The sequence below is a fragment of the Lygodium microphyllum genome, chromosome 7 (genome assembly GCF_053477565.2).
Source record: "Lygodium microphyllum isolate KBCC chromosome 7, Lygodium_microphyllum_v1.1.10, whole genome shotgun sequence".
In the NCBI taxonomy this organism is placed as follows: domain Eukaryota; kingdom Viridiplantae; phylum Streptophyta; class Polypodiopsida; order Schizaeales; family Lygodiaceae; genus Lygodium; species Lygodium microphyllum.
The window spans coordinates 27414171-27486259 of record NC_141141.1 but is presented as its reverse complement, the minus strand read 5'-3'; the positions used below and the strand labels follow the sequence as shown (position 1 = coordinate 27486259).

Sequence of the window (72089 nt, the reverse complement as noted above, 5' to 3'; positions counted from 1 at the left end):
CGTGACGTGGCGAGATCCCAATAATCTCAAACAAGATTATGCAAGCAAATGTTCTTGGTAAGTTAACTTATTTTGACTTGCCCTTTCCCTTGGGTTTTACCCTATGGTATCTTAACCTGACCCAAGCACTAACTGGTCAATCAAGGCAATAGACATGCCCTATTCGCAACCCAGCCAAGGGTCTTTTATTCTTCCAATTCTAACCAAATTCAGTTAACACACTTGGCAACACATGACTCTTCATCTAGGTCTTCAAGATACAATCTAGATGCATGCGTTCCTTCCATTTCTCTTAGTGCGGTACTATGCATAATTTTCCAATCAACCTTACCCATCATGCACATGGTGAGTTTAGTATATTCGTACATCCTAATCGACCTTTAACTTTCTTCATACCTGGCAACGAGTACTTATTCCTAATGCACCGGATCACATATGACTTGTGTATATGAGAGTCTAGGTTTCTATCTATCGGTGCAAATGCATCTTGCGAATGGAAGCTAACATTTCATGTGTTTCTTTTAATCATGATTGCGAAGCATGGATTCTAAATGACTATTCATGCACTGAAATGGTTCAAAAGCTATCATTTTGTGTGAAATAATGTGGAAACCTTATCATTTTATGTATGTAAAAGCTATCATTTCGTGCATATAAACTTATGCGAACTCCATACTCTACCATTTCATGCATATAAACTTATGCGAACTCCATACTCTACCATTTCATGCATGCAACCTAGCACTTAGAGTAAACAAAAAGAAATCCTATGATTCGTTCTTGTTCCATGCATGTAGCTAACCCCTTCATTTCTTCCACGAGAAATAATACAGAATTAACTATAAAGCTTAGGATATCTAAAGAACATGGGTTTGATTTGTGATCGTAGGGGCATCTCTTGCGTTGTCGCTTCGCTCGCCTCTCCTACATTAGTGGTACCAATGGTAGCTTTGGCACCTACGTTTCCCGCAATTTTCTTTTTGGGAGCTATTTCTACTCGGAGTTTGGATAGTCCAGGCCTTAACGGCCTTCAAGATGACCGGATCGAGAGGGAAAGGTCGTGGAAAGGGGTCCTTTGCCGATGAGGGGTTGGCTTGAGAGTGGCTCCTCGAACCGTCTTCACTCTCCAACTCTCTTCCTCTCTTTTTCTCCTTGTCTCTCTCTCCCTCTTCTTCTTCTTTCCTTCTCTCCTTCTCCTACTCTTCCTCTCCTTCTCTTCTTCTCTCCCTCTTCCTCCTCTCCTTCTTCTTTTCCTCCTCTTCTCCTTCCCTCTCTCTCCTTCTCTCCCTCTCCTCTTCCTCTTCTCCTTCTCTCTTCTCTCTTCTCTCTCTCCTTCTCTTCTTCTTCTTTTTCTCTTCTTCTCCTTCCCTCTCCCTCTCTTCCTTTTCTCTTCTTCTCCTTCTCTCCTTCTCTCCCTCTCCTCTTCCTCTTCTACTTCTTTTACTCTTCTTCTCCTTCTTCTCTTCTTCTTCTCCCTCTCTCTTCTCTCTTTCCTTCTCTTCTTCTCTCCCTCTCCTCTTCCTCTTCTCTCTCTCCTTCTCTTCTTGTTTCCCTTTCCTCTTCTTCTCTCTCTCCTTCTCTTCTTCTCTCCCTCCCCTTCTTCTCCTCTTCACACTATTCACGGGGGGGGGGGGGGGGGGGGGGGGGGGGGGAGTTGACTGGAAATCGAGGAGAGGAGGGAAGGTTTCAATCGGAAGCCCCCAGGGCCACTGCTGTCGCATGGAGGGGTGACGAGCACGGGGGGGGGGGGGAGGACTTGCCTGCCATCGTCCAGGGGGCACTGTCTGTACCTCCACGAGGGGGGGAAAGGTCCCCCTTCTAGGAGGGGGAGGAGGGTGGCATGGCTGCCACCCCTCCCACCTGGGGGTTGCATGCCCCCCATTTACTCCACTTCACTCCCTCTCTCTCTCTCCCCGATGTCCTGTCGGTGGGGAGAGAGAGAGGGGTAAAGAAATTTTCCTTAAAGTTAATATTTTTTTTTTCATTAAGGGGGGGGGTTCCTATGGGGGGGAACAGGGGGGAAGAAAAAAAAAGCATGGGGATATTACATAGATTTTCAGTCCTAGTCTTTCCATCAATTTTGAACTCATAATATTGATGAAGGATCACATACCCATAATGGCATGATTCACTAATATGCCATAAACATATGCTACCACCTTGGACAAATCGTTTGAGCATGTTCAAACTAGTCATCTCTCACATCATAGGCTATCACCAAGGGTTTAATGATATACCTAGTATGAAGGATCTTCTTAAATTCTTTACCCACTCTTGGAGATAACTTGATTAGCTACTGCAAGAGATTCACATTAAGTTTTATCTCGCAAAGAGAATTGGCTAAGTCAAATTTATGATAATTAGTAACGGTTCTCTTCTCCTACCAAACCACTCTTTCTCTTTGTCACCGAATAGGCTTAGGTGTCTCTTTCTTAGCTTTTATCTTCTTCTTTGGCAGCTTCTTATTGGAATCAGCTTTGCCATCAATAGCTTTTAGAGAACTGGCTTCCACATCAAGGTTAAGGACTTGTGTCCCCATATCATCCTCTTTAGGGTCTATCTCAATAGGTTTTACATTATCTCTATCACCTTCTTTAATCTTCTATCCTCTTGTAATGGATCATAAATTGGAAGCCTCAATGATATTGGCATGCACTACTTTGATACGGCTTACACCACAAGCATGTGCTATGCAAGGTTATTAATGCCTTCCTCTTGGCCGTCAATGCACTCTCACTGAACCATGAGGGGAGAGAGGTACATGTAGCCTAGGAGGGGCCCAAGCACAACCTATGCAACAATCTCCTATCAACAATAACTCAATGCATGGAGATATCAAAATCTACCTCTACTAGTTGGCCATGGTTGTGCCTATGCTTTGGTGTTGCTCCTCCCAATTGGCAACTCTTTGTTTAGAAGGTAGTTCCTAATATTTTGCCACTACCCTTATATCTTCCTTTCCTCTTCTTTGTTGCTAGTGGTTCTTCCTCTTTCCTTGCTTCTCACTTCATGTGCAACTCTTCTTTTCTGTATGCCCACTCAATAGATGGTGTCGATGATGGTGGTGGTGATGATATTTCCATCTAAGAAAGGAGAGATGGTGAAGATGATGATAAGAATAGTGATGACAAAGATGATAGTGGGGATCATGGAGAAGATGGATGGGACAAAGAGGACTTTGAGGATGACTATAGCAGGCACTATTGGGTGCACCTAACAGAACTCTTGCTTGCTGGTGAAGGTGATAGCAAAGGTTCCAAAGAATATGATAAAGATGACAGTGAAGGAGGTGATAAAGATGGTGGACAAGGTGATGAATATAGTGAAGAAAATTGTGAAAGAGGAGACAAGGATGATGCTAAAGTTGGTGATGAGAAGTGTGGCACTGTTGTGGCTATGGTGGGTGATAGTGGGGCAATGATGATGGTGAAGGTGGTGCTGCAATGTTGTAGTCAATGGGCTGCAATAGGTGGTATGGTGGTGGATGTTGGTAGCATAATATTAGATAAGATGAGAAAGTGGGGGTTGCAAGCATTACAAACCGAGGATTGTGGATTGCTATCAGATCAAATGTCACAAGAAGGCAACGATGCAAGCAATGAAAAAGAGGATGCTAATGATGGTGAAGATGATGATGGAGTTGGTGGAGATGATTAGGAGGTGGAGATGCTTTACGAGATAGTAGAGATTAATGATGAGGAGGAAGAGGGAGGGGGGTTGCATGCAACATTTATGGAGGAGAGAGACCTTCCTTTTTTAGAAGGTCCCCTCCTTCAAAAGTAGCACGATATTGTTTTTTTTTTGGGTTTGTGTGATAAATATGGAGCTCAGAGGGGGGTCCACCTATAAGAAATTATCTATATAATGTGCGTTCAAAGGATATAATAAATACCCTTTCTTTACATCCGATAAGATCTTAAAAGGACCCCTTTTACTTTATTAATATGGATTTTTTTCAAATCGTAATTTAAAAATCTATTTTGTAAATATATTCCTATAAATTTGACTAAATATAATACCCTTTCTTTTGAACTCACGTTGTCATGGGGTTCCAGGCTCATGATGTGAAAGTTATAGTTTGATTGTCTACATGTTGATCTTGCTAGCTCTTGGTAAGGATAAGTTGTAAGGTTTCTTTGATGCTTTGATGAGACTAAGTCACTTAAGTCTACTCCATAGGTCATTAAGTATGCTTTATAAATCATTCATTTATTTAGAAGAAACATTCAACTTGGTTAAATGGAAATATGTGATGACTTCTAGTTTGAATCCTTTCCTCTTTAAGAGTACATTCACTATTTGAGAAAAATAAAGTTATGTAAGTCATGCTACATATGTCATGATATAAGTGGTTTCTGTTGAGATAACATGCTCAACACATGCGGACATTAATGATGGACCGCCTAGTTAGATGGGTCCACATGTCTACACTTAGCACGTCAGTGGTTATTATGACTCTCACACGGCCATTGACTCATTACTTATTATATTCAGGTTGTTACACCTATTTACATCTGGCATAGTTATAGCGCCAATCGACTAGTGTAGTCGGTTATGCATTGTTTGACTTAGGAGGCCATTTTTCTTTATGTTGTATCTTATCTATACTTTGTGTACATTGAAAAAGTGTGTGGAAGAAGAAGAAGAAACCAGCAAGAAAACGTTTTGGCCTCCATCTCTCTTCTTGTCTCTTGAGTGAGCTTCTCCTTGTGTATTCTGTGTGTGTTCGGCGCAGCATCTTGAGCAAGTCTCCCCACCACGCAATTCGTGACATGGTATCAGAGCTGCACCACTGATTGAGACTAGTTTTGAAGGCTAAAGTGAAGGAGAGGAGCCAAGGATTCGAGCAAGCAAGCAATGGGTAAGAAGCTCTTTCATTCTCTACTTCTTCTCTTGAACAATGCCTGTGGAGGCACCGGAAGCAGGACAGAGCAAAAATCTCAGATTGCAGTGAGACTCAGGGGGGGGACGGGGGTCACTCATGAATATATGTATATATAACGTGGGTTCAAAATAAGAGATTTTTAAAACACTATCTTTATACATTTTTTACATACAGAAGGGTATCATATAAAGGGGTTACTTACAGATTGAATAGAATAGGGTTGTGTTTTATTCAAGAAAAATTCACAAATTGGGATATTTATAAATAGGCCATGAACGCATGCTATATATAGAATATATATATAGTGAACCCCCGAGCAGTGAGATTTGGTGTGCGCGAAGAGCGCTGTGTATTCTGCATATAAGCCCTTTAGGGTTACCCGCTACTATTTTGGCCATTCGAGGTCATTTCAGGCCCCGTTTTAGACTCGCAAGGTTGCGGACAGCAGTTCAAGGTATCCTGCAATTTCAGTTGTCTCTGCCGTATACAGGTGCACAAGTTACAGATTTCAGATCTGTAAGCTCAAAGGTGTTTACCAGTGAATAAACACAAGGTTTATCTGCAAACTGGTTGTTGCAGATTGCATGTATTGTTGAGCAGACAGTGAAAAAGGCTGTCTGGTGTATTGCTATGCACTACAGGTCGAGGGTTGCAGAAGATTTGCTTGCTATTTGGTATTAGTTTTGTGATAATGGCAGAGAACAGTGGAAACCCCATCATTGAGAAGCTCGACAAGAATAACTACCCTTCATGGAAGTTCCGTGTCACGAACTTCCTTATTGGAAAAGGCCTCTACGAGTTTGTTTCAGGTAAAGAAAAGGAGACGGAGGTGAGTGATCCTCCAACTGCAGAAGAGACAAAGGCATGGAAGGAATGGAATGCAAAAGACAAAAAGGTCATGTATTGGCTGTCTGCAGTAATTGACAATAATATGCTGGGACATATTAGAAATGCAGAGAATTCATATGCAGCTTGGACCATACTTGAAAGTATGTTTTCCGTAAATACAAAGGCACGAAAGGTTCAACTCAAGCAAGAGTTGAATACATTGAAGAAAGGGAAGATGTCTATCAATGAGTATGCACTAAAGGTAAGGAGCATTGCAGATGCCTTGGCAGCGATTGATGCAATGCCTGATGATGATGATTTGGTGTCATCTACCTTGGGTGGACTTAACAATGAAAAGGCTTGGAAGTCTTTTGTAACTTCCGTATATGTCAGAAAGCCATTTTCAGATTTCGATGAGTTGGTCTCCCTTATGATCACTGAAGAGATCAACATGCAGAGTGAGACATTTCAAAAAAGTGGTGAACAGGTCCAAGCTTTCTACTCCAGTTCAGGAAGGGGACGTGGCAGGTCCTCTTCAAGAGGCCATGGTACAGGACGTAGTAGTGACAACCAGCAAAACAGATTGAATCAGCAATTTGGCGATATGCAGGTTTCAGGAGGTCGTGGTAACTTTAGAGGCAGGGGGAGCTTTAGAGGAAGAGGTGGATGGCAGAATAGAGGTTCTAACAACTCTGGTATTGTGTGTCACTACTGGCAAAACAGGTCATATTGCAGCCCAATGTTATGCTAAGAAAGATGATATTCGTAGTGGTAAGTTACAGCAAGGAAACTATGCATCGTCTTCACGACAGAATGAAGACAAAAATGAGCGTCTGTTTGTTATGCAGTATATGCTGAATGCTATTACAAAAAAGGGAACACATGATGATGTTTGGTATGTTGATTCAGGTGCATCCAATCATATGACCAACCATGTAGAATGGTTTGGAGAGATGCAAGATTTGCAAAAAGTAGGTTATATGCAGACGGGTGATGATTCATGCCACCCAATTTCACACATTGGAAAAGTCCCCTTGTCCTTGCATGATGGTAAGACAAAGAGTCTTTCAGATGTATTACATGTGCCATCTATTACAAAGAACTTGGTGTCAGTCGGTCAGATGGTAGAGCAAGGGCTGCAAGTCAGTTTTAATGCAAAGGGCTGCTTTGTAAAAGACTTCAATGACAAGTGTAGGTTGGTTGCAAAGGGAAGTAGAGTTGGACGTATGTTTACTCTGGATGCTGGAATTCCTACTATGAATGCTGCTATGTATGCTAAAGGAAAAGGTGTTGTTGCAGATATTGAAATTTGGCACAAAAGCATTGGACATGCAAATGTACAAAGGCTGAAACCAGTCCAAAGGGTTGGTTTGCCTACATTTAGAGTTGCAGAATTTCATAAGGTATGCGAAGCATGTCAGTTTGGTAAGCAGGTAAGACAACCCTTTTCACATGACAGAGATGTAAGCAGAAATATCCTTGATGTTGTGCATACAGATATTTGGGGGCCTACACAAAATGTATCTCTTGGAGGCAGTTCATACTTTGTCACATTCATTGATGATTTTTCTAGAAAGCTGTGGGTATGAAGGAAAAGAGTGAAGCGTTTGAGAACTTTAGAACTTTCAAGGCTGCAATTGAAAGAGAAACAGGCTTAAAAGTAAAGTGCTTGAGGTCAGATGGAGGGAGAGAGTACCTCTCGAATGAGTTCGGTGATTTTCTGAGGTCTCATGGGATAAAGAGACAGTTCACATGCATGTATATCTCACAGCAAAATGGGGTTGTAGAAAGGAAAAACATGCATATTGCAAAAGTTGCACGCGCCTTGATGGATGAAAAGAATATGCCTAAGCATTTTTGGTTTGAGGCTGTTCATATTGCTGTTTATATTATAAACATAACTCCCATAGCTACAGTTTTCATGGGATGACTCCTGAAGAATGTTTTACTGGCAAGAAGTCTCATGTCTCGCACTTGAAGGTATTTGGCTGTGTTGCATATGTTCATGTGCCAGATGAGCTACGGAAGAAGCTTGATCCAAAGGCAAAAAAATGTGTCTTTATTGGATACTCTTTAGAGCAGAAAGGGTATCTCTGTTATAACCCTGTCACATGTAAGTTCAGAGTGAGCAAGGATGTCATCTTTGATGAAATGAGCAGTTGGTATGCATCTAGTGGTGATGCATTGGATGATGATAATGATCATGACACTCATGTGTAGGCTGAAAAGCAAGAATCACGGACTCTTAGTGGACCAAAGACATCATCTAGTAGTCCTTGGTCTGGGAGACTAAGGAGTAGCTCTACATCTTCAGGTGCATCTAGTAGCACTACAGGTAAAGAAAAAGGAAATAATAAAGTATCAGATGGCATTGATGCAGTTCTTGATGGAGACTCCAGTGGCTCAGAGAGCTTGGATGATGAGCTTGGTATTCCTTCTGTTAGGACACTAGGTGTACAGAGAGCTCATAGTAATGTAAAGGCTCCATTGAGTGATCTGGTGGTACGCAGATCTAGCAGGGTCAAATATCCTGTTAAAAGATTTGGTTTTGAAGGTTATGCAGCTCACCATTATGCTTATATGGTGAAACTAGTTGAGGATGTTGAGCCCACTTGTTTTGAGGATGCTGTTGGTCATACTCATTGGGATGCAGCAATGGATGAGGAGATGGCTACATTAGAGGCCAATAAGACTTGGGATCTAGTATCATTGCCGAAGGGCAAGAAAGCTATTGGATGTAAGTGGGTTTATAAGATTAAGCATAATGCAGATGGTTCTATTAGTAGGTACAAAGCTAGGCTAGTTGCAAAAGGCTATGCTGTGGGAGCTTTCGCTCAACCGCCAAGACCCACGGACCGCTTATTGTTTCAAGAGTTCCAAGCGAGCTCTCATGGCTATCTCTCACCTAGCCGACGCGCCGTCGATCCTACAAATACAGTGAACTTACCTTGATGCTCGATCGAGTACCCTCCTCTCTCTCACACTCCGGTAGCTCCACGATTCTCGATGCTAGCTCAAGCATTCTCAAGCCTCCTCCATCTCCAAGCTCCATCCTCCATAGCCGCGCGCAAGACAAGAGAAGAGAAGAGAAGAGAAGTTGGGGAGAGGAGATGGTGAAGAGCTTCACCCTCTTGATTCCTCGCTCTCACACACACTCACTCCCTCACACTCTCACACTCTCTCTCTCAAGAGCATACAAAAGCAAGAAGGAGAGAAGAAGAGAGGAAGAAGAAGACTCGTTTTGCCACACCAAAGAATGAGCTCTTCATTCACTTTTCAACTTTATATACAAAACCCTACTTCCCTTTTGGGCAGTCATCCCCTTTTTCCCTTTTTTACATGGCCGGTCATAGCCTAGGCCCTGTTTTCCATTGTCCTTTTATCTTCCTTGTTTCCTTTTCACTACCCTTCTATATTTACAAATCGCACGGGTGAGAGCCCGGCACTCTTTTACAAGATTTTAGGGTGTGATTTTTATGCGCCCTTCCCTTTTCGTGTTTGCCTTGGCCTTTTAAGGTTGTCCTTGTGCTTTTGGCCTTTTCTCCTTTTTTTCCTTCCGTCGGGCTCCCTTTTTTCTGCCTTTGCCCTGCGTCTTTTCCACTTTCTTTCGCTCTCTTCGTGTTGGGGTTAACATATGCCCAGACATATGGCACAGATTATAAAGAAACCTTCAGTCTAGTTGCTAGGATGGCAACTGTCAGATGTGTGATTGCTTTGGCAGCACAGCCAAAGGTTGGAGGTTGCAGCAAATGGATGTGAAGAATGCCTTCTTGCATGGTGATTTGCAAGAAGAAGTGTATATGGATCAGCCAGTAGGTTATGAAGATTTAGAGCATCCCACGTATGTGTGCAGGTTGAAGAAGACGCTCTATGGGCTCAAGCAAGCACCTAGAGCATGGTCTGACAAGATCAGAGAGTATCTTATCAATATTGGCTTTTATGTTTCTGATGTTGATCACTCACTTTATGTGAGAAAGGGAGATGCAAGTTTGGTCATCATAGTCATCTATGTGGATGACTTGATTATTACAGGTGATAGTGATAGTGGGATTGTTGAAGTCAAGGACTTTTTGAAGAAGAAGTTTGAGATGAAGGATTTAGGTGAGCTAAGGTACTTCCTTGGCATTGAGGTGATCAAATGTGATGATGGTATATGGCTTTCCCAAAGACAATATGGCTTGGATATGTTGTCCAAGTATGGTATGACAGCATGCAAACCACTTTCAGTCCCGTTGGAGCAGAATGTAAAGTTGAGTGCTGATGCTGGGATGAGATAGAAGACCCTACTATGTTCAGGAGGATAGTGGGGAGTTTGATCTACATGACCATTACAAGGCCAGACTTGAGCTACGATGTTGGTCTTGTGAGTCAGTTGATGCAAGTACCTAGAAAGCCACATTTGGATGCAGTCAGATGCATATTGAGATATGTGAAGTCCACATTACATTATGGACTTTTCTATGAGGCAGGTACAAATGTACATGTGTTTGGATACACAGATGTAGATTGGGCTGGTAGTATGTCTGATAGAAGATCAACTAGCGGATACATGTTCTCTCTTGGTAGTGCAGCAGTTACTTAGAGTAGCAAAAAGCAATCTACAGTTGCTTTGTCGAGTACAGAGGCTGAGTATAGAGGTGCTACTGTTGCAGCATATGAGGTAGTATGGCTGCAAAAGTTATTGGTTGATTTAGATGTGTAGGTGGAAGGTCCAGTTGTCATTTATTGTGACAACATGAGCAGTACACAATGGGCTAGGAACCTTGTGTTCCATGCCAGGACAAAACATATTGAGGTACACTACCACTTTGTGAGAGAGAAGGTACTAGCAGGTGAGATTGACTTGGTGTATGTCAGCATACAGAATTAGATAGCTGACATATTCATGAAGGCATTGGGTATAGAGAAGCTTCAAAAGTTTCAAAGCTTACTTGGAGTTGGAAAGATGCAGTTGAGCTTGAGGGGGAGTGTTGAGATGACAAGCTCAATGCATGCGGACATTAATGATGGACCGCCTAGTTAGATGGGTCCACACATCTACACTTAGCACGTCGGTGGTCATTATGACTCTCACATGGCCACTGACTCATTACTTATTATATTCATGTTGTTACACCTATTTACAATAGTTATAGCACTAGTCAACTAGTGTAGTTGGTTATGCATTGTTTGACTTAGTAGGCCATTTTCCTTTATGTTGTATCTTATCTATACTTTGTGTACATTGAAAAAGTGTGTGGAAGAAGAAGAAGAAGAAACCAGCAAGAAAACTTTTTGGCCTCCATCTCTCTTCTTGTCTCTTGAATGAGCTTCTCCTTGTGCATTCTGTGTGTGTTCAGCACAGCATCTTGAGCAAGTCTCCCCACCACATGATTCATGACAATTTTGGGCAATTATATGGCTTGGTTGTGAGCCTGACTACATGTATCAATGATATAGTTACTTCAAAAATAGGACTCACAAGTTTATTATAAAGAAAAACCACCAAAGTTCATGAAGTTGACTATGTCTTTGAGCATAGGACATTGTATATGTCTTGCATTATCACTTGTGTGACTTATGATATCTATGAACTAGAAAAGTGAGAGGACTGAAATAGGTAGCCAATAACAAGGCAGTCAAGGGCAACAGGATCTCCTTCTTCTCTCCTATTTCTACATGCTTCTTGCAAGCTACCTTTTGCGTGCTACATCCTCTTGAATATGGGGGCTGTTTTTGTACTTCATCAAAGTGCCTTCTTGGAAGGTTGAAGCCATGTATATGGGCTGAAATAGGCAGCCACACAGTGATTTTTGGACAACATGTCCTTTTCTCTTTCTCTATAACTTCATATGGTATACTAGACACTTGTATTTGGTTGATCTATGCACTCCATGTTAGGGAAAGTTTATGCTCTCATCAGAGGTGAATTTTGAAAGCTTTTTGGACTGATTTGGGGTTGATATCTTTAGCCATATTCAGAGAATTAGCTACAGCAGTGTTCTTTTGACTCATTTCTTGCTCTACATGAGACATCTTGGCAAAATATTCAAGTATTATGTGCCCCTATGATAGGGCAATGTTTGTAGATAATTCATAGATGCTTTGAGTTGAATTAAGAGAATTTTTTTCTCTTTCTTTCTTGGTTGTAGTAGCTTATCTTTATTAGGAACTCTATTTGAAGCTTTCTTGAAAAAAGTCACTTTTACCCTTCAAGCCTTGTAATTGACTCATATACTTTTGTCCCTAACATTTTGCATTGAATGTCATAATACAAATTTGATTCATGCTATGATGATTTGTTTTTGAAACATGAGAGCATATTGTACTTGAACACATAACTTGAGATTATAGTCAAGAAAACAAGCTTGATTGAGATAGATCTTATGAGGTAATACTCTTGTGATCTTTGCTAAGAACATGCAGTTGGAAGCTCTATTATCATCTTCAAGGACTTGGCTTGAAACCCTCATTCCTTCTCTTATCTCTACCTTCTTCGGAGTCTAAGTTCTTGAACCCCCATACATTCTTCTCTCTCAAATCCATGTGATTGACCATGAAGCACCTCTTGAACCTTTAAACATTCACTGCAATCTACTTATCTCTTGAAGACACGTCTCTATCTACCTTGTCTAATTTTCTTACCATACCCCTATGGTGACCTTTAACCTTAGGCATTGCGACATTGGTGAGCCCAATGTGAAGGTTGATTGTAAGAAAAATCCAAGATGGGGGATTCTTCAGGAGATACTCTACAATAGTTGGTGCGCATTCTGCAGCAATCTCACCAACAACAAATCCAAATGGTACAACAACAACAAAAAATGCAAGATAAAGAGAAGATTGATTCCAGAGCTATCAAGGGCCTAGAAGAAGTTGAGTGAGAATTAAAACAATTTAATGCTCAAAATGTCTCTATTTTCATTTAATTTTATGTTGAGAAAATGCTCTTCTTTGGTGTACCACAACATGCATGGAGTCGCTATTTTGCTAGACTAGCTAAGCATTGTCTTCAAGCGAGAATCCATGGTCTTTATCAACAAGATGAGAACTGGGCTGCATTAAAAAAATCCCTACATGAAGAATTCTTCTTAGAAGACTCTGGCCTTATGACGAAGAAAAGTTTCGCTGATTGGGTTGAGAAACCCAACAAAAGATTAGTTGCAATAGCTCTATACCATGAGTTTGAAAGTAAATTTGGACAACTTGATGCTAATGACTAACAAAGTATGGAAGGTCAAAAGATTGAATTATTCGTTAAGGTTGCAGATCCCATCATGCAAGAGAAGCTTGTTGATTGCCTAGAGCATGCTACCTTCGAAACAGGAGTCAAAACTGCATGGACAGATTGTACTGAAGTAGTTAATATGATTGCTCGAAGAGAGTGGATGCAACTAAGATTGGGCTCTACTTCTACTTCAACAACTCCATTGATGGAGCCCATTCCACCTCCGAAAATCCCTATCACTTTAACTAATCAACCAACTCTTTCTTCTTCTGTTCCTTCTAAAAATGATGTCATGGATGAACTCATTAAAAGCATGTGAGATCTTCAAGGACCCATGAGAGAAGGCTTTAAGCGATGTTGCATTTGGCGTGATAGCCAACAACATGACAAGAGGGAATGTACTGCCTTCCGTGAGACTAAAGCATAGAAGCTTGTCTTTTGGAAAGATGAAAAAATTCATGTAGCTAAAACTGGTCTTCCACTGGAGCCACATTTTGGCAATGTTGGAATGAAGAAAATATTAAAAGATTAAGCTGTAAAGAATGCCTACACAGCAATTGATGCAGCTACCAATGGGCTCCAAATTGAACCAACTAAATCTAATTTGAAAGCATGTAAAGCTAATGTGCAATCTAAAGTATGGATGCAGGCATTAGATCAAATGCAACGTGGCAAAGTAGTCAAGGATGATTTGACTAACGCCAGTTAGTACATTCAAGAAATAACTGGTTGGAAAGAGCCGACATATTCTTTTTTCACCTTTGCATATTTGACTGAAGTCAATCATAAAGAATTCTTGGTTGAAGAAAAGAGAAGAAGCAAGATGAACATGACCCTTTCCCTTCTAGCCCTCCGAAATGGGTAACTAGAAGAACACCTGAATTACCAAAGCCTGCCGGAACCCCAGATCAAGAGATGGAAGATGCGCCACAAACTAAGAAGGCTGATGGAAAGAAGAAAGTCAAGCAACCAAGCGCTACAAATTGTAGTCTGACGACATAGAAACTACAACTAATCTCAAACAAGTCCTAGAAGAACGAATTTTGGGAAGTAAAATTGAGTTTACCTTAGGCGAAATTCTTGGGATTTCCAAATGTGAATTTCATGATATAATTATTAATGTAATCAAAAGAAAAAGACAATATGTTGGTGATGATGTTGAAGAAACAATGCATACTTTTTTGCAAGCTCTCTGAGTTTTTATGCAAGATGACGAGAAGCTGACTGCACAAGGATTTCAGCTTGAAGCAGTTAAAGAGTTAATTGTAGCAATTGAAGCTGAAGATAAAGAAAGCATGGGTGCAAAAATTAAAGAAGTGAATGCTGAAAATGTAATGGTCGGTTAGTCCAAACCAGTTGGGTAGCCCACCTCTAAAAAAGAAGGTCATCTACAGCACATGCATGATGAGGAAGAAGCTCGATTCATTCCAAGCAGTTACTACTATTGTACGCATTGGGCAAGAGCAACAATAGAGACAATCATCAAATTTGGAGAAAAAGATACCCCATGTATTGCACTCTTAGACCATGGTTCTGAGATAAACGTCATGGCAAGGAGTCTCTATGAAAGTAATGGATGGCCCATAGATGTTAATCCAGGCTGGTGAATGAGAGCTGCAAACAACTCTTCTGGAGAGTTATATGGTGCATGTCCTAATGTGCAGGTAACTATTGGAGACATAAAAGACAATTTTCACTTCTTTGTTCAAACTCTTGTAGTTACCCTATCATTCTTGGGAAACCTTACATTTTTTAAGTCTGCTTGGAAGCAAAAGCTCTTGATGATGGTTCTTCTTATGCTCAAATTCGAAGCAAGGATAATGAAAGAGCTGTCCAATTTCTTATTGTGTGTGTTAACCATAATGAAAACATGGATCGATTGTGAGATTATCTTGTGCCTCCTAATGCCTGAGAATTCAAGGGTTTTCAGGCTGCATTGCTGTAAAAGGAGACTATGGCAGTGACTCACATAAAAAGATTATACCTCCTCATGCAATAGAAGTTGTGTCTCTAGCAAATCTACATGTATGTACAGCCAACAATATCGGTTGTTATAAGTCTCTTCCAGCCATAACTAAAGCTAAAAGAAAATATTTATGCCATGTAAAAAGAGAGTTGAAAACTTACAACATAATGGTTGAAAATGAAGATATCTCAAGCATCTTTTTTGGACTAATTACTACTGACACATTGGTTGAAATATATGCAGATATCTGTTCATGCAAAAAATGAGGCTGAAAATCAGTCCATAGAAGTATGTATATTGGATTTTTATCAAACAATTCAAGAATTTGTTGAATAGGAAGACATTGGTTTTCTCAACAAAGATGAAGTGCAAGTGGAGACAAAATATAAGATGATGGATAAGAAAGTCAAGCTAGTCCCATTGCCTCCTGAAAGTGAAGGGCTGACTAATAGTGTATCAAATTAGCCAAGTCTTTGTGATCCTACCAACATTGGTCACAAGTTTACATCTGAAAGTATAAAAGAGCTCAAAATAGGTGATAATTCTTTTCTTTTACTGGCTGAAAAACACTCTTTTATGCAAATGCTAATGAAGCATGAAAAAACTTTTGCATTTCAGCCAAGTGAAATAGACTGTGTGGATCCAAATATTGTGGCTCCAATGGTCATTTTTACGATTCCACATGTGCCTTGGAACCTAAAGCCTATTCCTGTTCCAAGGGTGCATTTGCCCAAATTACTGGAACTTCTAAATGAAAAGATCAAAATGAAGATTTTAAAACCTTCATCAGCACCTTACTCAAATTGATGGTTTACTGTATCCAAGAAAAATCGATCTTTATGGTTCATTCAAGATCTACATCTGATTAATCGAGTCACAATCCAAAATGTTGGTTCATTCCAATTGTTGACGAGTTTGTTGAATCTTTTGCAGGTAGAGAAATTTATTCCATGGGTGACCTATATTTAGGATATGACTAATTTCATATTTCATTAGAAATTCGAGACATCACCACAATGAAGACACCTCTTGGATTGGTACGTATGTGTACTCTACCACAAGGTGCAATAAATTCCGCGGCCCATATGATGAACACCATGCACAAAGTCTTAAGGGACTTCATTCCACCGCTTACTCTTCCTTTTCTTGATGATGTACCTATCAAGGGATGTGAAGTCTATGAAAAGAATGACGAGCTTGACGAACATGGCTGCAGGACATTCGTAGTTAACCATATTCATGATTGTGACAGGATTTTGACAAGGCTAAAAGAGGTTCATCTTACCCTTTCTGGAGCTAAATCAATTTTTGGAGTAGAAGAAGTCCTAGTACATCTGTGTGGCCCCTACGGACATAAACCTTCACCAATCAAGATAGATGCCATCAGCAAAATGTAGAAAAATTGCACAAATATATCAAAGGTGAGAAGATTTCTTGGTGCATGTGTATTTTATCTCATATGGATACCACATTTTTCTCATGTAGCCAAAAATCTTTATCAATTATTAAGGAAAGGCCAAAGATTCTTTTGGGGGGAAAGAGCATACTCTCACCATACGCAAATTAAAGAAGTTGTTAATTTTAGCTCCCACTCTCAAAAGTGCATTGATTATTCAAATGGACAACCCATCATCCTTACTGTGGATACAAGTCCACCCAATTGGGATAGGATGGGCTATTGGCCAAGAAGATCCTGAAGGTAACAGGTATGCAATTCATTTTGGAGCAAAAGTTCTCAATGAACGTCAAAGAAGGTATGCACAAGTAAAAAGGGAATTGTGGGGAGTTGTAACAACATTAAAGTGTGATCGTGAATACTTTATAGGTGCTCCTGTAGTGGTAGAAACTAATTGTCCTCCACTCTTGGGCATGATTGCCAATTGCTCTACACCCGACATTGCTATGCTAAGATGGATTGCATATATTAAATCTCTCAACCCCAAATTAAAGCAGATTGCAGGAAAGGAGAATCCAATTGCTGACATGTTGTCATGTGCAAGGTATGACAATGAAGAGGAGCTGACAGAAGAAGATGAAGTTGAAGAGTCTATAATTTCTGAATTACATTCCATGATTGCTAAAAATACATTTTCAGTTGCTACATATATAGAACCAAAGCTGAAAACACCAAGTGTAGCTGATCTTTTTAATGGTACAGCCTTATGTACAGCAAGAATAGGAAAATGTATTACTGTAAATCATCATACAGCAACAAAGATCAAAGATTTTTCTATGGAAGAAAGGTGGTAAACTAGAAGCGAGCATGCTCATTGCATTGCTCAAGTTCTAGTTCATTTCCTTGAAGAAGATTATGAAGAGGATTGACTGAACATCAGTTAATATTTGAGCACAATGAAGAAGAAGGAAACTTGGGATGATGAGGAGTTCAAGCATATTAAGAGGAAAGATTATGGATTTTTTCTTAAAGAAGGGCATGTATGGAAGAACACAAAGAATAAGAAAGGAGCGATTGTCCGAGTTTTAGGTAAAAAAAGATTGCAACAATAGGTAATGAAGGAATTTCATGAAAGCTTGTGGGCTAGCCGTAGAGGCATATGGGGAACCTTTATTAAAATCAAAGAAAAATATTGGTGGCAGAACATGTATTGGGACATAGAGCATTTTGTTAAAACATGTTATGTGTGTTAGATGTACTCTATGGTTAAGCATCGAGACGGGTTACAATCGACTTATCCCTTGTATATACATTATAGATGGGTTATTGGTCTTGTAACCATGCCTACAGGAATATAGAATATGTGATATTTAGTGCTTGTAAGAGAGGATCTAACCAATCAAGTTGAAGGTAAAGCTTTAACAACCAAGACCACTCAAGCTGTTTGTTGCTTTTTGCTTGAAGAAGTATTTTACAGATATGGCTCTATTGACAAAGTAACCACAGATAGAGGAGAGTTGGATGCCAATGAGGTGCGCAACTTATTTTCTCAATTGGGTATTAAGTTGGCTTTGACATCAGCCTACAATACTAAAGGAAATGGAAAAAGTAAGAGAGGGCATCAGCCTATTCTTAAAGCTCTAGCAAAGTCTTGTAGAGGAAAGATCAAAGAATGGCCTAAAATGATACCTTTTGCATTATGAGCTAACTAGACTACTCACAGTACCGTAACTGGCTATATGCCAGGTGAACTTATACATGGACAATAGCTAATTATGCCAATTGAAGAATCTATTCTCACATGGAGTCTTCTACCTTGGGAGGAATACATTAGTAGAGAAGAGTTGCTGACTTTGCACATATGGCATCTAGAAAGAAGGCCTAAAGATGTTCAAGCAACTATTGAGAAGTTGAAAACAGCAAGACTAAAGAACAAAAGAAGATTTGATAGGCAACATCGACTTCGACCAAGAGCTATCCAAGAAAATGACTAGGTGCTTGTCTACGACAGCAGCCTAGATAATCAATGCAGTGCTTCTAGGAAGATGGTAAAGTGTTGGTTTGGCCCGTATGTGGTAAAGGTCATTCATGACAATGCCACATATTCATTGGTTGAATTGGATGGGACAAGCATGAAGATACCCATAGTTGGAAAAAGAATCAAGCTCTTGAAACAAAGAGAAAGTTCAACATATGAGTTAGAAGACTTGGATATAATCCAAGAGTATAAAGACATAGAAGAAGAAGAGGGATTAGAAGGTGAAGAAGAAAAAATGACAAATGAGGATCTCTCTTAATGTTGCAAATCCAAAGAAGTGGCACATGCTAAAGGATGTGCAGGTTAGGAGGGGGTGAATGTCATGGGGTTCTAGGCTCATGATGTGAAAGTTGCAGTTTGATTGTCTACATGTTGATCTTGCTAGCTCTTGGTAAGGACAAGTTGTAAGGTGTCTTTGATGCTTTGACGAGACTAAGTCACTTAAGTCTACTCCATAGGTCATGAAGTATGCTTTATAAATAATTCGTTATTTTAGAAGAAACATTCAACTTGGCTAATTGGAAATATGTGATGACTTACAGTTTGAATCCTTTTCTCTCTAAGAGTACATTCACTGTTTGAGAAAAATAAAGTTATGTAAGTCATGCTACATATGTCATGATATAAGTGATTTTGGGCAATTATATGGCTTGATTGTGAGCTTGACTATATGTGTTAGTGATGTAGTTACTTCAAAAATAGGACTCACAAGTTTATTATAAAGAAAAACCACCAAAGTTCATGTCAAAGTTGACTATGTCTTTGAGCATAGGACATTATATATGTCTTGCATTGTGACTTGTGTGACTTATGATATCTATGAACTAGAAAAGTGAGAGACAAGAGGGCACCAAAAAACCCATTCTTTCTGTCGCATTTTTCGGGTTGAACAAGGCACCATGGATGGAGTGTTTGAGGTGTCCAAGCCACCACACAAAGGGGAAAGCTCAAGCTATGCAACCACAAGTAACTACAAAGACTCCAATTGACATGTAAGTGCTACTCTTTCCATGCATTTATGAAAATGGAAAGCCACTCTTGGCTGTGTAAAATAGGGTTGAACTGTGTATTTAAGGGCAACATCCCATACTCATTAGAGCTCTCTTATGATTCTAGAAGAAGGTTTATTCTTGACCTATGAATTCCTCTATATGCTAAGTTTGTACTCCCATGTCAAGAGCCGCATCAAATTTACTCTCTTGAGTCCTTCAAGAGTTGAATGAGGACTCCTATTGGCTATTCAAACCTATAATTTGAAGGGCTGAAGTTCATCTTGTCTCATCAAGGGGCACATTCTTCCTCTTGGAAGCTTACAACAAGCTACCATTGTAGAAGCTTGAAAAGAGGTGTGTCAAAAAGCCTTCTTGACTTGATTATGTGAAAAAAGTGGGCTGAAATAGGCAACCCCCAAAACAAATAATTGTGGGCATCAACACTTATCTTTCTCTTTTTGAAGATTCATGATCATTTATTGGTATTACTTGACATTGATTTTCTTGGTGCGAGTTGACATTGCATAAGCATTATGGAAGGGGTATCAAGAGAGCATCTTGATTGCTCTATGTTCATGCTTAGGATGAAATAGGCAGCCAATAACAATGCAATCAAGGGAAACATGATCTCCTTCTTCTCTCCTACTTCTACATGCTTCTTGCAAGCTACCTTTTGCTTGCTACATGCTCTTGAATATGGGGGTTGTTTTTGTACTTCATCAAAGTGCCTTATTGGAAGTTTGAAGCCATGTATATAGGCTAAAATAGGCAGCCCAGAAAGTGATTTTATGGACAGCAGGTCCTTTTCCTTCTCTATTGCTTCATATGGTAGACTAGACACTTGTATTTGGTTAATATATGCACTCCATGTTAGGGAAAGTGTATGCTATCATCAGAGGTGAATTCTAGAAGCTTTTTGGGCTGATTTGGGGCTGATATCTTCAGCCATATTCAAAGAATTAGCTATAGCAGTGTTCTTTTGATTCATTTATTGCTCTACATGAGACATCTTGGCAAAATATTCAAGTATTATGTGCCCCTATGATAGGGCAATGTTTGTAAATCATTCATAGATGCTTTGAGTTGAATTAAGAGAAGTTTTTTCTCTTTCTTTGTTGGTTGTAGTAACTTATCTTTATTAGGAACTCTATTTGAAGCTTTCTTGAATCAAGTCACTTTTACCCTTTAAGTCTTGTAATTGACTCATAAGCTTTTGTCCCTAACAGTCTACATTGAATGTCATCATGCAAGGTTGATTCATGCTATGCTGAGTTGTTTTTGAAACATGACAACATATTGTACTTGAATACATAACTTGAGATTACAGTCAAGAAAACAAGCTTGATTGAGATAGATCTTATGAGGTAATACTCTTGTGATCTTTGCTAAGAACATGCAATTGGAAGCTCTATTATCATCTTCAAGGACTTGGCTTGAAACCTTCATCCCTTCTCTTATCTCTACCTTCTTCGGAGTCTAAGTTCTTGAACCCCCATGCACTCTTCTCTCTCAAATCCTTGTAATTGACTGTGAAGCACCTCTTGAACCTTTAAACATTCATTATAATCTACTTATCTCTTGAAGACACATCTCTATCTACCTTGTCTAGTTTTCTTGTCATACCCCCATGGTGACTTTCAACCTTACGCACTACGACAATGTGGTATCTTACATGTTCTATAAGGTGGACTCCCCAAGATGGAGCTATCTAAACCCCCTCTCTCATGCATGAAGACAATTTGCAAGCATCAAAAGTAGCTTTTCCTCCTAACTCATGTGCTCCCTTGTGCTTTTCCCCTTCGGACCATCAAGTTTTCCTTCTTTTGAAAAATTTTCCATTCCCAAAGAACTAACAAAAAGGCTATGGACTCCACACCCTAAAATATAGAAAAAAAAAAATTTTCATTTTAAGCCTGTGTACTTTCTATATCCATTACAAAACAATAGAAAAGAAATCTTTTTATGTCCATCACCAAATAATAAAAAATAAACTTACCTATTTTTCACACACATTTTAGAGTTGATGCTGAAACACCCCTCCTCTTCTGTGGTAGAAACATGTACAAGCAACTTGTGGTCAACATGCCCTTGGTCTTGGCCATAGAACCAAAATGTTTGGCATCACACCCTCAACAATGGGAACCTTGGGCACCCTCTTATTCCTTCAAGAGATTCAACTATCTCCAGAGGAGAGGTATACTGGTAGGAAACCAGATATTTCTCATTTGAAAATTTTTGGTTGCATTGCCTATGTACATGTGCCAGATGAGTTGAGATCCAAGTTGGATCCAAAAGCTGAGAAGTGCATCTTTATTGGTTACTCTCTGCAGCAAAAAGGGTATAGATGCTATAACCCTTCTACTCGTAAGTTCATAGTGAGCAGAGATGTTGTTTTTGATGAGATGAGTAGCTGGTATAAACCAGTAAATGTGATTGATGATGTAGATGCACAAAATGGTAATGCTGCACAGAATTCACAGCAGCAGTCACAAAATATTAGTGGACCTGGAGCGTCCTCTAGCAGTGGTTCACATTCTTCGCCATGGACAGGCAGATTGAGATCAGGAGAATCTTCTCAAAGTAATGCAGATAGTGGTATGCAGGTATCACGAAAAGGAAAAGAGAAGGTTGATCAGCCCATGTTTGATGTGAATGCAGGTCACTCTTATGTGGATGGTGAATCCAGTGGCTCAGAACAGAGCATTGATGATGAGTTGGGTATTCCTTCTATTGTTACACCTGGAGTAAGAAAGACCAGGGATGTTTTGAGAGCACCTGGGAGTGAACCTACTTTGCGCAGGTCAACCAGAGTTAGGTATCCTGTGGATAGGCTGAAATATGATGGATTTACAGCCATTCACTATGCATATATGGTCAAGGTGATACAGGAACCAGAACCCACTTCTTTTGAGCAAGCCATGGGAAAAGAAAAATGGGAGAAAGCCATGGATGAAGAAATGGATGCCTTGGAATCAAATGCTACATGGGAATTGGTACCTTTGCCTAAAGGTAAGAATGCAATTGGCTGTAAGTGGGTTTATAAGGTGAAGCACAATGCAGATGGTTCTGTGAACAGATACAAGGCAAGATTAGTAGTCAAGGGGTATGCACAAACATATGGCATTGACTATGAAGAAACATTCAGTCCGGTTGCAAGGATGGCAACCGTAAGAGCAGTCATTGCTATGGCTGCATCAAAGGGATGGTCTTTACATCAGATGGATGTAAAGAATGCCTTCTTGCATGGTGATTTGCAAGAAGAGGTCTATATGGAGCAACCACCAGGTTATGTGCATGCTGTTCATCCTGAGTTTGTTTGCAGGTTGAAGAAAGCCTTGTATGGCTTGAAGCAAGCACCTAGAGCATGGTCTGACAAGATAGGGCAGTATCTTGTCACTATTGGCTTTCAGATTTCCAAGGCAGATTTCTCACTTTATGTGAGAAAAACAGAGAAAGGTATTATGCTACTTGTCATTTATGTTGATGATTTGATTATGACAGGTGACAGTGATGAAGATATCCTTCATGTGAAAATGCTATTGAAGCAGAAGTTTGAGATGAAGGATTTGGGAGAGCTGCGTTATTTCTTGGGCATTGAGGTGATTAGATCACCAAGTGGGATACAGCTCTTGCAGAGGCAGTATGGATTGGACATGCTGTCCAAATATGGAATGACAGGCTGTAAGCCTATTTCAGTTCCTTTGGAGCAGAATGTGAAGCTGAGTGCAGATGCAGGTGAGCTTCTGGAAGACCCTACTATGTACAGACGCATAGTAGGAAGCTTGATTTATATGACTATTACCAGGCCAGATTTGAGCTATGCTGTTGGATTGGTAAGTCAGTTTATGCAGGCTCCAAGGAAATCACATTTGGATGCGGCTAGACGCATACTCAAGTATGTGAAGTCCACATTGCAGTATGGACTATTTTATGAGACTGGGGTTCAGATACAGTTGCATGGATACACTGATGCTGATTGGGCTGGTAGCATTTCTGATAGACGATCTACCAGTGGATATGTGTTCTCTTTTGGGAGTGCTGCAGTCACTTGGAGCAGCAAGAAATAGCCTACAGTTGCCTTGTCGAGCACAGAGGCCGAGTACAGGGGTGCAGCAATGGCTGCATGTGAGGTAGCTTGGTTGCATAAGCTACTTTATGATATGCATGAGCCTACAGATGGGCCAGTTGTCATTTATTGTGACAACATGAGTAGTATACACTTGGCAAATAACCCAGTCTATCATGCTAGAACAAAGCACATTGAGGTGCATTATCACTATGTGCGAGAGAGGGTTTTACTAGGTCTTATTGATCTAGTTTATGTCAGCACAGAGGATCAGGTAGCTGACATATTCACGAAGGCATTGGGCGCAAAGAAGCTGCGCAAGTTCAGAGACCTGCTTGGTGTGCAGGAATTGGGATTGAACTCGAGGGGGAGTGTTGAGATATCGAGCTCCACTCGTGATACGCCAGGGTGACCGTTGTGCATTTATGTCACCGACATGTCAGTTGCAGATGCGGTTGGTACACCGCCCATGAATAATAGCTACATGATAGCTATCCTTATCTATTCTAGTTCGTGGCTCAGTTAGTATGCCACCTTAGTTAGTTGAGTTTGGTTTGAGACCCATATATAGGGTTCTTCTATTTCTTTGTACGAGAGTTCTTTTGGCTTACACAACTAAGAAGAGGAAAACTGTTTTCAGCCTCCACCCTTGTGTGTCTTCCCCCATTGTGCAAGCAAGAAAGCTACAAGTGAGACTCCTTCCTTCTCTCCCACAATCTTGACAGTTCCCACTAGGATCGACCTGAAGTCCGGGTTCCTAGCAATCGAGTCTTCCTAACAACCTTCTCCACTTTGCGTTCCCACTAGGATCGACCTGAAGTTTGGGTTCCTAGCACTAGGATCGACCTGAAGTCCGGGTTCCTAGAAGTCCGGGTTCCTAGAAGTCCGGGTTCCTAGCGTCGGTCTTCGACAGCCACTCCACTTTGCCTAGATACAACTGGACCCAAGCAAACTCATACCGCACTTGGTTCAAAGAGAATGGGAAACGAGAGGGAGGCATCGCTCGACCTCTCTACCCGTAGGGCATAGTCCATTTCGGTCCCCTAAAACGATATGAATCTGGGTTTCAACTTACAAGCTCTAAGGTCCTTTACGTAATTTAGGGCACAGACACGAAGACAAGATAACAAGATCAAACACTTCCTTAACTTATCTTCAAATTAATGTTTGTCTCCCACCCATACAAGAGAAATAAGTGTCCCTTTCTGCCTCCGCAGAAAAATCATTCCGTCTCCCGGCAATAAAAACCCGAAGGTTTATCCTACCAAGATTCTGCCTTATAACTAGTATCAAGGCCTCGAGATCCCATCTCGAGTCATGTAGAACACTTGTGTAGGGTTTGGAGGCATTGGGATTTACGGCCAGAGCCCCCTGGCACCCAAGCAACCTCCTACGCCAAGTAATTTTCATGGAGAGACCTCTCGTGGCGGCAGGTTCGATCCACATTCCCAGCGCCGATTCATAACCCCCTTGGTTAGGGTTTGGCAGTTCGCGGGGGGTAGCTAGTGCCATCCTTCCTTAATTATCCCTTTAGGAAATCATCCACAGCTAAAGCAACCAGCTTAATAACATTTACTAGGGAAAACATCCCTTTTGTTCCCATGGTAATTTATCCTTACAGTTCCCGCCATGAAAATATAATCACTTGGATATTCATCCAAAACCACAACCATTCCTTATCCTTTAGGGAATCAACCAAAGCTGAAACAACCAGCCTAACATCATTTACTTAGAAAAAAATATTCTTTTCCATATCAGCAATAACTTGCTCAATCCATCCTTTTTCCACAACTTACTCCCTCACATGAACTTATAACATGGCTTCCAAAGTAAACCAGGCATCGCAAAGCAGAAACCAAGCAATTGAGGTAACAACCACTGTACTCTTCCCAAGATACAATTTATTCTCTTTACTTACATCTAGAATATTACTTCAAGCATCCAAAGGCTATCATCCATGTATTGGAACCAACAGTCATTGTATTCCTTTTGAGAAAACAGCTTACTCCTCCTTGAGACGCACCATAAGAGTCTATGATGAGTGAACACTCTTGTTTACTCTCCCCCTTGGGAACTTTCCTCCCTTGGAAGCTATTCTGGTTAGATTTCTCTAGGACTTAGAGGCTTTGTCTCCACTCAACTTGTCAATGCAAGACAAGTTTGTATTTTTCCTAGAATACATTGTAGCTACCCATACGATAAATCAATTGTCCTTGTTTTGGATTGGAAGTAGTGCCTCCTCTCATGGTCTAGGGTCTTGACAAGTTTATTTACCTATGCACCTCACAAGGTGAAGCCTAGTTAGATCGAGTACCTTGGTATTCCATACTTAGCAACCTTTAAGATACGCTAGCTAGGAGGTAGATTTATTTCATGACTTGGCTCCCTAGGTACGGTTTTAAATGATGCATGGAAATTTCTCTAAGCTTCTTGTTACGAATTTCAACAGTTCCCATCAACGTTTATTCCTTTGTTGCAAGAAGAGACATCACTCTACTTTTGAGAATCAACGAGGACATTAGGTCCCAATACCTGCTCTACAAGATTATTGGTGTTTAACTTAACACAATTTAAGATTAAACTATATGCAATATTTTAACAAGGTATCTAACCCTGCTAGATCTGCATACCACCGGATCACTCAATAGAGCCTTTACATTACTATGAGCTTTCTGTACACCTGGTATCCTAACAGAAGGAATACCAAGCTCATCATCCAAGCTCTCTGAGCCACTGGAGTCTCCATCAAGAACTGCATCAATGCCATCTGACACTTTATTCTTTCCTTTGTCTTTACCTGTAGTGCTACTAGATGCACCTGAAGATGTAGAGCTACTCCTTAGTCTCCCAGACCAAGGACTGCCAGATGATGTCTCTGGTCCACTAAGAGTCCGTGATTTTTGCTTTTCATCCTGCACATGAGTGTCATGATCATCATCATCATCCAATGCATCACCACTAGATGCATACCAACTGCTCATTTCATCAAAGATGACATCCTTGCTCACTCTGAACTTACATGTGATAGGGTTATAATAGTGATACCCTTTCTACTCTAAACAATATCCAATAAAGACACATTTTTATGCCTTTGGATCAAGCTTCTTCCTTAGCTCATATGGCACATGAACATATGCAACACAACCAAATACCTTCAAGTGCAAGACATTAGGCTTCTTGCTAGTAAAGCATTCTTCAGGAGTCATCCCATGAACTGCAGCTGTGGGAGTTCTGTTCATAATATAAACAGTAGTATGAACAGTCTCAGACCAAAAATGCTTAGGCATATTCTTTTCAGCCCACCATCAAGGCACGTGCAACTTCTGCAATATGCCTGTTTTTCCTTTCTGCAATCCCATTTTGCTGTGGGGTATACCTGCATGTGAACTGTCTCTTTATTCCATGAGACCTCAGAAAATCACTGAACTCATTCGAGAGGTACTCTCCCCCTCCATCCGACCTCAAGCACTTTACTTTCAAGCCTGTTTCTCTTTCAACTGCAGCCTTGAAAGTTCTAAAGTGCTCAAATGCTTCACTCTTTTCCTTCATAAAATATACCCACAGCTTTCTAGAACAATCATCAATGAATGTGACAAAGTATGTTCTGCCTCCAAGAGATACATTTTGTGTAGGTCCCCAAATATTTGTATGCACAACATCAAGGATATTTCTACTTACATCTCTGTCATGTGAAAAGGATTGTCTTGCCTGCTTACCAAACTGACATGCTTCGCATACGTTATGAAATTTTGCAATTCTAAATGTAGGCAAACCTGTAATCAACCCTTTGGACTGCATTAATTTCAGCCTTTGTACATTTGCATGTCCAATGCGTTTGTGCGAAATTTCAATATCTGCAATACAACACCTTTTCCTTTAGCATACATAGCAGCATTCTTTTGGCAGACCAAATCGACATACGATTTGCTCCAATAGAAAACTAGCGGTTTCCTTTGCATTGTCTTTCCGTGTTGCGTGTGCTTTCGACCACTTAGTAAAATAATCAGTTGCTACGATAATATACATTTTCTGTGCAGTGGACGATGGAGTAATAGGGCCCACAAAGTTTATCTCCCACTTCTCAAACGGAAGGATTGCCATAATAGGAGTGAGTGGTCACTTCCTATTCTCTCGGCTATCATGTTGTTGACAAATATCTCATCTTTTAACGTACTTGAATGCATCTTGGAAAATGGCCAGCCACCAATATCCTACCCTCGAGGCTTTTTTCGCACAGTTAGCTGCCCAGCAAAATGACCTCCGCAAGTAGAGCCATGGCATTCTTCTAAGATGAAAGGGACCTCATCAGGCATTACGCATCGGCAATAGATATCGTCTACCCTTTGCTGATACAACGTGCCTGCAATTATTGTGAATTTTAAAGCCAGCTGCTTAATCTTTCACTTTTTTGCCTTCGATAGATTAGTTCCAGTCTCTCTCATCAACAAATAATGTGTTATTGCCTCATACCTTGGGGAATAGATGCAGTGTCAATCTTGAACAATGAGTCCCAATCACTACCTTCATCTAGAGCTTCCTTTGGCTCCCCAAAGTCCATAAGGCACTCTACAATACCCTACAACCTGGGTGGCTTGCTCTTAATCTCATAGTCAAATTCCTGCAACGTGATTAACCACTTTGCCAAACGGTCGGGCGGTTGTAGTTTATTCATCAGCAATCGTAGCCCTTCCGCCTTCGTATAAAGGAAAACCTTCTCATAAAGAATGTAGTGCCTAGCTTCCGACTAGCAAAAGCAATCGGGTGATACCACTTCTCTTCCCACATCTGCACTAAACAACAACTAATGCTATGCATGGTATCTGCTGAAAAGATATGAAAAAATTTTCCCCTCTTTGGTGCTTTCAGCACAGGTGCTCTTAGGAGTTCCTGCTTGACATCCTCAAAAGCCACCTTATAAGGGTCACTCCACATAAATAAACAGTTGAAGGATAACAGATTTGTCAATGGTGGCAACGTTCTTTCTGCCAATGCATTTATGAACCATCGATAATATCCAACTTGTGGCAACATTCTTTCTGTCGATGGTGGCAACGTTCTTTCTGCCAATGCGTTTATGAACCATCGATAATATCCAACTGATGACAGAAAGCTGTGGACTTCTTTGGGGGTACGTGGTGGACTCATGGCGACTATAGCTTTGATTTTTTCAAGATCCATCGCAATCCCTACCGAGCTAACTACATGACCCAGTAGGAGCCCATAAGGTACACCAAAAACGCACTTCCTCGGATTGAGAGCTATGCAAAATTGTCTGCATTGCTCAAAATATTTTCGTAAAATAATCAACTGCCTTTCTCTCACAGTGGCTGCCCCTATCAACAGTTCGTTGCCAAGAACTAGGTGCATTGCATAGATCAAATGCCATCACATGATATGCAAAGGTCTCGAAAACTGTTATGAACATCGTTTTGAGCTTATCCTGTTCTGCAATTGCCATCTAATTATAGCCTGCAAAATAGTCCATGAATGAATATATCTCCCTACCTGCCAACTGATCCAGAATCCGGTCGATAAAGGGCAGTGGGTAATAATCCTTAACTGTTTGCTTATTCAACTCTCGAAAGTCCATACACAGTTGGATTTCATTATTTTTCTTCTTCCTGATCACAATTGGTGAACACCATTCAGTGTGCTACACAGGGAAGATCAAACCCGCTTTCCCTAATTTCTGTAACTCCTCGAACATCCCATCCCGCAACTCAAATGGCATACGCCTGACTTTCTATCGCACAGGACGGCTTCTTTCCTTCAACGGAATTGTATGGACAGCGAGGCTGGGAGGAATGCCTCTAAGTTCATCGTAACTCCAAGTGAAAATATCGTGGAACTCTTGGATTAGAGTGACATAATCTTCCCATTCCTCCGCACTAAGCATAGACCCTAGCTTTATTGGCCGCTCATCTTCTAGCGTACCAAGGTCTAGTTTGATAACATCTGCGTCCCTTATTCTATCTTGAGCTTCTAATGGCTCGTTCAGCATTACTTGATAGATGTCTTATGTGGTCGATCCCTCTTTGGATTCGTCAGTCAACGATGTCTCACTTGTAGACACATCTTCCATTGTCTCTAACTCTGTAGAAGACACAGGAGCTCACTCACTTTGAGGTGATTCAGGATATGCATTTACTACCACCTGTCTAGCACCTCTGTCAAATATCAATCTATCAGCGGGGTATATCTACTTGGCAATCTGCTTGTAGAATCCAAGGTCGACCAAGCAATACTTGGTAACTCGGGCATCCTGCAAATTGGATTACCCTAAAGTCCAGCAGGCATTCTATGTTGGCAACTGTCACGTGGACTTTAGTAATGCAGCCCTTCGACTGTCTCAGACTATCATCAGCCATTCTAAGGATTGTAGAGGCATCTTTCTGAATCGCAAGACCCAACCTCTCCATCAATTCAGAACTCATAATATTAACCAAGGATCCTGTGTCGATGATAGCACTATCCACTAGAATCCCATCAACATAGGCTGCAACCCTTGGGCAATGCTTTTCGGCATGTTCAAACTAGTCATCCCCTACCCGCACTATTCCCAAGGGTTCTACAATATACCCCGTACGCAAGATCTTTTTAAATTCTTTGCGTACTCCTTGGGCGATAGCTTGATTAGCTGCAAGAGATTCACATCTGGTTTAACATCACAAAGGGAGCTAGCTAAATCAAATTCGTGATAATTCGCTAAAGCTCGCTTCTCACGCAAAACCATCCACTCTTTAGGACGCTGTCCTGGCTTTATTGCCTCTTTTTTAACTCTCACCTTCTTTTTCGATACCTCTTTATCTCTCTTGGCGTCAGCCTTACTCTCTACGGGCTTCAGAGGTCCCCCTTCCTTGTCAGGATTTAGAACTTGTGTTCCTTTGTCATCTTACCTAGGGTTTCCGTCAACAGGTTTTACATTATCTTCATCACCTTCTCAATGTTTTTGGCTTCTTATTACGGCATGTAGGCTAGAAGCTTCAGTGCCATTAACTTGCACAGCCTCGATGAGGCTCACCCCACTACCACCTGGCAGTTCCTCGACAGTAGCCTTACGCCTTTGGAGTATTTGTTTCGGCCCATAATCCTACTGAAAATTTTTCCCTTGTGCACGATGATTAACAAGCCTTGGTTGCCAATTGCCTTGCTAGAGGGAACTGATCTTGCTCCAATAGGTGGCTGCTAAATGGCCATCTTCTCGCAAATGCCACACTTGACATTTGGGAAATTGCGTGGATAATGTTTCCCACCACACCATTTGCAGCTAAATCTAGAGGGTGCATCCTCTTCGGGGTGTTGACTCCCTATCAGATTCTATTGTTTCTTTAAGAAATTAACATCAATGGCTATTTGCCGATATCCATCCATGTTGTACACAAGCAAGGGACTACTATAGAAATTACAAGACATAGTGAACAAAATATGAGTAAGCTATAGAGAACACAGAGAAAATATCAGAAGAATAGAGACTTCTTTAATTTCAAATGAACTGATATGAAGATGGCTCTGTCCACCTATGTACTTTCATTGTGAAGCTTAGATGGAGATCTTGTGTGATAGATGATAGAGAAAGAGCTTAATTGAAGCTAAAAGAACTCTAATATGGTAAAAGATAGATTGATGATGGCTTTAGAGGGGTCTTCATTTTATAGTTCGGAAAGGTAGTTTGGTTGGCATGTTCGATGATGTTATGAACCTTCCCTAGTAAACCAAGGAATATTTCCTTTATCGTCGCTAAGAGTGCTACCCTTGGACCCTTGTTAGGGGGGACCTCCAGTTGTTGCCATCATAACTTCTTTACCTTGCCCAAAAGCTAGATCCACAAAGGTACCTTTTTGCCACCTGATCATATAGACCTCATCTAACACACAAGTTAGGACCTCGAGGAAGTTACTATATGTATATCCTCTACATCACGTGCGTTCAAGGACTATTTATAAATATCCTTATCTATTATGAATTTTTCTTGAATAAAACATAACCCTTTTCTATTCAATTTGTAAATAATCACTTTGTATTACACCCTTATATATGTAAAAATTGTATAAAAATAGTATTTTAAAAATACATTATTTTGAACCCACGTGATGTACACATATATTCATGAGTAACTTACCCAATGTCAGGACCCACCCAATGTTAGTGCTTGCACATGGCTTCTCCTCATAATGGGGACCTTACAACTTAGAGCACCATGAATCATTGGTGGAACCTTACGAGGATGGGACATTGAGCATATCTATCAAAATGCAATCCACACTTGCTAGAGAAAACTAGCTCATTATCGGTGCAACAGTGATGTGTTGAGACTAGGTTTGAATCATAGGCCAAATGGAGGAAAATTCTCATAATTGGATAGACCATAGGTCATTGATCATCTTAAGGTTTTGGGGGCTAGATGGATATCCCAATTATGGGAACCTTTCACTTAAGCATGCATTGGTATGAATAATAATGCAATGGATGACCTCCCAAGAAAGGGGAGGTACAACGGCCCCCACCCAGTTTCTAACTACTAGAACATCCCAAAAAATAGAGGAAAGTAGATCACATTCTACCTCAAAAATGGATTTCTTTGGCTTTAGAGATCTCTTGATGCAGGACACACACACACACACACACACACACACACACACACACACAGAGTAGAGGTGGTATAATATACATGTATATGAGTGTATGAAAAGACTAAGAACAAGCATTCATTTTGTACAAGAGAAACTCTCTTCTATTATTCTCTCTCTCAATCCTCTTGTACTCCATAACTCCTGCCTTACATCCCACCATTGCTTCTCTCTCAAACTAATATTAGACTAAGGTTCACTATTTTTCAAAGCTTGTTGTTGGATCAAGGAGTGCAAGGAGTGAAGTTTCATTGCAAATGTGAAGGATTTAAGCTTCTTTAATGACATTGATGCTTATTGTCTGCACATTGCTAGAGTTACTATTCTCATCATAGGAATCTAGATCGGAGTCTTGAGTCATTGAGGCTCAATTTAGAGTTGTTATAGCCCATTTTGGCATTTATTTGGCAATTCATTGGTCACCATGATTGAAGCAAAATAGCTTGGATTTGGATGCTTAGGACTCGGCTTAGGAAGAGGTCTTAGTACATGGTTTTGATGTATGGTATAGGGCCTATTTAAGTAAGGAGGTAGATTGTCTCTTAGAAGTAGGGAGCTTGCTTGTGCAAAGCAAAGGTTTTAAGTAGGGAGCCTGCTTGTGCAAAGCAAAGGTTTTAAGTAGAGGGATCAAGTTAGGGCCTTAATCAAAGGCTCTTCTTATGTGTATGATAGAGAGAGAGAGAGAGAGAGAGAGAGATGATGATTATTTGCAAAGATTGCAACGTCTATGAACTATATTGTTGATCTAGATGCACAAGGAGACTATTTATGTTAAAAATGGCATATGCTGATTGATTTTACTCATTCAAGATACTCATATCATTTTTCCATTTTTCTTAATTTTCTAGAAGCTATAGGATACTGTTAATCACAAAAAACTTTTTATAAGACATTAATTTAGTGATAAAACTAGTTTGCACTCGAAGGCTCCTAGATTACCCTTGGCTTCAAATTGAAGGATTCTTCATGTTGGTTTATGCTCATTTTGTAGAGATTATGGAGGCTAAAATTGATTTGTGAAGGCAATTGACATGTACTTGATCTCTAGTGAGGCTACTTTATGCTCAAAAGTAGCCAAAATACTTGAGAAAGCTTGCAAAAATTCCACATGCATTTGAGAGTGCTAAAACATCAATTATGTATTAGTTTTATGTTGGTTTGACATTTGGATATCCATTTCTTGGCTTTGAGGACACTCATAAATATCTTGATGGATTAATAAACTTTTAATAATAGAAAGAATTATTGGTCCAAAAGAAGCAGGTGAAGACGATCAAATGTAGTGGGATTAAGCATGAAGACATGGATGTAAATAAATAGGGGGAATTTGATGAGTTGACATGCTCCACTATTATATTAACACTCTCAAAGTCCATTTATTTTAATATAAAATTCATGATAGTTGTATATAGTATATGGAAAAAGCTTGGTGACTTGTATGAAAAAGAAAGTGTAGTCTCGTAGGTTTATTAGCTTTAAGAAGTCATTGAACTCCATATGGAGGGGGATTTTATGTCTAATCACCTCAATGATTTTAACACAATTTTTAGCCAACTTATATCACAAAATATTATTTTTCATGATTGAGTGAAGTCCATGTTCTTATTACTACTCACCTTGCTTGAGAGTCAGATACTTTTAGGACTAACATTAGTAACTTTGAACCCATAGATAGTCTTACAAGTGCTAATTTTGAGAGCAATTCACTCACCAAGGAGATGATAAAAAAGAATAATCCAAGGTCAAAGAGCTCCAATGTACTTATAGTGAGAGAAAGGTCAAATTCTAGGGACAACTCTTGTGAGACAGGCAAGTTAAGAAGCAAGTCATGTACTGAAAAGAATGTAGAATACTACTTCTATAAGAAGTAGTAGGAACACACAAAAAGAATACTTAAAATGGAAGAACAAGTAAAAAGTCAAGAAGGTAAATAAAGATGATGGCAAAGAGAAAATCAAGGCAAATATTGAGGAGATTAATGCATGTTGTAGTGATGATGGGGACGTTCTGTTTGTATCCTCTTTAGTGATACATTCTAGGTTGCCATGGATAATAGTATATTTTAGAGCTAGCTTTTGGATTCTAGAGCATCACTTTATGCCACTTTGCATGGAGAGCATTCCATTACCTATGATGTTGGAAAGAGAGGATGTGTCTGCCCTAGAAATAACTATGCTTATAGTATTATTGACATTGGAGATATACACTTATCACTACTAAATGGTTGTTCTTTTGTCTTGTGAAATGTACAACACATTCCAAACTTGACAAAAAAATTTGATTAGTACATGGCATCTTAGTGATTGTGGTTATAGAGTGATCTTTGGTGATCAAATGTGGAAGATTTACAAGGGATCTCTTATCATGGCCAAAGGGATGAAATCTCGTACTTTGTATCCTAATAATATGCATATTTTTTTATATAAAGGCAATATTGTAGCTGCCAGTCGAATAGCCATTTGTTTCTTTATGGCATCACTTTTTGGGATAATAAGACTATTGGGACCTAAAATGGGCCTAACATTGGTTCTAAGGCTCTAGTCGGGCCTCTATGCTCAACCAAAATACCCCACATCCTTGGCTAGGAGCATCTAGAAGCTACACACTAATCTAACCTCTAATTTAAATATTTGTGTTTGTATGGCTTGTAGTCCAACAGATAACTCTTCCCAAACTCTTCATAGCGAGTCCCTACACATATTGGTGCTATCCACCATGTAAAAAAGACACAGAGAGCACTCCTTGACTAATTGTTGTGGATGCTCTATGGCTCTCCTATACCTCAGGGATTGGCCCAAGATGTGCCATGAACACATGAAGCACATACGACACATAATCCTCTCTTTTAAAAAATCATTATAGGAGATAAAAGATAATCCTCACTAAAAACTCCCCAAAGGAAACGAACCACTAACCCTATGGCTTGGAATATCTCACTCTCTTAGTGTGGGTCAATATTTATGAAGACAATTTTCATGCATCCAGGATAATACCATGTGTTGAATGCAATGCAACTATGAATGATTCATAGTGTTCAACCATTTTTATTCATTTCAAATAGCATTGTGACAGTGCAAAACCATTTCTTTTCAAGCTTTCATTCTAAATATAATGATGTGTTGCATAGGGTTAGCATTGAACATGCTTGTACTACTAAACCCTTTTAATTTTCAAAATTGTTCCTTTTCAGCATATCTGGGACATTTGAATTCTGCTCTCAAAGTCATTGAAAGAAATTTTATATCATTTTCATTATCTTCTATATTAAATTATATTGATCTTGGTTTTTGTAAGCATTGTATCTTTGTAAAGGAAGCTAAAATATCACATAAGAGAGAGAGTGAGGAATATAGAAGATCAAAATGTCATAGTGATTTTTGTGGGCCAATATGCACATTTTATTGGTAGAGCTTTGTACTTTACTCAGGTAAGGTAAGTTACTCATGAATATACGTGTGCATCATGTGGGTTCAAAATAAGGTATTTTTAAAATACCATTTTTATATATTTTTTACATACAGAAGGGTGTAATATAAAGGGGTTATTTATAGATTGAATAGGAAAGGGTTATGTTTTATTCATGAAAAAATCACAAATAAGGATATTTATAAATAGGCCTTGAACACACATGATGTAGAGGATATATATATAGTAACTTCCCTGTACTTTATCACTTTCATAGATGATTTCACAAGGAACATTTGGGGTAATACTCTTCTAAGAAGAGGGATGTATCCGATGCATTTCAAAAGTTCTTGAAATTTGTAGAGAATCAATCACATAAGAAGATTAAGTGCTTGAGGACTAATAATGGTGGAGAATACATCTCACATACATTTACAAAATTTTGTGAAAGTTGTAGTAACAAGAGAGAGATAACATCTCCTGAGAGTTCTACTCAAAATGGTGTGGTTGAGAAGATGAAAATGACCACTTAGGAAAGGATCCTTAATATACTCCTTAATGCTAGTCTCATTAATAAATTTTGGGCTAAACCTGTAACAATAGTGCATTTTATCAAATGTCTCCTATCAAGTCATTGGACGGCAAAATACTAGAGGAGTTATGGTCTTGCAAGAAACATAGTTATGATCACTTGCATGTTTTTGATTGTGAGACATTTATGCATATACCTAGTGACAAGGAGAGTAATCTTGATCCAAATTCTAAGAAATATATTTTTCTCGACTATGGAGTGTTAGGTCAAATGAGTTATCTCTTACGGGATCTTGAATCAAAGAAGATAATATGTAGCCATGATGTTATTAATAATGAGAATAAGATGCATAAGTAGCCTATTAATCCAGTTGAGATCCGCAGAGTGATATTTCACAAGGGTAGGCTACCATCACATGAGAAGATTATACGATATATTGTACATGATGCAAGGATTGGACAGCCTACTAATACTAAGGTGGGAGTGCCACTAGTTGGTGGAAAGCCTCATGCCTTACATGATAGATAGGTGGGATAGCCAGAGGCTCGTGTTGAGCTAATTTTACACTATTTTACAAGGGTTTCTAGACCATTAGAATAATAAAATCCATCTCTAGACTATATCATGGTCATAGATTGTGTTAATCCTTCTTATGTTTTTGATTATTTTACTAAAGATGAGAGTTATAAGTGGAAGAGGGTTATGCCCTTAGAGATGGATTCTTCGGAAAAGAATGCTACTTGGGAGTTGGTTCCTATGTTGAAGGGTAAACAAGCATTGTCATATAAGTGGGTCTACAAGTTGAAGGTATCTTCATCTCATAATAAAAGGAAAGATTGGTGGCAAAAGGATCTAAGTGAAGAAGGAATTTGACTTTGATGAGATCTTCTCACTTTGATATCTTTATGTAGTTTCGAGGGTACATTAGGAGTAAGACTAATTACTACATATACATGAGGAAGTCTAGGGATGGTAGCCTTAAGATCTTGATTCTTTATATGGATGACATATTAGAAGTAAGTTATAGATGTGGATGCTTTTAAAAAAAGGTTGCATGAAACCTTTGACATGAAGAACCTAGGGAGTGCTGGTCACATTCTTGGTATGCATATTATGTGAGATTGAGATAGGAAGATACTCTACTTCTCTTAAAAGGAACACATTGGGAAGGTACTAGAGGGTTTTAATATGGAGAGAGAGAAGGATATCATTGTTCCATTGCCTGCATATTTAAAACTTATACAAGAAGACAACCCCAAGTCACATGAGTAGAAGGCTGAAATGGCCAAGGTTCCATATGCATCCATAGTTGGTGGCTTGATGTATGCCATGGTTGCTATATGTCCACACATTGCCTATGCAATGGGAATTATTAGCAAGTATATGACAAATCCTAGCAACAAGCATTAGGAAGCAATCAAGAGTATCATGATATATTTTAATGGTATCAAATCTATGTGTATATGCTTTTGAAGGAAGGATGCATCTATTCTTGGATATGTAGATGCTAATTTGAAAGGGGTATAGACTATAGTAGTTCTACTATATGTTTTGTCATCACTTTTACAAGTGATGTAGTCTCTTAGATCTTTGTATTGCAACCATGTATGGCTTTATCTATCATTGAGACAAAGTATGTTGTAGCTAGTGAGGCTTACAAGGAAGTTATATGGCTTACTAATCTAGTAGGAGACTTGGGCAACATTACAAGAGAGATGCCTACTTTGCACTTTGATAGTCAAAGTGTCATCCACTAGTTGGTAATTAGAACCCTATATTTCATGAAAATACAAATAAAATTGAGATAAAGTATCGCTTCATTAGGGAGGTTGTTGAGGAAAAGTGTATTGTCAAGATCCATATGGATGATAACCCTATGAATATTCTTATGAAGAGTTTATCTTCTAAGCACTTTATACACTACATAGTGCTTATGGGCATTGGATAGTATCTTCACTTTCTTTTTATACTTCCATAAAGTCATATTGGTCTTTAAGTGGGAGGTTTTTGGGGTAAAAGCCAATAGCCAATAGCTGTCAAGTAGGCATTCCTTGCATGTGCACACATTGTACAATCATATATAAGAAAAGATAACAAAAGATAAGGCTATCATTCATTTTTTTCTACATAATTCTATTGTATTCTTCTCTCTCTCAAACATCTTACACTACATAGGTTCTACCTCGTATCTCACCATTACTTCCCTCTCAATGGTAACATAAGTTTGATGCCTTTATGCAATCTCAAAGGTATACTAGAAGTGAATTTGGTTACTATCTATACATTAGGAAGGATCAAGGGTACACTAGAAGTGAGACCAATTACTGATTATATACTAGGAAAGCTAGAGATGATAGCCTTATGATCTTGATTCTTTACATGGATAACATGTTGATTACTAGAAAGTTTGTTATGAATGTTGATACTTTAAACAAAATGTTGCATGAAACCCTTAACATGAAGAACTTGGGAAAGGTTGGTCACATTCTTAGTATGTGCATAATGCAAGATTGAGAAAAAATGATTCTCCATTTCTCTCAGAAGGAATACATTGGGAAGTATTGGAGCATTTCAAAATAAAGAGGGGAAGGCTATTAGTGTTTCATTGCCTCCATATTTGAAACTTAGCCTAGAGAATAGCCCCAAGTTAGATGAGTAGAATGTTGCAATGGCCAAGGTTCCTTATGTATGTATGCATAATTAGTAGCTTCATGTATGCCATGGTTGCTACATATCCAAAAATTGTCTATGTAGTGAAAGTTGTTAGCAAGTATATAGAGAACCCTAGTAAGAAGCATTGAAAAATAACAAAGAGATTATTATATGATACTTAAAATTGTACTAGATCTATGTTTATATACTTGAGAATGAAGAATTCATTTGTTTTTTGATATGTAGAGTTGATTTTCCAAGGATTCCAGACTCTAGAAGGTTATGTAGTATAGTCTCTTTGTGGTCTCTCAATTGCAACCATGTATAGCTTTATCCACCAATAAGAGGGAGTATGTTGTAGCCAGCTAAGGCCTACCAGGAAGGTATATGGCTTACTCATCTAGTTAAAACCTTGGATATAGCAAGAGAGATGCCTACATTACTGTTAACCCCAAGTCAAGAAGGCGGAAAAATTAATGAAAAAGCAGAAAATGGATGGAAAAAGAGCAAAGACATGCAAGCGGCCTCTAAAGCTAAGCTAGGGCCAAAAGTGTAATTGTAAATGAAAGGCGCCTCAAAAAACTCCAAAAACTTGTGTAAAAGAGCACCAGGCTCCCTCCTGTGTCAAGTGTAAAATATTAGACGAGGCATAAGGCTAGAAGAGGAAATAGAGAAAGGACCTTGCCACAACGGCCGGTCATGTAAAAAAAAGGGATGGGTGCCCATGGGATTTTAGGGCTTGTATATAAAGTTCAAAAAGTGAATGGAAGCTCATTCTTTGGTATGTGGCTAACAAGAGTTCTCTTCTTCTTCTCTTCTCCTTGCTTGTGTGTGCTCTTGAGAGAGGGAGTGTGAGAGTGTGAGAGAGTGAGTGTGTGGGAGTGAGGGATCAAGAGGGTGAAGCTCTTCACCATCTCCTCTTCTCTTCGTCTCTTCTCTTCTCTTGTGAGCGCGGCTATGGTGGATGGAGCTTGGAGATGGAGGAGACTTGAGGATGCTTGAGCTAACATCTAGGATCGTGGAGCTATCGGTGTGTGCGATGGAGGAGGCAACTCATATCGGCATCAAGGTAATCTCACTACACTCTTAGGATCGACGGCACATCGGCTAGATGAGAGATAGCCATTAGTGCTCGGCTTGGAATGCTTAAAACAATAAGCGATCCATGGGTCTTGGCAGTTGAGCATAAGCTCCCCATTTTGGTTCCGTTGTCGGGACAAACGGATTCAAGCTTGAGCACTTGCGTACCTCATATCGAGCACCGAAGTAAGGGATTCATCCCCGAAATGAAGCTTGAGATAGGTAGGAAGTTTGGGTGTTTTGATCTTCAAAACAAGTATTTTTGGTTAGTTTGTTTGTTTGATGATTGGAAAACATGGAGAAAGCATTTCAATTTGTTGCTTTCGATTCTTGTTGCATTTAGCATAGGATAGGATTAGGAAATCGAATCGAGAAAGGGTAGGGTTTACCGTTGCAAAACAGTGCATAAATCGTGTAAAAAATGGCAAAAAGCTTGCTTGGGATGCTTAATGTCGGCAAGTGAGTGATTGGGAGCATCAAAATCTTACCTGTCGGGAAGGGGTTTAAGAGCCAAGAGGCAAAGGGAGGGCTCATTTGCAACCATTGCACAGAGAGAGAGAGAGCCCCCACAAAGATTCGATTCGATCTCGTTATCGGAGAGCCTACCGCTCACCTCAGGTATACCAATCACTTCCCTTGGCACCCTAGTTAGGATCTGGAAGTTTGTGCTTGGAGTGATTGTCTAAGTCGTGAGATTTGATCGAAATCATCGTCGCACGGCATTCATCGCGTCACGTTCGGCCTATTCGAGCGGTCGTTTCTAGGCCAGGTCCTAGATTCGACCCTCGGCCCTTGCCATTCAGTCGACTTGGCCCGAAAACCCTAATCGGCCCTTGGCCCAAAGTCCACTCGGTCCCATTGACCAGTTCGACCCTCGGTCCACAACCCAACTCGGCCCTCGGTCCATGTGCCTCGGCCCGTCCGAGTGACGGCACTCGGCTCTCGGCCCGCGAAAAGTTCAGCCCTCGGACCAGTGTGGTTTGGCCCTCGGTCCATGTGCCTCGGCCCGTCCGAGTCACCCACTCGGCCCCTACGATTTGGACCAATTGGGTCGAGTGTGAATTTGTCTCAAATTTTCAAAAATTTAACCTGACCCGGCTAGAGCTTAACAGCGCAAACTGTCGCAAGTCCCCCGGACGCTCAGAACTTGATTCTGGCGCACGAAATAGATAAAATCGTAAGGCGCAGCCGCTTAGCAACTTGAGTGGACTATCGCAAGACCTAGAAACCTAGAGGCAACCTGTTGAGCCATAACACCCTGATTGGACCAAAAAAAAAAAAAAAAAACAAGCAAGGCAACATAACAAAAAAAAACCCTAAACCCCATCAAGACGGCCAGAGAATTGATCGACAAAGCCTATCAGGTCCAAAACGAAGTGAGTGCGTAAGACGCTTAGAGATTGTTTGCCGCACTCACCTTGAATTTCCACACTTGAAGTACACTTAAGAAAAACTGAAAGCCTAATTAAGCACAAGTGCACTAGAAAGAACACACACACTGAGTGGAGATAAGTTGAGGATTGTGTTTAATAAGTCAAAGAACTCACTGAGATAAACCACTCAAGGAACCCACCAATAGGAGAGGACCCAAAGACGTAGACAAACCATCAACATGTGAAGTAGGACCAAGCAAGTGGCGCCAACGAAGTGGATTTGACAAACCTACTCAACCCGATCGATAGCTTTGTGGAGCACGAGAACTTGACTATGGCACAAGAAAGCTCAAACCACAGGTCTAACGAGGAACTCGACTTAGGCGTCTTCCCAGAGGCTATTCAGCAGCAGCTGGTCAGTAGCTACGATGCGCACGCCCGGTATAAGCACCGCGGCAGGACAACAGATGCTATCATCGCAGACTTAGAAGAAGAGAGAAAGCTAGCCCACAAGGCATTGCAAAGCATAGCCGAATACAATAGAGACCAACAGGCTAGGAGCCAAAGGCAAAGCATGGAGTTTTGTGAGGTGCAGCGGGTGCTGAACTTAGCCGGGAGAAATCAAACAGATCACAAGAGAGCCATAGAAGGAGACTTAACACTGAGCGAGCTTCTCATGAAGCGACTGTAGACAACACCGCAGTAGAGCAAAGTGCCACAGAATTGGCAACATCACTGCTGGCAAGATTAGGAGCAACCCAAGGCTCTAAGAGCCAGTCTAAAATCCCAATAGTCGCAAAGAATCTCGACAAGTACCAACCCCACGAGGATCCTTACAGCTTTGTAGAGTAGTTTGAGTGCAAAGCCAATGGCCTTAGCGACCTGACTCAGCACTCTCAAGCGTTCAGGCTTTGCTTAGGTGACAAGGGTAGGACTTGGTATATAAGCTTAGATGTCGCAGAGCGAGCCAACTTCAATGGCCTCAAGAATCTCTTCATTAAGAGATTTGCCGAGCCTGGATACTCCGACAATCTACTAGTACGACTGATGAATGTCAAGCAGAAAGAGAAGGAGGACATTTGCGATTACGTAACCCACGTGAGGAGTCTCTTCAAGAGAATCCCTACGGGTGAACGACCGATTGAAAGAGCAGTTTCAACTGTATTCATCAGTGGAATTCAAAACGAGGAACTGTATAAGGCTTTGGCAGGCAACTCCAGCTTGCAGTGAGACGCGCTAGCTAGGGTTTTTGAGGAAGCTATCATAGTTGACAATTCGCTAAAAGAGCGGAGCTCCAGGAGCTCAAACTCAGAAGAATCCAACTCACGAAGCTCAGAGAGAGCGCCAGCCTCTAGTGAACGATCAGTCCCATCATCCCAAGATAAGGGGAAAGCCACCGAGACAAACCAAGACTTGGCTGATGTCAAGATGGAGATAGCCAAGCTGCAATACATGTTGAGACGACCAATGCGCCCACACGTCCAATGCGTGCATTGTGGTGAAAACCACTTGCCAGCAGAGTATCAAGACCCTAGGTCGAGACCTTGCGCTAACTGCGGTAGGTTCGGTCACGATGTTGCGCATTGCAAATTGCCAAGAAGACTTCCGTACTCGCAACCATACGGCCAGCCTTACCTAGTGAACAGGCTGCTGCTACTCTTTGGAAGGGGAGCCCCATTGGCCCTTCCCGTGCCTAACAACATTAAGTCGGTTGTTCTTAGGATGGACATAAACCCTACATGCATACCCAAACCGCCTGTTGCCTACGTGACCCATCCACTGAGTGACGCTCCAATCCACTACACGTGGAAGAGCCAAATGAGGAAGAGACTTACATATACCCTTATGTCTCTCATGACGACGAGGGCAACGCAATCATTATGGACTATCGACCAGTACCGGTGATGGCATTAGGGAGAGGACGAGGTAGAGGCCTAGGAGGGCAGACACAGGATCCAATCATCTGTTGGACTTGTGGCCACCCACGTCATGAGGCTAAAACGTTTTCTTGCTAGTTTGTTCTTCTTCTTTTACACACAATAAAATGCACACAACGTATAGAGAAGATATAACGTAATCAATTGGTGCTATAACTATGCCAGTTGTTGTAGGTAGGTGCAACAAACCAAATATAATAAGTGATAGATCAGTGGCCATGTGAGGATCATAATGACCACCAACGTGCAAAGTGTAGATGTGTAGACCCACCTAACCAAGTGGTCCATCATCAATATCTGCACGTGTTGAGCTTGTCATCTCAATACTCCCCCCCAAGCTCTATTGTAACTTTGCAACTCCAAGTAAGCTTCGAAATATTCAAACCTTCTCTACACCCAATGCCTTTGTGAAAATGTAAGCTATTTGATCCTATGTGATGACATATACCAAGTCGATCTCACCTACAAATACCTTCTCTCTCACAAAGTGGTAATGCACCTCAATGTCCTAGTATGGAACACTAGGTTCTTCGCTAACTATATGCTACTCATATTGTGTCACAGTGAATGACAACTAGACCATCTCCCTATACATCCAAATCACCTGATGACTTCTGCAACCATACCACCTCACATGCTACCATAGCAACACCTATGTACTTGATAAAGCAACTGAAGGTTGCTTTTTGTTGCTCCACGTAATTATTGCACTACCAAGGAAAAACATGAATCTGCTAGTAGATCTTCTATCAGACATGCTACCAACCCAATCTGCATCTGTGTATCCAAACACTTGTATATTCGTACTTGCATCATAAAAAAGTCTACAATGCAAAGTAGACTTCATATATCTCAATATATGTCTAGCTACATCCAAATGAGGCTTTCTATGTATCTACATAAACTGACTAACAAGCCCAACAGCATGACTCAAGTTTAGCTTTGTGATAGTTATGTAAATCAAACTCTCTACTACCCTCATGAACATACTAGGGTCTTCTATCTCATCCCCAACATCAACACTCAATTTCAAATTTTGCTTCAACGACACTAAAATAGGCTTACACATTGTCATACCATACTTGGACAATATATCCAAGCCATACAGCCTTTGGGATAGCCATATATCATCACAAATGTGTGGGTAAAGAACCCATGGTTTAAGACTATTGGTACAAGTTTTCAAGTACCTAGGACAATAACGCTTGAGCTGGTTACACACTACTACTAACACCCAGTTTATGAACACAAAAGATTTTGACTTTGGTAGGCATCTGTCTGTCAAAACATGGATCTAGGACATGGCAATGTGGAAGCTATGGAGGTTGGAAAACAAAGACCAAACTCATGAAGACATGGACACAGACAAGATTAACTGTCACACAAGTAAATTAGATTCCAAGATTGAGACTTGGACTCATAAACACAATCTTGTGTATGGATTATGACATAGACATTTTACTGAAAAGAAAAAAGTACTTTCATATCATTAAAGAAAAGGAAACAAGTACAATGCTTTATAGGAAAGTCTAGGTAGCACATTCTCCTACTGTGCTTATGGGATTCTTGTCATGAGCCCTCACTACTCCTTTCAAAGAGACTGAAGTAGGTGTGATTACAAACATCTCAACACCCCTCCTCGATCACAACCAGAAAGAGCAAAGAGTATAGAGGCTTTAGTGAAAGCAATACCTGCAAAGTGTGGGCACACCATAGACATGGCAAAACACCAGAGGCTGTCGCAGAAAAGGCTAAGTGTGGGTACCACAAACACGGTGCACATCCAGAGGCTGTAACAAAGGCCTCACAAAGCATACAGAGGCTATAGTACAAGGCTACATGAGGAGTTTACAAGTTTGTGTCTAACCCCAATGCAAACATCTTCTTCCATTTTAAAGTTGATTCATGCAAGCTGGGTTAGAAGTCCTTCCACGTAATTTAGATGTGTGGCAAGTGATGTGCTGGACTTCATTTCAAGCCTGAAATTTTCAATCAAGGGACCGTACTTTGATGACTTAGACTGTGCACCAAACGAAGTGTCAAGTCTCTTCCATGTATCATGTAAAGTATCACAGTTATCCACATAGTGGATATAGTTGTTGTCTAGCGCCAGTTTAATAATGGCATGAGCCTTATCATCATTCTTTTGCCAAGTGACCGCAAGGCCTACATCACGAGGCTTCTTTTCTTTTCCAGTGGTAATGGCCCATAGGCCCTTCTTCATCAGGATGAGTTTGATGCGTGTTTGCCAAGTGTGAAACCCGACTCCTTTGAAGCAAGTTGTTGGAGAGTCTTTTCCCATGTTGAATTTGCAGGGACAACAGCAAATCAACTCCAAAATTCTCAGATTTTATCAGTGGAAGAGCAGATTACAGTGTGTCAAGAGACACAAGTAATGACAGTGTGAAAACACACTATGTAAAGACTATGTCTGAGTTGATGTCAAACTTGAATCTTCTTACTTTAGGGTCGTCGATCCTTCTTCGATCTTTCCAAGACCTTCCCCCCCTTGATTTGATGATGGGAAAATGGATCGAAGTGGCAATGGGTTGCTCCAGGTGGGAGGAGAGAGAAAATGATGAGATTTTTTAGCTTAGGTGAATAATGGCTATGGAGTCACAGTTAGGTTTCTGAAAGTGGTTTGATTTTTTTATCATTGCAAGAGCTGTAGTGCATCATTTCCAAAACTTTTTATATAGAAATGAAGCTTACTTTATGGGCTATCAATGCCCTATGATGGCGGTTGGAATTGCATTGCGCAGAGAGAGATCAGGGCGTTCGATCAGTATGAGCGCAATTTTGGACAGCGTGACAAAATTTCAACAATGCTAAAGCACTGAGCAGCTAATGTCAAGCTTTAACTTGATGGAGAGTTGCACCTTGAGTTGAGGAATGATCCTCTAGAAGAAAGCAAGACGAGATATGCTTTGTATTGAGAGATCCAGGGACTCCAAGCAGGGTATGTTTTGCAGGTCACAATTACAAGCTATGGCAATGACTAAGAATTTTGACAATGCTGAGCCTATGGTTGCCTAGTGTCAGTGATTGAGGTGACAAGAAGAAGCTCTGGACGACGCAGGAAACATTTTCTAGAAGGAAGCTCCAAGAGATTTGACCTGTGGAGTTGAAAAAGAATTGAGAGAGAGTAGAGAATAGCTAAGCTGATCTGAGCCATGCCCGACTGGGCTCTGATACCATGTCAAAACATGGATCTAGGACATGGCAATGTGAAAGCTATGGAGGTTGGAAGACGAAGACTAAACTCATGAAGACATGGACACAGACAAGACTAACTGTCACACCAGTGAATTAGGCTCTAAGATTGAGACTTGGACTCATAAACACAATCTTGTATGTGGATTATGACGTAGATAGTTTACTAAAAAGAAAAGAGTACTTTCATATCATTAAAGAAAATGAAGCAAGTACAATGCTTTATAGGAAAGTCTAGGTAGCACATTCTCCTACTATGCTTATAGGATTCTTGTCCTAAGCCCTCACTACTCCTTCCAAAGAGACTGAAGTAGGTGTAATTGCAAACATCTCAACACTGTCTACTGTCACTGAGCAGTGAACACACTTTCTAGCAAGCAATTGTCCATCCACAATTGTTTACACACCACCTACCAGCTACCTTGCCATGGTGCTAGACTTCAACACAAAAGCATTGAAAATGATGAAAGGGAAATTGGAGACTTTCATGTGAGGCTTGACAATGGCAAGAGATGGCAAACCATAGCATGGCCACTCATTATAGCAAGAAAGGATAAGGGCAAACTTCCCTCAACTCAAGCAAAAACTAATTTTAACATTTATCGTTGGTCTCCTAAACAAATAGGCCAACTCCAAATGGATAATCCTAATTGAGGAATGGTTAGCAAATATGAAAAATGAAGAGGGAAGCTCTAAGTTCCTTGGTGGATGTACTTTCACAATAAGTTTTTGACATTTTCCATGTGTGAAAGGGCTCTATTTCCTTGTTTTAGCCCTACAGTGTTCAACATCATGAGTTTCTCCTTAGGAGGCACCACACACCTAGCTAGGCCCCGAGCTGGCCACCCCCTGCCCCAACTGCACTTAGCTAGGTGTGTGGTCCCCTCCCTCGCAAAAGCTTCTAATGTTCTTGTATTTCACGATGTGGGAATTTGTCTAAAACTTCTTGTGTTTGCTCCAGGTAAAAAAATCCGTATTGGGAAGTCACAAGTGGCACAAGCAATAGTGCTTATGTAGCAAGGAGTGATGGAAAGTGTACATGCGAAAGTCACCCCAGATAGGCGAGGGGTTCCTTGCTAGAGAAAGTCCTACGGACCTTCAAACATGCCTATGAACCCCAACCAACCCCCAAGTCCCCCCACAAGGATGTTGGGTTGGTGAAGAAACTGGCATGAGATGGAAAGACCTTTGAGAGTAGCAAAGGTAGACCAGGGAAATCATTGAATTTCTCTCCTTTCTATGCCTTGTGCAAAAAAAAGGGGAGAAGAACGTCTGCATCTCTTTTGGCAACGCAAAGAAGTTGAAGCAATGTGGAGACTTGCCCAAGGATGGGTGGAAAGAGCAGGGGTTGAGGATAACATCAACCAAAAGCTTGTCCTTTTTGGGACCAACAAAAGCCTAAATTCTTAAAGCTATCAAATATTCTTACAGCTGTCCAATATGGAAAATGAGGAACGACAGGCCATTCGGTAGAAGCAAGTAGCCATTTCTGCTTAGAGAAGCAAGTTGGCTTAGCCTTCTCCACTGTTATCACCTACCGAATAACTCATAGAAATCTAGATATTTTTTCGTGATAGAGTAACTACATGAGCAACCAATGGAAACCACAGCTAACAAAATTCTCAACAATATGCTTCAAGATGAAAGTTTGGCTCACCTATACATCTCCAAGAGATAGCTCAAACAATCGTGAAAGAAAGCCAGAGAACTATTGCTGCCCTGGTGGTTCTATTGGAGCTCTGTCTGCAAAAGCAATTGTCTCACTCTACCCTGTACAAAGACCATGTATGAAACAATTGTCTAAGTCATATTCCATACCCTAATCATTAAGTTAGTGCAGGGAGTTCAGACACTTCTGAAAGCATTCATTCCACGTCTGTTATTTAATTATTGGAGAACAACCTGGCAAGTGAAAAATGACCAACATATGTAATTTTGCATAAAGCCACCCAGCCTAATGAGTACTTTCTAGTCTCTTTACTCGAAAAGGAATCAAACAAGCTCAAAACAACTAAATGACCAATGGTATGTGAGTCCCCCCACCTAGCTTCCATCCCATGTAAAGATTCCAAAAGAATACAGACTGCCGATGCTTTCAAAAACTCGTGCACCTGCTACACCAAGTGCATTCCTAAAGTCCTAAATGTGCTAACCACCTGAACATTTATCATCTTGTTGTCCAAGATTCATGTTTCATTGAGTTACCATTGCATATTTTGTTGCACAATGCTCTATTCATAAACGATCAAACATGTCCAAAAAACAAACCACCACCACCCAAAAAAAGAAAAAAAGCAATGCTCACAGCTACCTTGTTAAATGAATGTGATTTAGGATTTGAGCCTTGAATGTCAGTTTGTTTTCATCCTATATTTTTGCACCAATTTTGAAATGGTCAATGGACTGAGTGAAGGGAGTTTGCCTGGCGCTGCAGTAGAAACTTCAGAGGAAGGAGGAGTAGAGGCTTCCTTTCCATCTAAAATTAGTCCTTGCCACTGCCTTTTTTCCCCCATACCTGGGAACTCAAGCAAGGGAATAAAATTTTGGAAGGGAGGGCTGGTGTGCTGCTGAGGCAAGATTGAGATGGAAAGAGAATTAGAGAGAGCTGTAGATCAGCTATGGCAGGCTGTGAGTAATAAAGTCTCCAGAACCATCGAAGGCAGCAGCTGCAAGTTGCAACTACTATTTCTATAAGGTCATCCCACATGTTTGTTTAAAAGGCTTGCCTCTGTTTAAATTTGCTCTTTCGAGAGGTGAGAATTTTACTTGCATGGTGAGAATTGGTAAGAAAGTTACAGAGTTTGAAGGCGAGGCACAAAGTAAAATTAGGCCCAGGGAGATGAGCAGGTTGGTGGCTGGGCGTCTTGCTGTTCTTTCAATATCCCAAGCATGCAGAAGACAATCCTGATGTTGAAATCTGGGAATGCCAGAAGCACCCTCCCTCAAAATATCATCAATGGTTTGCCATCCTGATCAGCTGCAACTTGCCAAGCCAAAATCCCAGTAGATTCACCTTAGGCTACACTGATTTATGTTAAGATTCTCTTAGCACCAAAAGATAATATTTGCCTAAACAGTCTCCTGGTCATGCTTCACATGAACAAAAACCACACCTCGTAACAGGTACAGCATCTGTTTTGAGCAGCTTGGCTACAATATACAAATGTACTCTTCCTTGTTTCAAGTCCAGCCCTCACTGTGATTGACCCATGCACCTTTCTCCACTCTTAACCTCGGACTGAGCAGTGCCTAGAGGACTGTGATTCTCCACATCATACACATAGCTCTGCATTCTGGCATCAGCAAATATGTTGGCCATGTCAATATAAGCAGCAGCCTCCCTGGACTGTAGATTTATCGCATGACCAAATGCATGCTTTGCCAGCTCTACATTTCCATATGTGGAACAAGCACACAATACACATATCCAAGCAAACCAGTTAGCCTGCATTGGCATTTGCAACATCATCCGGTTCAACTTATTGAATTCCCCTGCACGGCCAAGGAGGTCCACCATAGCAACATAGTGCTTCACAGTAGGAATAATGCCATACACCCCAGTCATGGACTCAAATAGCTGAATTCCCTTGTCAACAAGGCCAGCACGACTACAAGCAGAAAAAACTGAGAGAAATGCCAATCCATCTGGAGCAATACCTGCCAGGCACATTTCTTCAAACATCAGCAAACTAGCTAAAGTTTTTCCTCCTCCTGCATACCCAGATATGCATGCAGTCCATGATGCAACATCATGCTGAGGCAATCTATCAAAAACAGCCCGACCATCCAACATGTGTGCACAAGCACAATACGTTTGAATCAAACTTCTTGCCAACATAGGATTGGCATCATATCCCAATGCAATTATTGCAAAATGCAGCTGCTTACAAGTTTCAATATTGCTTGTCATGCTGCAGGCTGAAAGCACGCGTAAAAATGTGTCCTCATTGAAAGTTGCACCCTCATCTTGCATTTGTCTATACAATTGTAAAGCCTCTCTGCCTTGGCCATTCTGTATATGTGCAAAGAGAATAGCATTCCACGAGCTAACCTTGTGCTCAGATAATTGCATAAAAATAGTCTCTGCCTCCACAATGCTTCCACACTCACCATACATGGATACCACAGCATCAACAACATCGATGCATGAAATAAAGCCATTCTGATTCGCATCAGCATGAATGGCCCGACCAATTTGCACTAGATGTTTTGGAGTCAAATCTACATGCACAATAAAATCTGGAACTTCAGCTGCAAGGGATGCACATGCTTTGAGGATGATAACAATTGTTTCTGGATCAGGACTGACACCTTCTTCTTGCATTTTCCAGTATAATAGTAATGCCTTTTCTCCATGTACCTGTTCAACATAAGCTGATATCAGGGCAGTCCAAGTCACAACATCGGGGTGTGCTGTCATTCCATAAAATGCATTCTCTGCTTCCACAATACTTCCATACTTACCATACATGCTAATAAGGGTACTGCAAACGAAAACGTCTGAAACAAACCCCTTCTTCCGAGCATCCGCGTGTAATGCCTGTACTATTTCAAAAGAGACCATTTGTGTTCCCTGCTCATCCTTTGCTATGGTTGCTCCTTCCATTACAAGAGTATCACATGCTTGAAGAGCCATTACCAATGTGTGCTGGTTTGGACCAACACCTTCCTCTTGCATTTGTCTGTACAGCTGTAAAGCTTTTTCTCCTTGGCCCTGCTCCACATATATTGAAAGCATTGCAGTCCAAGATACAACATTGTGCTCAGCATGTTCACAAAACACGATCTCCGCATCCATAATATTTCCAAACTTCCCATACATACTTATGAGAGTATTTGAAACAAATTCATGTGAAGCAAATTCCTTTGTTTCAGCATCATCATGTAGTGCCCGTGCTATCTGGAACAGGGCAGCTTCCTCAACTACAGCACCCTCCCTGGCTAGAAAGGTGGCACAAGCTTGAAGAACAATCGCAAAAGTCTGCTGATCTGGACTGAAACCTTCCTCTTGCATTTTACTATATAGCTGCAATGCCTTCCCTCCCTCACCCTGATCTCCATATACTGAAAGCATTGCAGTCCAAGCCACAACATTTTTCCCTACCAACCTATTAAACACATCCTCTGCTTCCAAAATGCATCCACACTTTCCATAAGTACATGTAAGGGTGCTGCAAAGAGAGACATCTGAACTAAAGCCCCTCTTTTGAGCAGAAGCATGCAATGCCCTTACAACTTCCGCTAGTCTGGTTTGAGTTAGTTCCCTTCCCTTAACCAATCGTTCCTTGTTTCCTGCAAGAATACCACAAGCTTGAAAGGTGATCACATATGTTACCTGGTCAGAATGGACACCTTCCTCTATCATTTGTCTGTACAACCATAAAGCCCTCTCTCCACAGCCTTGCTCTACATAAGCTGAGAGCATTCCAGTCCATGATATAGTTGTGTGCTCAGGCAATTCTTTAAATATGTTTTCTGCCTCTACAATGCATCCATATTTGCTGTACATACTGATGATGGCGCTACCAACGACAATGTCAGAAGCAAAGCCTTTCCTTTGTGCATCCAGGAGCAGCATATGAGCCGTATGGAGGTCAGGGATAAGAGTATAAGCTTTAAAAAGGCTAGCAAAGGTATACTCATTTGGCTCAATGCCATCCGCTTGCATACAACGATAAACTCCTAATGCATCAATACCATGACCACAAGCAGTGTATGCTGAAATCAGGGCCGTCCAAGGAACTACTGATTTGCATGGCCAGGAAAGCAGAATATGGTGAGCCTCATTAAGGGCACCACACTTGGCCAAAGCTGCAGAAAGATGCTCGCGGATGACAGGAGAATGCTCGAGAACACCACCCCTGTAGAGAAGGGTGTGAGCTTGGATGGCCTGAGGGAGAGCCCTAGCTTTGCTGCATGCTTTGAGGATGGAGAGCCAAGCATCAATGTGTTGGACAAGGCCAGAGCAGCTGTTGTGATGGGATGGCAGATTATCTGTAATTGTATTTGCAATTTGTGATACTATACCTGCATTCGTTATTACCGAGCCTGCACCAATACCTGTACGGGCAACAAGAACATGAATTGCCTTGTCCAACAGCCCTTCATTGCACAGGAATCGAATTTCATCCCTACAGGTCAAGCTCCGGCCGCTGATCATCCATCCGATGTTGCTGCATCACGTTTAAAAATAACGACAAAGGAGGACTTTGCATACATGCATTCTAGATGGCAAGCACTGATCACCTAATTGATGGCTCCAACTTGCAGCTCCAGTTGATGCACCTGCTGTTTGGGCTCACGTATTTGTGATACGTGAGCCTATACCTGCACTTGTTATACCCGAACATGCACGGATACCTGTAAGGGTCATCGAACCTCATCCCTACAGAACTTCTGATCATCCATTCGATGTTGCTGCATCGTGTTCAAAAACGACAAAAAAAACAGGACTTCACATTCATGCATGGTGGATGGCAAGCGCTGATCGACTAGCCAATGACTCCGGCTCGCAGTTCCAGTTGATGCGACTGCTGTTTATGCCATGACGAAAGCCGGCTCCAAGAAATCACTGCAAGCGGTGCGATCGCTTGGTGAGCTCCATGCACCATAAGCAACAGTCATGGTGGCTTTGGAAACATGAACCAGTTTGCAATCACGGGGACCTGCACGATCGACACCTCCTTCGAAGCGCAAGATTTGTTGTAGTTCGCGAATCAATGATCGCACCTACAGAATGCTTTGTTTTGCCAGACCAGTTTTTGGTTGCAGCATTGCCCCCTGCTTTGCATTTGTTCAAGCCTTAAAAAGATTTTCACAACATAACTTTAGTTAGTAAATATTGAGAGAAATCTACCCAGGAGCATTTAGAGTAGGCATGAAGGCATTTGTGTGCGCAGCGCAAGGATCCAGGTTCAATTCCCAGAGATGGACTCTTCGATTTGCAGCTCTGTCTTCATAGGACACTGTGACCATAAATGGCATTGCATTTATTTTTAAAAAAGCGAGAAAGGGAGGACCCATAACCCTACATCTCCTTATTTAGTTCTAAAAAAGACAGAAAGAGAGGGCCCAGTGCCCCTCCATCTTCTTAGGTAAGGTTCAGAGGGAAGCTGATGGCTAATGGTTGGGTGATGCATATCCAAGATGAAAAAATATCCCTACTACCAACCGTAAGTTCACATGAGATATGCAAAAGAGACTTTTATATACGTTCTCCACCCGACAATCAGATTGGATGCTCTATCACCGATTAGAAGGGGCATTTTACTTGGCCCACATTCATATAAAAGCAAGTTGCACTTGGACCAAGAAGAAGAGGGGGGAAGAGCAACATGAGGGTGACCACCAGGAGTAGGAAGAAGGCAAGCAACAAGAAAGAGAAGAAGGATGAAGAACAAAGAACAGCAATTTTCTGAGAAAAGGCAAAGAGAAGAAGCACCTCAACCTCTGGAGGACCAAACCAAGGACTATAGCATCAAAAGAAGAGAATGAAGAAAAAGACTTTCACTAGAAGTGAAGCCAAGAAAGCTTAATTTCGCACTACACTAGGAGAATCAAGAAGAGAGATGGAAGTAAGAGAGGCTGCACATACCAAGGAATACAAAGACACCATTGTAGCCATATGGATGCCTTTCAAGAAAGACATCAAGAGACAAAAGAAGCTTTTAGCAAAACAAATAAACACAAATTTAGCAAGAGCTAAACAAGGGAAAGTTCCACCATGATGTCCACACCCTTTACCTGTGATGAGTTGGAATATATAATGAAGAAGATGAAACAAGGAAAATCTCCCAACCCCAACAGGCTTCTAGTGGAATGCTACAAGGTGCTCTAAGAGACACGTGTGCAAGATATCTACGACTTTGCTAATCATTTTAGAAACTTTGGGTTTCTGATAAGTACAGCAAGCACGGGCTGATCAAACTCATTCCAAAGTCGATGGACAAATTTTCAATCACACAGTGGCGGCCCTTAACTATGCAAAATGTATGTTACAAGATTATAGCGAAAGCAATAGATCTGAGAGTCAAGTTTTTATTGGCACACATAATTCATAGAGACCATCCACGGAATACACATACATGATGGTATTCTGAATTTGGCATTTTCCTTAGACCATGCAATGAAGAGTGATGGCAAATTTGTCATGATCAACATGGACATGGACAAAGCATCCGATAGAATCAAATGGGATTTTATTCTAGCAACCCTGGGGGGTGGATAGGATTCGATGCTTCCTTCTACAAGATGATTAATGGTTTGGTTTCCAATGCCTTGGCACTTGTAAGTGTAAATGGTTCGATCTCCCATAGCTTCCAATTAAGGAGATCCATGAGACAAGGATGCCCTCTGGTCCCCCCTCCCCTTTGCAGTGGTAAAACTGATCCTTTGCTCAATCTTATTGACCACAAAGTGCAACAAGGCATACTAAAAGGATTCCCACTCCTAAACAAGTATGTCTTTTTGCACATAGCTATTTGCAAATGATAACTCAAATGTGGTGGAGGCTGACTCCCACTCTTAAACAGGTATGTCTTTTGCACATAGCTATTTGCGAATGATAACTCAAATGTGGTGGAGGCTATCAAAGAAAATGTGGACTCTCTCCTCGGGGTCTATGACCTCTTTTGTTTTGTTTCACCTCGGTAATCAACATCAAGAAAACAAAACTGCTACTCATATATCTTGACAAGGAGGAGCAATGGCTGCATGCCTATAGTTTTAAGGAGATCACGCCAAGTCATATGTTTATCTACTTGGTATTTCCTATGGGGGTTGGGGATATGCAAACAAACCCAACTCACATGTAATAGCATGGGGTTTGCTTTGTGAAACCAAGGCTAATGGAGGCTTGGGGACTAAGGCTATGAGGAACAAAGCTCAACGGCTTGTCTTCAAACTAATCCCTAAGATTAATACGAATTTACCTTGGACAACTATTATGAGAGAGTGGATGAGTAAGGCCACAACTTCAAGAGAAAGATGGAGTGGCCTATCATGGATCAATGTGCTTGCTTGGAGGAATCGATTTCAAGATCAAGCAATCTGTGCTCACTAATTCCCTATTAAAGAGTTGGAAGGACACACTCAGGAACATTGACTATGTATCTACCCAGTTATAGAGAAGCAGAGAAGGAGTTTATGAAGTTTAACTTCATAAGCTTAAAAATCTTAAGAAATGTCTAATCTTCCACAATTCAATGAACTACGATGACAGCATGTACTGATCGATGTAGACTTCAACAAAAACATCATGCCGTCCTACTTGGAATTCTCAAAATTACTAAGCTTTTTTAAAAAGCTTAAAGTCATTAAGCTTTACTAAAGCCTAAACTCAATCTCTTCCATAGCGAGTGTTTGCAATGTGGTACTCCCGAACCTGCAACTATTTCCACCTGCAACTTGGCAGAGCTGATTCACAGCAAGCAAGCTGTCACACACAGTCTATGCGAAAGACTTTTTTGCTTGGAAAAAGACCCTTGGAAGAAGACCGTGTGTGAGGTTGTTTGAGATTTTTGTGGGATGTCCGATCATCACATGGATGATTTAATGGGCGAAGATGATTTGCCAAAGCCGAGTATGGAGCAAAAATAGGATCTAATCATGATGCAACTTCAAGAAGAGCGAAGAGCACGTCAAAATTTGCAAGCACAACTGGCTACACTTCAACAATCCACTGTCAATCAAGACAGAGTGCAGCTTGAAGATGTTATTCGACGTACAATTGATGCGACACTCGATGCACAAGCTCTCAGGAAAGAAGCCAAGATAAGTAAAAGAAATTTCAAATTCCGTACTTTTAATGGGCAACGTGATGGCAAAAGTATTCTTGTTTTCATCAGTCAGTTTGATAACTATTTTCATAAAGAGCAATACGCTGAAAAAGATAAACTTAAATGTGTCACTAACCATCTAGTAGATAGAGCATCATTATGGTGGACTGTTGTCTGCAAGAGTGTGGATTGTCCTTCTACTTGGAAAGCCTTTCAAAAGAAATTATTGCAGAATTTCCTTCCACCTCAATTCCATGAAAAAACTATCAAACAATGGGATCTCCTACAACAAAGAGATTATGAATCCATCCCACAATACACTGAGTGTTTCTGGAGTGCCTTACTTCAACTTTGAATGCTTGAAGATGTTCTTGAGGCGATCCACAAGTGCAAGTTTGCTTGGTCACTTCTATGCGGAAGTGAATATGTTCAAGTCAAAGACTTTGGAGGATGCGATTTCTTTAGCACATGATACGAAGGATAATATTTGTGGACAAGAAAAGTAACCACAATAATTCTTGATTAATTGTAGCTTTGGTACAAAGCAATTCAATTCTAACTTCCGAAGATTCAATCAAAATCGCTTTGCTCCTTCTTCTTTCCGTAAACCTTAGACTCAACCTCCTGCTTTACCATCAAATACTAATTCAAACCCTAATCCTTCTCTCCAGCCAAATCCCAATATACCCAAACTTCCAACCCTTACCAATAATGTCTTCAAAGCAAAACGTATGGTTTGCTACAAGTGTCATCAACCTGGACGCTTAGCAGTGAACTGTCAATCCAAGAAGCAAGTTGTTCAAATAAATCACTTTGGGAGCAACTGATGATGAGGACCATGAAGATATGCTAGACTTCACTGAAGATGATGATGATATCGGCAATGCTTCAGATACTTTACCAAGTATGCCAAATTCTCATTCATTATTAACAATGAAATGTTTTGTGCATAGTCAAGAAAAGATTGTTTTACATGATGATGGAAGCATGCATGATTTTATTTCCGCAAAGTTGGCAAAAGAATTGAATTTACCTACTATTCCAACTCATTATCGCATAAAGGTTGCATTCTTAGGCACTAGATACAATGGTACACAAGAAGTGCATGATTTAGAAATTAAAATCATCATTTGTGTTGCACGAAATTCATTGTCCTCCATATCAAGGACGTAGAGGTATTATTTCCACTTTAAGAAAATTGGTTGAAGATTTTTACTAGACACAAATTGAATCTAATGTTTCTAACTTTGTTTTTGAATGTTTAATTTGCCAAAGAGTCAAGCGACACCATGGTAAGCGATATGGTTTGTTAATGCCTTTACCAATTCCTGACCATCCATGGGAACATATTTCAATGGATCTTATAACTGGTTTGCCTAATACACAAGCTAATCATGATATGATTTGGACTGTAGTAGATTGATTTAGAAAACAACCATATTTTCTACCATGCAAGAAAACACTAACTGCATCTCAAGCTGCACAATTGTTTTTGAAGATTGTTTTCACTAATCATGGTTTACCAAAAGTTATTATTTCTGATGATGATTCTAGATTTTGCAATAATTTTTGGACTACTTTGTTTGTTAATTTGGGTACTAAGATTGATTTCTCATCTGTATTCCTTCCTGAAACCAATGGGCAAACAGAAGCTCCTAATAGTACAATTCTAGATCTTTTGCATACATACACAATTTCAAAACCACAAACATGGGATACACATTTTCATCTAATGCAATTTGCATACAATAATACACCACACACAGCTACTCAAAAAGCACCTTTTGAAATCATTTATGGACATAGATTGCCTACACCTGTTACATCATTGTCAAATAAAGTTAAAGCTTCTGATGATATTACCAATACGCATGCTACTATTTTTGCTCAAGTTAAATATATGATTGCGAAAGCCCAATAATCATACACTAAACAAGCTAATAAGAAAAGAAAAGCCATGAGTTTCAATGTTGATGATTATGTTTGGTTACACATTGAAAAGAGAAGATTGCAAAGTGTTGAGAAACACCCTGTTGTTAAACTAGCACCTAGGTTTTATGGACCTTTCCAAATAATTCACAAGATCAATGACAATGTATTTAAGTTAGAACTACCTCAACATTGGAAGATACATAATACTTTTCATATTAGTTTACTACGACCTTTAGAGGCCAATTACCTGTCCACCTTGTCTATGAAAACCCTCCTTTGTTAGAAGAAGAAACTGAAATTCTTGAACCTGAAACTATTCTAAACACTAACTTTATGACCACTAGAACTGGCCGTAGATATTCTAGATATTTAGTTAAATTTAAAAATCATCCTGTTGAAGAGACCCAATGGATGCACGCCTATGACCTAAGTGCTTACCCCTCACTGCTCGCTCCACATTGAGCTAATAGCAATTGAGGACAATTTCTATCCCACCCCAGGGGTATGATGCCAGGAGGCATATTCCATGATGGATTCCGCCAGGTTTTTATTCCACGGTGGATTTCATGAGGTTTTTTGGTGGATTTTGTAAAACTATATTTATTTACCACCGGGGGTCATACACAAGGTGGATTCCTTGTGCGAGAAGTTGACGGGGCCACCTGTCGTTTTCAGGTGTCATATTAATTTAATATGCACGTGGGTGATTCAACAACGGGTAATTCCACAAAATACATATCAAATTAATGGACGTTTATGAGTTTAGAGTACGCACTTGAATTAAATTAAGGTTAGGACGACAAAGTTCTAACCTATTTAATTATTTGTAGCTAAAGACTGCTACGTATTCACTTTTGTTGGGTTTTATCTTATTATTTTCTAACAATTGTGAATACTTTAGTTGATGTGTAGAGCAGGTGGCAATGGTGTTGGGTAGCACCAAGCGATGGTGTGAATCCAAATGCCTAGAAGAATTACTATTTTTTATGGGCATGCACCTTATCACTAAAGGCATGACTTTTGGATACCCAAACACTTTACTTTATAATTGGGCAAAAGCAAACACAAAAGCCAAAAGCATGCTATTTGTAAAGTGGGCTATTATTGAGCTTGGAGATAAATAAATCTATAAATACATGCCTTGTGAAGTGTTCACACAAGGCATGGGGGGAGATTGCACCCAATTGGTCTTTTTGTCTCATATCGTGTAAACCCTCTTTTTGCTTTTATGAAGGTTTTGTAGAGTTCTTTGTTCTTGGGGACCTTCCGGCATTCACTATGTGCGCATACAACATTTGATTTGCGCACCAAAAAGTCCAAGATAGTTGAAAAGAAAGGCATTAAGAGATAGGTGTTTAGGCACCGATCAAAATGCCCCCTTGGAGATGGCTCAGATAAGTAAGAGATTCAAGTTGAATGAAGGTGAGGTAGCCTAGTTAGGAGGAGATGGCTCAGATCAAAACGCCCCCTTAGAGATGGTTTAGATAAGTAGGAGATTCAAGTTGAACGCAAGTGAGGTAGCCTAGTTGGGAGGAGCATCTAGAGAGGGAAAAAGACAATTGGCCCACAAGCCTCTATTGTAAAGGAAGTTCCCTGCTTCAATCATTGTGTACTAAGAGAGGCAAGAGCGCCTTGCAAGCTAAAGGAGGGACAGAATTTAGAGATAAGAATGAAAATATATTCCTAAAGGTGCAAGCCAAGTGGAAGAAGAACTTTCAGAACTCATTAGAAGACATGGAGATGTAGATTCGATAAGTTTGGGCATGCACGCCCTCAAACTAGCTCAATACCTTGCTATGGAAGATCTCCACCAAGAAGGTAGCAACTAAAGATGGGATAGCCAAATTCATGAAGGTACCATGAACTTGGCAAATGTGTTTCAAGGCAAATGAGACAATTGTCCATACATTTTGGGGATGCCCCATAGCCTAGGTAGTGTGGAAAATAATCAAAGCATGGGTTGCTATTGCAGGACTAAATGCAAGCATTAGAATGAAGGGTGTGCTTTTTGGAAATTGTGGCATTGTTGATGAAGAAACCATGAAACTTTGGTACATCATCATGGCTATCACTTTGAGGGCCCTGTGGAGTAATAGGAATGTGGTGACAATGTTAAAGGGAGTTAGACTTAAACCTCTAGTTTTGTGCGGCGTGAATAGGTTGAGGAAGACGTGCCATATCTTCATGGTTGGTTTTAAGCCCCTTAAGAAAGCCCCTTTTTTATTGTATTCCTCTCGAATGAGTGTTTGTCTAAGTTATTATGGTGGGTTGTCCATGGACCCCCTAAGAGCATCTATCAAGATGCATATGCAAATATTTTTTAATAGAAATATCAAATATTATCTTGCATTTTTTATTTAAAAAAGTTTCAGCAAAGGTAAGGAAAGGTTGTAGAGGAAGCTCCATCAACAATTGCCCAATGTGAGCTTCAACAACAAATGGCAATACTGGAACAATTTAGAACAAGATGACCAAGTTAAAGAAGAGAAAGGCCACAGAAAAAGTAACTAACATTTTTTAAATTAGGTGGTCCTTTGAGCCTACCAATGACTCACACAAGCAACCCACCAAGATGACTCGCACTCCATGGAGTGTCGCTATGCTAGAAAACCTGTGTGAGAAATTCAAGCAAGTCAAATTCTAGATGCAATTAGATTATGAAAAAGCAATCAACCATGAGTATATGTACTAGTCAACACAAAAAATCTTGGAAATACAAGCATAACTAGAGAAAAGAAACAAAGAGATAAAAAAGATGAAAGCTAAGATGATAGAAATTGAATAAATGCAAAGGAAGTCTGAAGAGTATGAAGAAGTAGAGCCTCATTAGTAGAGCTGACAAGGCAAACATAGTAGGAAAAAGCAAAGGTTGTTGCCTTTACAAGAGAGCTACAAGAAAGTTGCCATGCAGAGGGGTAGTTTTAGGTAGTCTTTATAAAACTATAGACTCCCATAGACTCTGCCTTAATAGGAGTAGCAAAAAGTAAAGAATAATAAGCAATGAGAATGCATGGGGCAAAGAAGTTGTTCATGAGGAAAATGGCCTTAGACCTAACATGCATGTTAAAGAGAGCGAACCACTACAAGGAGCATATTGTGGTTTGCAAACATATTATAAACTTACAACACAAGTACTATTTGAATGCAATCGCCACCATACCATCCACAAATAATGCAAAAGATCTGAAGGCATAGCTTGGGCTAGCCACCACTTGCCTATAGCATGGCTTTGGCTACAAACTCAAAACACCTACATGTGATCAAGATAAAGAAAGGTTAGAGGAATAACTTTTGCTTATCAGCTATGGCAATAAGGCACTAAAGGAAATGGGTTTTTGGACATCTACATCTTCTTGGAGATCATCCACATCAAGTGTCTATCCCTATGATCGAGAAGACTCAACCAATGCCATGGGAAAGAATAGCCTTACCAACAAAAAGTTGTGAATTGTGAGGAGAGCTACCATCTACATAGACAACATAAAGACAACTATGATAATTTTAAAAACAAAGGAAAAACTCATTCCCAATTTCTCGCCTTTATCTTTGTACCAAAAAAATCACCACCATTTGAGGGTGCTAACGCATTCCTCATGTGTAGAAAGAATGAGCAAGCTTCTTAGCTTGATGGGCTGGGTCATTGCAAGTGCGAATTTTTCCTTATAGTATAATTTATAATTAGTACATGCAAAAAGGATATTGGGGTTTATTTATGTACAATTGGTTTGGAGTGGTATTTTTTGGATCTAACAATCATAAAAGTTAGAGTTGTGCTCCATCTTTGCTACTATGACATCTAAATCAAAAAGCTTGATTGTGAGACCACAAAGGTAGGATTTGATGTCACAAATCAAGGAGGACCCATCAAAATAGCTGGCTATATGCAACTCTTCCTTAGTTAGAACCTTATCGAGCAAGGGATGGTGTTGCAACTCTAGAGATGAGTCAAGCTTCCTTGAAAGAATGATGGATTTGAGAGAAATGATCTTGTAGTGCATACAATCATGTTGTGATGTACTTATAGCTTAATGCCATTTAGCAATGTCATAAGGCAAATGCATGCATTTGCGACCTCATCCCTAAGTGTATACTATTTCTTTAGGAAAGAATAGGTTCTTATTAATTGATTGTTATTATACAATAATTCTTGTATCGCTCATGCAAATCTTCCATCTACCAGAAACCAAAGGATTCGTTGCTTTTCCTTTTTTGTCAAACTTGTATAAACACAACCCTATTTGCACCTATCGAAAGAACTTGCTATTGTTATGAAAGACAACCCCTAGGCTCAATCACAACAATGAGTATCGAACTGTCGTCTTACTTCTTACATTTCACTTTAAGTTAGGAGGATCACGCACCTTAGGATCTTCTTCTTTATTTGTTGATAGCTCTCTAGTCTCAGATGGTTTGGGTTTTGTACTGGCCTGGATGGAAACTGCTTTTGATTCAACACCTCTATTTAATGTCTTGAATGTCAAATTGATCCGATTTTGGTAGCTAATGCATAAAAGGGTGCCAATTATCATGACTATAATTTTGGAAATTCTTATGATAGTTTCTCCTACACAAAGATGCTTTTTCAATGCCAATGCTTGTTTCCCTCCCAAAAAAGTGGGTCATTTGAATGTTAGTTTCCCACTCAGGTATTGGAGGTCTTCTAAATGATTGTGGTCATGGCTCATGAGTGGTTAGGTAGTTGGGCATGGAGCATTTTAGAAGCCAAAGATAGCAACAACCCTAGCAGTACCCTTACACCTTGAGAAGGGCTTTGGATATCCATCAGAGTGATATGTGATGCCTTCTTTGGTTTCTTTTTCACTAGATTAACTTTTGGTGGCTTGTTGGGATCATGGTCTTGCTTGGGGTTGGTTTCTTCTTGGGCCTCCATTAAAGTTGAGCAAATGACTGGGGCCTACTAACAAGTTCTAGGTCCTTGACATCCAATAATTGTTTCAATAGAGTCGTGTTTGACTTACTAGGTGAATGTTGAGATGGTGGGTTAGAAGTGGTGGTTGGCATGTGCCCTATAGTTGTTTCCCTTGAGCCAAAGGTAGAGTTGACTTGTGCTTTTGAGGATTGTAAGTGGATTCATTTATCAATGTAGTTGATATAACAATCGATCAGGTATTTAGACATTGTCCTAGAAGTATCTCAATTCCTACCACTTCCCTATGTAGCAACACATGAAAGAGGAGAGAAATATTTTTAGTTTCCAGTATAAGCATCAATTTGTATTTTCCTAACAAGGAGCAGGGTTTGCCCCTATAAGGGTTTAGTTTGGTATTGGTAGAAGTTAATTTCAATTGATCTATTTCTTATTAAAAAAATAATAGGAGGGTATTGAAGTTAGATCCCATTCTCTAAGATTTTAATGATATTGTCAGCATAATAAGGCATCAAATTGGCTTTGAAAAGTTGAGTCTCTTGTTGAACAAAGAAATGTGCATTCGAGAGATTATTGTTAACACACACTTCTTTGTCTCCACTTGTTACTCGAGACACGTGATCAGTTATATAGTATTGCTCTCCTTTCCACATGACCACTGAGAAGTCAAGCCATCAAGCTATCCTTCCTATGGCACGTGGTTTATTTACCAAATATAGTAGTGTGTGATGGTTTACAAAGAAGGTGAATGGAATAGCTAGTAAAGAATACCAAAAAAATTTAATGGCACATAGCATTTCCAATCCTTTTGTTTCCATAGTTGGATAGCTCATCTCTAAGTTAATGAGTAGTCTACTAGCAAGAATAATAGGAAAGTCCATATTATGCTCACCAGTTGGCACTGTATTATTCCAATGGTAATGTAAGGTGCATCAATACATGTGTGAAATATTATTGTCTAATGCATCGCTCATAGGATGGGTGCGATTACAAGAGCCTTTTTGAGAGTTTGTAAGAAACTTGGTATTCCTCATTCCATTCCCAAAAAACTAAGAGCTTGTAAAGAGTTCTTACTATTACTGGGTAATTCAACATAAGTGCTTATAGTATCTAGTATGTCCTAAGAAGCCTTAAGAATTATTGGATTGTTGGAAATAGGCACCTCAACTAGGCTCATAAGAATGCTCCCTTGTTTGGTGGAAAAGGATGGACTCATTTACACCTTTGAGAGAATGTTAGGTGAACCCACTTTGAGGTCATCAATGAGGTTAGTAAACCAACTTGTGTTAGCCTATATAAGAGGCTTCTTCTCTTTATATATTGACTCAATCTATCTAGTGAAGATCATTCTCTATTGTGCATCAAGCTTGTGTCCATCTATCTCTCTCTTTTCTCTCTAGACACTTATTTTCTATCTAATCCACACATTAAGAGTACCTTGAGGTATCATCCTCCATAGCTAGGATTTGAGCTAATGAGTCGTGGACACCATGTTTCTAACATGGTATTAGAGTAGGAACTATCTTTAGGCATGTCTTCATTAATTAAAGTTGGCAAGTTGTATGCCATCTTCATCTCATTTATTCCTCCTTGAAGCTCAAACCACTAAGATAGGATTCATGCATGTAGAAATGGTTAGTTGAACACCCCATTAAGCCCATTGACATTCTGCATCAAGTCTAAGTTTAGTGGTTAGCTCACTATCCTAATTTATAGTCTCTTCTTTGTCATCACCATTTCTGGTCTACGCATCTACCCAACTTGGAGGCTCCATATCTTGAGATACAAATCAGCTAGATATCTAAACTAAGAAAGTGTTCAATAGCTTTGGGCACAACTTCTTGGCACCTCAATTGACCATATTGCAAACTCTGTGACTCAGCATTGCATGATTTTCTAGATTTGTGCAAATTTTGCTACTACAAAAATGACCCATCAATACTCCCTATATTGAGTTTTATTGAAGGGGCTTTCATAGGGCTTTCTTAAGGCCTTATAGTAGGTTAAATAAACCCAAGAGGGCTCTACAAAATTCTATCTCTATAGCTCACAATGAGCAAAATATACAAAGCAGGTGCTATGGTAGCCATAACCAAAACTCTTCAAAGCTCACTATCATTCTTCTTTCTCACTTTTAGATGATTTAAGAGCTATTGAAAGTCACTTTAAATCCTTTTTTGAACTCTTTCTCATCTTCCCAAAACTTCAACATGGATTCCAAGACTGGCAAGTTTGATGGAACTACCTTCCACACAAGGTAAGCAAAGATGAAGGGTTATCTCATGAGGAAGAAACTTTGGCATGTTATCTCTTCAACTCAAAGTCAATCACAACTGCATCAAGTTCTTCTGGAGTTACCATAAGATCTAAAATTGAAGCAATTCACAAAAAAAGGAGAAAGACGACATAATCATTTATAACCAATCTTATAGATGAGCTTGTTCATCATGTAGATGGAGAAAAAACAATATATGAAGCTTGGCATACATTGGAGACTACATTTGGAACCAAAGGTAAACATTCCAGTAATCATCTTAAGGTCGATCTTTATGGTTAAAAAATAAAAGATGGAGAAATTTTTTCCTCTATAGTCAAAAAAATGAAAAGATTGAAGAGCTAACTTCCAATGTTGGAGAATCAATCAAAGACATGAATGATGTACCACTAATATTGAGGAGTATGCCATCCGACTTTGACCAAAGAGTCAAAATTGTGAAAGAGAAAGAACCAATACCAAACCTAGAGAGTGCGATAAACTCTCTTCTAGAAGAAGGAAAGAGCATTGGAATCACATCCTATATTGGACACTTACTTGCATACATGTGCCTAGGTCCACTTTCTTGAGGGAGTTGATGGTATCCCAATGGAACCATGTAACCAACTTTCCTTCTCGAAGAGGGTACTTATGAGGAAGAAACTACCTCTAATAAGATGTATCTCATAAATAAGTTATTTGAGTTGTAGATAAAGGAGGGCTCTACTATCACCTTGGGGAAGTTACTTATGAATGTATGTGTGCATCATGTGGGTTCAAAATAAGATATTTTTAAAATATCATTTTATACATTTTTAACATAAAGAAGGGTGTAATATAAAGGGGTTATTTATAGATAGAATAGAAAAGGGTTATGTTTTATTCAAGAAAAATTCATAGATAAGGATATTTATAAATAGGCCTTGAATGCACGTGATGTACAAGATATACATATAATAACTTCCGCGAGACTATCACCTTCTATCAAAATGAATTCAACATCATATTTAGTTATATGTAGGCTCAAAAGTTGAAGTTTGAAGATGAGATTAAGGTAATATTTTTGCCATGCTCCTTGTATGCATCATGGGACAACCACCTTTAGAATCTGTCGCCATATAGTGTGCCACACCTCCCACTGCAAATGTTATGCCAGCATGAGTGGCTATCATGGAATACATCAAACTGCCCACTACATATGTATACGGAACCTTGGCCATCTTAGCCCTCTCGTAATCTAACTGCAAACAATCAACCTAACTAACCTTCACATGAGAAGGCAAAGGACAACCAATAGGCTTAACATTCTGCATATGGAATCTCTCAAGTACTTTGTGTATGTACTCCTTCTATGTTGACAAGTAGATAATTCCCTTGGAGTGATTGTGCATAGTGTGCATATCAAGTATGTGTGAGGCATGTTCCATGCCCTTCATCTCAAGGCTCCTCTTGAGTTGAGTCTTTAAGGCATCCAATTCAACATGAGCACTCCCAACTATAAGCATATCATCAACATAAAGCAGCAAAATAATAAAGCTACCATTGTGGGCCTTCTTCATATATAGACATGGATCCATATCATTGCTATGTGAAAACCCTTGTGAATGCATAAAGGCATCAAACTTATAGTACCACTCCCTAGGTGCCTACTTAAGCCTATAAAGACTCTTCTTCAATTTGCACACTAGGCGTTCTTGGCCTTTCTCCACAAAGACCTTAGACTGCTACATATAAATCTCATCACACAAGTCCCCATGTAAAAAAGCCATCTTAACATCTAGCTAATAGAGCTCTAGATCTAACTAAGAAACCAAGGCCAATACCAAGCATAGGGTAGTCATCTTGACTATAGAGAAAAGACTTCATCAAACTTAACACCATGGTCCTCTTTAAAACTCTTTGCCAACCAATCTAGCCTTATATGCTGGCTTAGGGTGACTAGGGGTACTTTTCAACTTGTACACCCACTTGCACAACGATGCACACTTCCCATAATAGTGACATATCAACAAGGAGGATTTACAAGTGTAGGGCTTACTATGAGACTACCCATGAGATTCAGATTGAGACCTGTGTGAGTCTCTACCGCAACACTCATTACTACTCTTACCATCATGTATGTCTCTAACAATCAATGCATGAGAAGTGTTTGAGACATCCACATTCTTTCTATTTATCTCCTCTATGAGTAAAGCACCCTCAACATCCTAGATTTTCAAGCCATCTTTAGGAATATTGACACACATGGCCATACAGAAAGTATCCCATGACTTTGGAAGTGCAACAAGCAAGAATAAGGTCTTCGAACTCAATATCCTATGAAGTTAACTACTAAAAATGGAATGGAATCAATTTAAATGAGAAAATACAAAAGTCCCTTCCTTCATGCAAAGCTTCATAAGTTGTTTTGACTAATACATGTGTGATGTAAGACTTTTCTTGTCATAAAGATTACATATATTCTCCCTAATTGCCAGGCATTATCATTAGGTGCAACAATATTGAAATAAATGTATTTAGATAATGGTAGTATAATGGTGGATTTACATAGCTCATCCAACTCATCCCAATATTCCCAAGCTATGCCTTTGGGCTTTACACTCTTGATTTTCAATGGCTTAATTTGAAGCTTTTTTACTAACACATGCTGAATCTATGTCTTCCAATAGCTGAAATTCGTATCATCAAGATTCTCAATATTGAAGATAGCATTGTCATGAGAACCAGCAACCATTATGACAATAGATTTTTGCAAAGTACAAGAGTATGGGTTACTGTGTCACTACAAAATAGACCCAAAAACTCAACCAAAAACAAGTGTAAATAGGAGAGATTATAGGAGTATATAGCTATCCACCAACTATAAACAACCAATAGACTACAAAATCAAAGTGTTTGCTCCCCAAAAGAGTGCATGAAATAGTACTTACAATAATGTTGAAATAAACGCAATAGTGCACGTTAATCTAACTACAGGCAAACAAACGAAATAGCAAGCTCCCACTATTAGGAATATCTAGATAGCAACTAAGATATGAAGCCAACTAGCAGTGAATATGCATAAGTCACTAGTACCAAAGATTGTCACGAACTCAAAGTGTTAGTAAACAATAGACCCCATAGGCATAAACGTAGTGTATGTAAAGGGTAATGAGGCTCAGTACATAGTAGCCAATATGCATATATACATCACTGACAAAATTTTGATAGAGGTAAGTACCAATGTCCAAAGCATACAAAGTCAAATCACCCACAAGCATGAGTAATTGCATCCTAATAGGATACATGAGAGTATATACATGAAGCTAGAGTTCTGCTATCTCAAACAACCTAAATCTGCATAAGAGATCCAAGGCGCTCCCACTAGAAGCAAATCTAAAATGTAAAAGAGCACAAAAAAGCTCAATGAATCAAGTACATAATATTTGGGCAATCAAGATACACTATGTATACATCTAGAAGCATGTAATCCAATAGTCCTCAAACCCACAAGTGAACAAGCACTCAATCATGGCAAGTGTTGGGGGTAAAGGCGCCTCCGCCGTGCCGCCCCGTGTATTACTACACTGACAGTACCCGCCACTGCACACTGCAGGTGGCGGGCGCCCGTCACGTCACTTTATTCTTTATTCTTTTAGTGACAGTTTGAATAAAGGAAGGCCTGGTCACACATTGTGACTGTTGGAGTTCCCATTTCTTGTCTCTCTCTTTCTTGCTCTTGCTCTCCCGCCATAGCTCGCGTGCAAGCTTCGATCCTTCTCACCTTTCAACTGGTATCAGAGCTTGGCATTCTCTTGCTCGAGCTCGACTCGGTGCTTCCCGACCTTCGCATCGACTCGCTTCACGCATTGGGTCTCCATCCCGGCAGCCATAGCCGACCTCTTGAGCTCCCGACTCTCCCCGGCTTCCCGAGCTCCATCCTGGCCTTCTTGAGCTTCATCAGGGCCTTGCCCTTGAGGTATTGCTTCAGCATTTGCAGGCATTTGAGTGTATTCTCAGATTGAAACAGGGCAGGAACAAAGGGCAGCCACTCTTCTTGAGCTCCATAGCTCATATCTTCCCTCCCCTTTGCATTGGGCCTTCATGGCTTGGTATGTGCCTACCTTGGGCCATCATTGAGCCCCCCATTACCCCCTTTTTCAGCCCATGTGGAGCAGCAGCAAGTTCAGCACCAACAGGGCAGATTGCATCATTTTTTCCAGGCTGTGAGCACTCATCTACTTCAGCTCCACACTTGGCCATTGCTTCTTGCTCTCTACCTTGATCAAGAGGGCTATAGACTTCATGTTTGATGTCATTCAAGCTTTGGGCATTGGTCTTGATCTTTCGGGGCTGATTTCTTCAGATTTGGGACTGTCATAAACTGTCATAACAGGCTGAAAACAGGGCAGCACCATTGGCATTAGCATTTGTTGCTTATACTCCATTCCGGTTGTGCTATTTGATGCCCGTATGCGGTCTACATGATGCCTAGTGCCTTGGGAATGTATGCACATGATTATGCCATGATTTTGGCTTGAAATATTGGCTGATTTGGACTGTTATTTACTGTTATACAGTGCTGGAAACAGGGCAGCCACCCTTGGCATTGGCATTTAATGCTTATACTCTACTCCAGTTACCTTGTTTGATGCCCGTATGCGGTCTACTTCCTACCCGGATGTATTGGGGATGTATGCATTTGGTTTGACCATGATTTTGGCTTGAATTTGGGGCTGAAATCTACTGTTTAGAACAGTAAATACATGCTGGAATAACAGTGGGCTGAAGGTACTTTACATGCTTTGGCACTTACCTACCGATACCGGATGTATGCTTTGAGCTTTGGCATGATATCTTTGACATTTGTGGACGACTTGGAGCATATGTATGAGATTATGGGATGCTTTTGAGCTTCGCATTAGCTCCGTCTTCACTGGCATTTGGACCGACTCGGCATGCTCGTGGACCGCCTATGCCTCATGTCTCTGCTTGACAGTTAGGCTTTTGCATTACATGCTTTGGTTCGTGACATATGCTATTTGGTTCATGTATGCCATACCGACATTTGGAGCTTGGATTTGGATGTATTTGAGCATTCCCGGCTTACTTGATCACTGATCTTGGTTGCTATTTGGATGTCATTGAGTTGACCGAGAGCTTATTTGGGCTTATGTATTGCTTCATGGTTAATACGACTGGTGCTTCATGTATGTCATGCTCTTTCATGTATGTCATGCTCTCTCAGATGCGCTTGATGCATTGACAGGGTCACTTATCACTGGTGCTTTCTCTTGGGTTGTTTGAGCTTCTGAGCTCGCTTTGTACGCCTTTTGTACCAGTGGGAGCATTTTACATGCTTTCTTGACCTTTGACAGTTGCATGCTATTGGAGCACTTACATGTATTTGGAGCAGTTTATGTCTTGAGCAGCTACATACACATTTGAGGCTGCTTATGAGCTGAGTCTCATATTTGGATCTTTCTCTTTGAGCAGATACCTATTTGTGTCAGGTTTTGGCAGTTACAGGAACACTTTGCCTAGAGTGTCTGGGGGTGTGCCTTTCACTGGCAGATGTTATTTTGACATGCTTGGTGTTGAGCTCATGTTCTTTTCACTGTCATTGGCCTTGCTTATGTCCATTTCATGCCGGCTTTGGACCTAGCATTGTTTACTTGACATTGGATCCTATTTTGGGACAGTTTGCTCTCTAGACTGCATACCTGCAATTTATTACAGCAAGCAGTTATTGGTGGACTGAGGTGTACTTTTCATGCTGAAATATCCTGATTTGGTGTACCGCACCTAGTACTAAGTGGGCAGCCACTTTTGACACACTTTGCTCGCCCTTTGGACCCCGTTTTGGTCATTTTTGGGCAGTTTCTGCAGTAAAACAGCAAGCAGTTTTGGACTGTTTGGGCATTTCCAGCCTGCATAATGGCGTCATCTTCGCATGATAGTGCCATCTTTAACATTACAAAGTTGGATGGTACCAACTACTCTTACTGGAAGAGTCAAATATGGCAGGTTTTGGTGCAGAAATCTCAGATTAAGCCACTTCGGTTGAGTGGGGAGCAGCCTGAAACTATGGACAATGACGACTGGCTTGAACTTGATGAGCTATGCAAGTCTACGATTGTATTGTCTCTCACTGAACAGGTACATTATAATGTATTTGAGGAAGCACAGAGTGCATGGGATCTATGGAATAAGATCAAGAATCTTTATGATAAGAAAAGTCCGGCGAGTCAGATGTACTGGTTGAAGTAGCTTATGGATCTGCGCATGAAGGATAATGCGACTATGTCTGCTCACTTGAGCCAGTTCCATGCTATACTGAAGAACCTGACTTCGCAGGATATCACCTTTGGAGAGGAAGTAACTCCTCTTTTCTTGCTTGGAACTCTGAATGAGTCATGGGATGTATTCCGCACTGCTCTTTGTGCCTCTAGTGCTACTCTAAAATTGGCAGATGTTGAGAGTGCTCTTCTTCAGGAAGAGGTGAATCGCAAAAACTTGGATGCCTCTCGTGGTAGTCATGCTTTGACAGTTAGAGGCAGGAATGACAGGTATGACCGTGGTAATGGCTGAGGCCGTGACTCGCAGAAGGGTCGGTCTAAATCTCGTGGTGGCAAGTCGCGTAGTAAGTCGCGTGGACGCAATGCAAATGTCACTTGTCATCATTGTGGGAAAAAGGGCCATATTAGACCACAGTGTCATGAGTTGCGCAATGAGAAGCGCAAGGATAAGGGGAAAGATAAAGTGCAGGAGAAGTCCTCTGATCGCAGCATAGTACCTGCGAAGTCCAACGTCAAGATTGAGGAAATTAATGTCACGCAGACTGAAGAGTCCGATGGTGGTGATGAGTTTATACTTGCAGCTAGTTCTTCTGATGCTTCACACTTGACTGAGACACCTAGTATGTATGCACAGTGCTGGTTATTGGATTCAGGTGCGTCCTTCCATGTGACGCCTTACCGTGAGTGGTTTCACTCTTACCGTACTGTATCTGGATCAGTCAGACTTGGAGATGACAGGTCTCTTGATATTGTGGGCTGTGGAG

At 40.4% G+C, this 72089-nt stretch overlaps 1 protein-coding gene across 1 annotated transcript; it reads right to left on the bottom strand.

Moving 5' to 3' along the window:
- Nucleotides 1–47706: 47706 nt before the first annotated feature.
- LOC148033295 (pentatricopeptide repeat-containing protein At5g27110-like) lies at nt 47707–52985 on the bottom strand. Its single transcript, XM_087681202.1, has one exon. The coding sequence runs from the start codon at nt 52355–52357 to the stop codon at nt 49391–49393; it is 2967 nt and encodes a 988-aa protein (XP_087537328.1). The 5' UTR covers nt 52358–52985; the 3' UTR covers nt 47707–49390.
- Between the last annotated feature and the right edge of the window lie 19104 nt (nt 52986–72089).

Excerpts from the sequence above, each read along its gene's own strand:
- LOC148033295 (XM_087681202.1), bottom strand. The coding sequence starts at position 52,357 with ATGATCAGCGGCCGGAGCTTGACCTGTAGGGATGAAATTCGATTCCTG.